Source organism: Ictidomys tridecemlineatus, chromosome 6 (genome assembly GCF_052094955.1).
Source record: "Ictidomys tridecemlineatus isolate mIctTri1 chromosome 6, mIctTri1.hap1, whole genome shotgun sequence".
In the NCBI taxonomy this organism is placed as follows: Eukaryota; Metazoa; Chordata; class Mammalia; order Rodentia; family Sciuridae; genus Ictidomys; species Ictidomys tridecemlineatus.
This window is the reverse complement of record NC_135482.1, coordinates 193,458,548-193,530,636: the sequence shown is the minus strand read 5'-3', so window position 1 is coordinate 193,530,636 and position 72,089 is coordinate 193,458,548. Positions and strand designations below refer to the sequence as shown.

Below are 72,089 nucleotides of genomic sequence, written 5' to 3'. Positions count from 1 at the left end.
AATAAATAGAACTTTGAAAGAAATATTCCCCAAAGGCCACGTGCCTTATCAACAGTTATTTTTCAACCTGAGTAATTCAATTTAGGATTCACATTGTACACTATTTAGCAAGAGAAAGTAATCATGATCCAGACATGCAAACCCAATTCACTAGATCGCTATAACTTAAAATTGATGCTTTCCACATTACAAAAATAAAATAGAAAAATAAAATAGAATGTTAATACAAATTAATATCTGTTGCCTTAGTGCACTACACGACAATGAACAAAACTACATTTGGGCTAATGGGTATCTGAATGTGGCCCTTCCATGAAGATCTTCTAATGCACTTCAGACACTTAGCAGTTTAAAAATGAAGAAGATGCTTCTTTGTTGTAATATGTACAGGAAATGTTTGGTGAACTGTGATAACTAAAAATAATACCAACTTCAAATTTTCATGCATTTCCATGATCATAGTTTTATCGTGTTTTTTTTTTTAAAAAAAACATTAAAAGGACCTAAGATTTTAGTGTTAATATTGATTGTTTATGTTAGACTTTCATAGCACACTGATTGTGCTTCAGAATCTAATGTTTTCATGTACATTTGAGGAACAATTGCGATGTTTTCTAGTCACACATAGATAAGGGCAAAGGTTAAGTGGTGTGCATGTTGAGCTTATTGATAATGTTCAAGTAGTAAAAGTCCTTCCCATTAATGAGTGCCTTGCAAACAGAACTTCAAAGAAGGCACAACATAAAAATTAGATTTCAGAATGGCTCAACCTCATGACTATCTAATCCATTTAAACAGACAACATGGTCTTTAATTATCTAAAGAAAAACAAAAGTCCATTTGCTTTTCCACAAAGAATCTAAATCATGTAAAAGTAAACATACATTCAGAAGCTCTATAAATTCTGGATGGTGTTCAACAGGAAACGCCTTGAGAACAGACTTCAGGAAAATATCTTTCTATCACACGAAAGTCTGCCTATATGATCTTCTTAGAAAAGATAATTGTAAAAATTAGGCTATTAATTGTCAGATCAAATAACCTTCTTGAAAAGGAAAATTGATCTGCAAATGGACACTTGGGGATGAAATGAGAGCGGCCAACCCATATGGACCAGAGAAAGTAAACACAGGATCAAATGTTTTATTTTTGGAACCATGAGGAAAGCAAGAAGTTTTGAAGCCGTGAAAAGCCACTTAAAGTATTTTTAATGTGTGTGATGAATCAAGAGAAAAATCAGTTTAATGATAAAAAATACAGACTGAAAGAAAACACTAACTTTAAAACATGCAGTATTTTATACCAAGGCCATGCTTTCTTGCAGAATGTTAGCAGTACTATTGCCTACTGTATATATCACTCAGTGGGGGGGACCATTTTTAAGAACAAGTGATATATAAAATGCATGGTAATTTTATTTTGTACTTCTGAAAAATAAATTTAAAACTCATGTAAAAATAAATTTGAAAGGATTACTGAGCACTTTTCAAATAAAGTACAATATAATGCCTGATAATATTGAGTAAGTAGTAATATGGAAATATACACCTAGATAAGAACAGCATCCACAGCAATACAGATTAACATTTCAGCAGGATGAAGAGGTCCAAGGCCCACAAGTGCTAAGAGGTAGGATCTGAATGTCACATACTCTTCCCCTCCCAGAATCCTCAGGGCTTTTTCAAAGAGTTCCAAGGAGTGCTCTGATTCACTTTAGATCCACTTTATTTAAAGAGAAATCCTCACCATCTTTGTTTATTATGGGCAAAACAAAACTTCCTGGATTTTTTTTCTTCTAAGAGCTCTGAAAATTATCAAAAAGTCTTAATAATCTTCATAAATATCAAATCACCCTAAAAGACCAATGTTTTGATCAATGAAGTGTAAATGAATAGAAAGCATATGAAGTAAATTTCCTCTAAAGCACACAAGCTTGTAAAAATCAAGGGGAAAGTAATTCCAAGAAGGACATTTGGTACTTTAATTTTGAGTGTTTCAAAGCAGTTCAGGATATCATGGAGTGAAATCAGCCTGCAGACACATCATATTTTGGCTATATTTTGTTGTAGGACAGGGATGATTCTCCATTCAGCAAGTTTATGCTGAAATACAGGATAGAATCTTAGTGGTTGTTACATGCCTTGATGGAATCTTATAGTGATTTAGAAATGACAGACATAAATAGATAATGTGATTATGTTTGTCTTTATATTTAAAAAGGCCACTTTTAACGGAGCATTTTTAAATTAAGTTAGAAAGTAGTCAATTATGCTTTAACCACCATCTTCTCATCTAATTACATTTTATGTTATTTTCTAATTCTTAACCCTGAAAGGTACTCACATCAAGGAACCTAAAGTATAATAGAGAAATGGAAAGTGGTTGTAGTTTGGGGCAAATGAATAAAAAATCAAGTCCACTTTCTCTTTGCAATTAGGTCCAAACCTCTTTTCATTATATTGCATTAAGATACAATTAATATGGCATATAAGTCACCTGTTTTTTGTACAACTGGATTTTTTAGTATATTCAGAGTTATATAACCATTATGACAGTTTTAGAACATTTTCATCACTGACCAAAGAAACCCCATTCTTTTTTTTTCTTTTTTTTTTTTTTGTTTGTTCTTTTTAGTTACACATGGCAGTAGAGTGTATTTTGACATATGTACATGAAGTATAACTTCCCATTTTTGTAGTTGTACTTGGTGTGGAGTACACTGGTCATGTATTCATATATGAACACAGGAAAGTTATGTCTGATTCATTCTACAGTCTTTCCCATTCCCAACCCCTCTCCCTTTCTCCCACTCTGCCCTGTCCAATCCAGTGAACCTTCTCTTCCTTCCCTGCCACCATCCAACCCCCCTGCCCATTGTAAGTCAGCCTCCATATCATAGAGAACTTTCAGCCTTTGGGTTTGAGGCATTGGCTAATTTCACTTAGCATGAAATTCTCCAGCTCCATCTATTTACCAGAAAATGTCATAATTTCATTGTTCTTTATGGCTGAGAAACTCCATTCTTACTAGCAATCTTCCCCATTCCCTACAACCCTTCCCCGCCACCTGTAGCCCTTGCAAATACTAATCGTCTTCCTGTGTCTATTGACGTGTCTATTCTGAACACTTCAAATAAATAAATCATAGATTTAGCAGGGCTTCTTTTGAGCTTTGTCTGTGTTGTAGCATGTCCCAGTACATATATTTTATTGCAAACTCCTACAACACTGTATGGGTATCACATTCAACTTATTCATTCTTGGTTTGATGGATATTAGGGCCATTTCCACATTTTGGCTATCTACTGCTGGCCAAAAATTCACACATGAGCTTTTGTGTGGACATGTGTTTTCATTCCTCCAGGGTATGTGCCTATCAATGACATAGCTGTGTCACTTGGTTACATTTAGTTAAATTTTGAGGAACGGCCAGTCTGCTTTTCACAGTGGCCACACTACTTTGCTTTCCCTCCAGCATAAGCTAAGAATTTCCATGTCTGTCGTCTCCCCAGCCCCTGCCGGTGTCTCAGGTTCATCTTAGTGGATTTGAAGTGTCTTTTTTCGTGCCTTGGCTCACATTTCCCTGATGCCTACAGGACTGTCCCAGCTCGAGGGTGAAACATGAATAATATAGTGGTGTAATGTGACACAGATCAACCAGATTAGAGAAGATCAAGTTCCAGCATCAGATAGAGCCAACCACCTGACTAGGTGACATTTGTGCTCAAATAGGAAAGGATACAAGGGCACTTTGTGAAGACTCTGAAATTATCATTGCACTAAAGAAGACTGGTCAAGTGCAAAGTCCCTAAGGCAGAAATGAACGTGGCACTTTGAAGGAATATAAAGCAGTTTAGAGTGAGTGTGGCCTGTAGATGGAGTGGGAGGTGAGTGATAGGAAAAAAAAAAAAAAAAAACAGAGCCATTGCATATGTCATCGCCTACCACCCATCAGATGCTCAGTAAATGCTCCTTATTAGGTTTATTTTACTAACATATGTATTAACAGGGATGTAAAAATTTGACTTATTAAAGGAGAGGTGTAATTTCAGCTGATAAAATATTCTGCTGCTTCACCACTTTTAAAATGAATTTGTCCTTGGAGTCAGGTGGCATAATGGGAAGGGCAGAGGTTTGGAAATCCTAGATTAAAATCTCAAGATCATCACTTTCACAGCAAATGTGCAGGAGTAGGGTGCCTGGAAGGGAGGAATTGGCATCTTTCATTACAGTCCACAGAGTTTGAGTCTTGAACTCCAAGAGGGTTCCAGTGTGTTTTAGCTTGGCCAATCTGTGAATTTCCTTTTCTCTCCACCAGCAAGCTGCAAGGTGTCCGGCCATCTCTCTGTCCTGTACAAAATCTCCCATCCTTTGAGGCTTGTGTGAATGCTCATCTTTCGGGATGCTTATTGGTAAGCACCAGGGCTTCTGTGACTGGTCCATCCCTGAGGTGTCATTACAAAGACAGACATGTGTCAGATGTCTGCTCAGCCCAGGTGAACATCAGTTCGCATTTGAGTTCAGTCTGGGTATTTGCAGATGTGTCCTTGGTCCTCTAACTCCTAGCTCTGACGGCAAATGATCTTTGCTGAGACTTGACTCTGTCCCTCTTCTGACCCCATTCTCTCCTTCCCCAGGTTCCAACCTCTGAAATGTTATAAGAAAGAGTAAGAAGGTGGAAACTGTCTTTCAAAAGCTGTTTTTTGTTGTTGTTGTTGTTGTTGGTTTTTTTTTTTTTTTTTTTTTGGTAATACATCTAAAACTGTGAACTTGAAAGGAAAGAATGCATTGGGCCCTGTCTCATTCCATCTGTCTAACCAATTCTTAGGAATTACTGAAGAAAGCTGGTGTTGGGAAGGATAGTTCAGTGGCCACTACTTCAGGCTGGGTCAATCCACCAGGAGGCTTCTTTTTTTGCCACCAGCTGCAAGATGATGAGCATTTCTCTCTTAGAGAAATGTGGGGATGGAAGAAATGTACTGTGTCCACTCTGTCATGCAACTTGATGCTAATACCCAAACCATTTCTTTTAGATAATGAACCCTACAGTGTAACCAAAGTCTCCATTTCCAGTGCATGTGGTTTCTGATAGAGGAGGGCTGGGTTCACATTTTAGACAACTTTCGTCTTCTCTCAACCCCATGATGGAGGAAGACCTAGTAGGTTTCCTGAGCTCCCTGGCCTTAACCTCTTTCCCTTCCAGACACTTGGGCCTCTTGGCTGTCCCTTGGAGCAGCAGCTCCCCAGGCTCTCTGCTCTTTATCTTCCCTAAGCATGAAACTGAGTCTCGCCTTCCTACCACGTGGTTCCCTCTCTCATTTCCTGCAGGTTGTGGTTTGACCTTGGCATGACTTCTACACCATTAATATTTGCTCTGTCTTAAAATCTCTTAGTACCATCTGACAGAATAAAAGTCTGTTTCCCTTGAAACCTTTTTTTAAAAAATTTTTTGTTGTCCATTTCTCCCAAGTTAAAAAAATCACCCAACATAAGGAAGACACAATAAAAACTGGTTCAGAATTCATGAATGAAAATGCCCTGAAATATTTTATTAATTATGAAGAACTCTTTGGGGATAAGGTAACAGATATCAAGTTAATATAGAAAGAACTGAAGCAATCAGAATGAATGTATGCTATTTATATAAGGTCAAGTTTGACTTTAAAGAAATAAGACAAGGGTGAAACGAAATGAAGGCATGATTAGTAAGTGAGAAAGTACTGGAAAGAAAGGAAGCAAATGGAATTAGGAGTTTATTTTAGGTAAATGTGATATAAAATGTGACATTTTTCAAAACACATAAGACCATATTGCTTCGTTTCCTGAATGTTGTAATGATCTTATTTAGGCTATACATTTTCTACCGAAATGATGACTTTTGCAGTTTTAATGATGTCTTTGGCATCAGTGCTGACCACTGGGTGTATGTGCTCCGTAGTCTGTCTACCCACTTCTGCACGTTTTGCTCTCTGGAGACCAAGTTTGGGAGGTATAGAACCTGCATAATGAAAGTGATGCTTTTGAATTGGCCTCAAACTCTGGCCCCAGGTATGAAGCTTTATTTCCTGGTAACTGAGGATTAGGACATCATGAAAACGGTGCATATTTTAAGGTGAATCCTTGACGTGATGGTCAAATGTACTGTGGGGTATGACTCTAAATACTAGACCAGAGTTATTCTTCTCTCTGCATTAGCCCTGAGCAAAAAGGAAGCAGGCAGTGGTTTTACTTCCATTACAATTTTATCCCCAGAAAAGTAATGATAAAGGGCATAACTAAGTACATTTTCTCTTCCAGAGGTACAGATGGGTCAACCCAGAGGAAATGACAGTTTGTAGCTCGAGATTCTCCCAGGGTTAAAAATACACACTTTGAGAAAGAGGACAGGAAGCATCAATAGACTGCTGTCTGGATATTGATCAGCCTTACACTGGAGAGGAAATAAAAAACAAGGAGAATGCATTGTTGACCTCTTCACTTCCTACTATTGCATTGTCACTGGGCTGAAAATGATTAAAATTTAGTTGTCTCAAAAAATGAAGTCTTCATCATCTTCAACAATAAATAAATAAATAAACAAGCTAAACTCCAAAAAATAATACTAATAGAAAGAAACATTTCCAGATCATGTGTTCAGCAGTAACTCCTGGACAAGGTTTTTAGTTGTTGATTTATTGGAGTAACAGGCCCAGAACAGACTCAGCACACTGTTTAAAGTGTGAAATCCTTGCTATTCCAAAAATGATTCTTGGCTGGTCCAGAATCCTTAACATCGCCTGGAGTTGCTAAAAATGAAGTATCTCAGCCTTCCTTGCACCTATGGAATCAGAATCTGCCACTTTAACAAGGTCTCCAGGTGATTCTCAAGCACGTTAGCTTCTGAGAAGCTCTGGTTAAACTATGCATGCATTATTCACAGGGGCCCAAGGGTGAGGCAGGCAATGGAAAGAGAAACTTGGAGCTCTGGATGAGGCAAAAATGATTGGGTGAGACAGAGGCAGCCTTGATAGCAAGTATGCGGTCCTCACAGAGCTTTTCCATAGAATGTGAAGCAAAAATAATACACTGTTCAGGGAAGGGAATAATCTGCCCATATTTTCCATCTCTTGCTTGAAATTATGATTTAGCATGAATTTCAATAGAATGTTCTTTCAATGAGATCAACTCTAAAGTGATGCCAATTTCAATGAGCTAGAGTAGAGCTTTAGGTAGACGGTGTGAAGCTGAGGGCATTTTAAGACAGTGATTGTGGGACTTGGACAATAACTGGTCTCCAGGGTTGTAGGGGAAGAGAATAAATACAAAAGTGGTTCAAATGTGTCATCTTCCCTTTCTAATAACAGAGATCACTCTACATTGTCTCGGGGCTTACACATCCCCACCACTAGACTACAGTGTGGTCAGACTAAGGTACCACCATAGATTAGCCTGTCAGTGCTGACTCACACAGTGCCACCTGTCTCTGAACCTTGTCACAGCTGATTTGCTTACTCTGTATATCTTCCTAAGTTTCTTTCTTTTTTTTTTCTGTGTTCTTTATATCTGATCCGTAAAAATTAAACTTTTACCAGCATTTTATTCTTTCTTTGTGAAAGTCATCTTTTCCTTTGCCATAATTTCTCTTCTGCTATCATTGTTAATATTTTATTTATATCTACATTTCTATTAGTTTTGTTTTACTTTAAATCTCACTTCAATAGCACAAGAGGTTTTTTTTTACTCATCTAACTACATTTGTTATAATAATTTGACTTAACAAAGAACATTTTATAGGTGATATTTGACTTTGTTCTACAAAATATTTCTTTTTTTCAACATTTTGATCTATTTTTCTGATGTTTTGTACATGCTATTAGCCACTGAATATAAAATTGCTGCTAGCTATCCAGTTATTTGCTTGCTCTTGATAGAGTGGTTTCTCTTAATGCTGATGGTTCTCTAAACTCAAATTCTTTGCCCAGATCCTTTTAGAATTAACCTGGGCGGTCACTCCAGGAGCTTCTTGTCCTCTGCACTGTTAATCACTGGGCTGGATCATTCCTTTCTGGGAGGCAGGGTGCATTCATTGTAGGATGTTTAGCCACATCGCAGACTCCACCCACTGGATGACAGTGGCTCCTCCCCCATCCATGATATGACTCCCCAAAACATCTCCAAATATTGCCAACGCTCTGTGGGTCACAAAACCAGTCTTGTTTGAGAGTCACTGTGCTACTGAAAGTCGTCTCCTGGATGCCACCTATGACCAGAAGGGCACCAGCTTTTTGGTTCAGCTGTCTTGGTGGCTGAGGGCCAGGGCACTCGCGGATTCCACAGCATCCTTCAGCTGATTCTCCTTTCTAACATTGCTCTGATTCCCTCCCCTGTGTGGAACCTGCTCCCACAGCGGGGTGCCACTGCCCCTGAGGTCCCTTGGTCTCAGTCTCCCCTTGCTTAGCAGCGTTGGCCTCTGGACCCCAGTTGCCGCTGCGCAGTTGGGTCTGGGTGCTCCCATCCAGGTCATTCGTCAGCTGTGTGGTCCTCACCCACCTAGTCTGCCCCACTGCCCACTGCCCACTTACAAGTTATTACTGATACTTGCTTATAAAAAACACACGCATTTCCGAATCCCATCTCCCCATTTGGTCACAGACCTTTCCTAAAGCAAAAAAAAAAAAAAAAAAAAAAAAAAAAAAATCTGTGGTTTCCTCTTCTCTTGTCCGCACTGTTTTTCTAACCTCCTAAATGGTCTCTGGGCTGCCAGTTCCCCAGACACTGGCCCACGGCTGCACATTGATGACAAATTTATGGTCCTAAGAAATGAATTTAAATATGTCATTCCACTGATTAAAAGAGCACTGCCCTCATGCACTGTTTTCTTAGTATAATTCAATCATGGTTAATAGAGAGTTTAGAGAACTTCACCATCTGGCCCAACACCTCCAGAGTCACCACCCTCCCAGCCCCCCGGCTCCAGCAGGCTGACCGAGCTGCATGGATGGCTCTTCCCAGGCAGAGCAGCCTGCCCTACTTCTTGGCTCACAGTCTCCATGGATTCTTCCCATAGAAACTCAGGAAAGGGCTAATGTCACAAAGCTAGAAATAGGCACTGGTGTCACTATGTTCAATTATCACAATGTGCTATAGCTATTCTAGACGTCCATTTTCCTCTTAGAAACTATAAGATCCTATGATAGGACTTGCATCCTTTTGAGAGCTAAAATAAAGATTACCTATTAAGAAAAAGGGGGTGGGGGAACTAAATTGAAGGTTTCTATTGATTCAAGATACACTTCACAATGAATTTAAGAAATAAAAGTAAAAGGTAACAACATAGGTTTCACCTGAGTGTGTCCACACACATGCACACACGTGTGTGCATGTTTGTGTGTGTGTGTGTGTAGACAGAGAAGGAGTGAGAACAGAGAGTGAAGGTTGTCTGAGTTGCATTATTACAATAAGAATTTTTTTTTTAAATATTTTTGATCTTACATTATTTATATCATATAAATACCCTAAAATTACACTATAAGTCTAGGGAAAATGTTACTTTGCATTAAATGAAAATGAAACTCTTTCACAAGGAGAAACATAATATAAGCATATTGTTGTATGACAGCTTTCATATTTAATCAAATTAACTGCTAATAAATTTCATATCTCTCAGAAATGGGAAATGGCAAAATATATTTTGAAAAGTAATAAAAACAAATGTATATTTATATTGGATTTTGCATTTTCAAATGTCAGAAGTCCTCATTAAAGATCTTACAAGCTGAGTGTTTTCCTTGCATTCTGTTTAAATGCATACAACTTTCTTTAACCTCAGCCAATTAATTCCATCATCTTTGCAGTACTCACATGTACTTTGGATTTCAGCTCTACTCATTCTGGGTTAAGGTCTGTGAATCACAGCTCAAAATTGATGCAATCTTGAAAATGAAAGGCCAGCACTTTATCCTCTAATCTTCTTCAAAATATTGACCCAGTGTCCATGGATGTTCATCATTGCTCAGGGATAAATCAGTAAGGCGATCTTAATGGAGTTAGATCTGTGAATGCAGCCACACGTGTTGGCTGGGCCTAGCCTAATAACTAAGTCAATATGTTCAAACCCTCAGTCTGTGTGCAGTGATTTTATTAGAGAAAAGACATCTTTGCCCATTTTTCCTAATTGTTTTAGAAGTTGAAGTGCTGCTGATTATTTACTAAATTGACTCCTAAGTGGAAGAAAGACATTTATTAGGCATTTCTTTAAAAGACATTTATTAGGCATTTCTTTTTTCTGGTATCTTTGATAAGAATGAAAGAAAGAAAATGGAGAGATATAAGAATCAACTACATAGGCAAAGAAATTTATCTTCTCAGTGAAGCAAAGGAGGAATAATCTATATATGATTTCAAAGAGAGGTTTTCTGATACGATGCATGGCAACCATTCACTATATAATGCCACTTGCAGTCAAACACAAACGTCACAGCCTTTTTTCTCATCTTCTAGATTCCAAAGTAAAATCTAAGCTCTGAATCATTTCTTCCATTGAGACGTGTCCTTTGGCCTCACAAACTCTTCATTCAGGAACACAACACAGTTCTAGAGTATCATGCTTTATTTTTACCCACTAATGTAACTTTTTGTTTGAAGAATAGAACCCTGTGCAGCTGCTACTCTATCAGGTTGACTGACAAATCATTTCAGAGCTTCATCCTAATTAGATCAATAAAAGTTAATCCCTATGAGAGTATAAATAAGGCTTGCCAATTACACACTTAATTTAGGGAGAAGTAGTGCTAGTCTCAATAAGTGGAACTATTAAGACTATTCCATTGCTCTTCTCTAACATTTATTTCTCTGGATTACTGAGCTGCAGTTGTAACCCATTAGGTGTGGGACAGATTTGGGGTAAGGTGGATGACAGGAACCATTATTGGCTGATATTTAGGCTGTTTTGATGCTGATGTTTCCATGCCTATGGACTGATTATAAAAAAAAAAAACTTGATTTTTGCAAAAAGTCACATGACTCTAGTAATTGCTGTAAATGCTTCTGTGAGTGGTACTAGCTTGTAGATAATGGCACGCATCTGTGTGAAATGACTAAAAGCCCTCCCTTCTGCCATCTCTAGAAAAGGTCGAGACGCATTGGAAGACAGCACTCTGAGAGCCAGGGCAGTGTGATACAGGCAGAGAGTAGGTCAACTTGCCATCATTGCTGATAATTAAACCATTGGCCTGAGCAGCTATGAGTATCTGAAAGGGAAGTGTGTTCAGTAACAACACTTTCTATTGATCAGGCATTGATTTGTCCTTTGCTTTAATTCTCCATGTAGAATCACCAATTACAATGCAGTTATTGATATTATGGTTTCGTGCAAATTGACTATTCTGAGCTTGATGAAAACCAAAGAGGAAAATTTTGTCTTTTGTTCTGACAAAATAAATCAATTTAGGGATTTTGTTATTTGATTTACTATTTGGTTATTTGTTTGGCAGAACATATTATTACTTTAACATTGATCTTTCCAGTTGGTTGACTTTCCCTTCAACATTTATTTTAACAAAAAACAATATAAGTATATTTGATTTCTTAACATCAGGTATGTGTATATGCACACATGGATTTGTTAAGATGTAGGCATCTGACATCTACCCAAATAAAATTTTATTTTGAAAATTTGCAAACACATATTTTTATTATAGTAATTTAAATAATATGCATGTTTAATCAATAAAATGAAAAATAGCTATTTTAATTTTAAGCAAGGCAATGTCCACAATTTCTACTATATATGCATCAGGTTAGATTTACATCGAGTTTTTAAAATTCTTAGCTATGTAGAACCTTCGTCTATGGTTGTGCTAAGTTCTGTACGTGATTCGGCAAGCTGGATGTTTCTCTCTTCTTGCCTGTCACAGTGCAGATTGAGAGCAACCTCCCTACTGTGTGCACTCTCTGGGAACAGGACCAGTTTTGTTCTACAGAGGACATTGGGGCAGCTGAGGGGTTCTTTCTGCAATTTCACACAACAAGGACCTTTAAATTGAGCTCACCGTTTATATAGCAAGACAGTACATGCATTTGGGTGAATATGCCAAACTGAACTTTATCATCTGTGTTTTGAGAACTGAAAGCTATTATACATCCAGGGGTATACACACGTGTACTGAAGGAATAAGAGAGGGGGGGGGGAAGAGAGAGAGAGAGAGAGAGAGAGAGAGAGAGAGAGGAGAAACTTCCAAGAAATGTCCACCCAAGTAAACAGAAAACATCTAACTATCTAGTTTCCCAGATGTTTGTAATTCTTCTGTTTACTTCTCAAACTTATATGGAAAAATTATAGCATTGTTGATGTTTGTAGTGGCTAAATGTGAGGATGTGAGAAAGCCATACTCTCTGCCAGCTGAGCAGGAGAGATGGAGATAGGACATCCTCCTTTCCCAGTATAATGCAACCACCAAGGATGGGCATCACAATGAGGCAGCCCTGTGGTCTCCTGTTCTCTGGTCATGATCTCTGGCAAGTAACTTCACCTTGCTTAACCTTCCATGTGTCCTGTGAGGTCCCGGCCTACCCATCCAGGCTTCTTTCCAGTTTGGTCAGAAACACAGGCTAACTTCAGTAGAAAAAGAAAATGCAGGAAAGATTAAGTGGAGTCTTTGAATGATGTTGAACAGTTACAATTGGAAGAAAGCCATAAAGCAAAACCTTTATTTTCAAATAGACATCGAGAATAACATCATCTTTTGGTGGGGGTGGATTTGAGCATTAGTCATTTTTAACACTTCAAATTTTCTATGGTTTCATGCATTCCCGTTTACAATAGGCAGGTGAGGAATGATCACGCAGATGGGGTCTGGGGAGCTGGCAGCCTTCAATTCAGCAGAGATTTCTCTGACCTGATGAAATGGTCATGTCATCATTTAATCAGATACTTGCAAATAATTGTGTTTTGGATACACAGGTATTCACACACTTATACAACTGTATTTAAACTTCAAAGGGAAACTTTCTAAGGGATATTTGTTTCTTATGGAAATAAAATAAGAATGAGCCATATTCAAAGGGTGAGGAAAGCTATACACAGGAGACCTCTGTTTTATTGTGGTTTAGCTCATGGAGCAAATATGTTTAGTGGTTTCGGTCTACTTCCTTCAAAAAATGTCCATATTAAAAATGACCACCCAGGTTAGCAGAATCTGGCATCATGCGAACATCCTAGAAAACAGAAGTCTTTCTCCAGGGCCAATGTCCACTTCCAAGTCTTACTAAATTTCTTTTCCTCCGGGAAGAGATTTAAGTAGAATCAAGAAAAGTTATTCTATGGGTCTTAAAAAAATACAATAAATTGTACACTTTAAATCCATAACGATTAAATCAAAATAATTTATTGTCCTCCATTTTTTTACCATAAATGGAGACCATCCACTATGGGATCAACCAAGAGTGAACTATTCCCCAGTTGGTTACAAAATTTATTCGGTTGTCACAGAACTGTGACCTGGTAACCCGCCTGATCTTAGAGAGGTGGAACATTACAAATGAGAAGGTGGTCGGGCTGCATAAAATTCTTTCCTAAAACAGTATAGCATTGTCAAGAAGTTTTATAATCATTACTCCGTGTCGTCGTGCTACGGAATGGATGGCCAGCCATGTTTCTTTGTTTCACTTTATGCTCCTCCTCTAAGCAAATGACGGATTCCAAGGTAAACTTTAGACCCCTGTGAGGCCTAGAGGAAGCCCTGCAGTCACTGCCCGAGTTTCATGCAGGGCACAAGCATGAAGTTTGCTTTCAAAGACCCCGTATTTTGCAAGCCCAATGTAGTCGAACATAGAGTTTCCTTGAAATACTTCTATAAGTAAGGTAGACTTGAGGAAGAATTCCATGCAACTGACATAAAAATAAATAGGAATGCCCAAAGAAAATTAATGTTATTGCTTTCATGCTGAAATTTCTGGAAAAATTAAGCAGTGATCTTGATAGCACCTGACTTCCATCATTCAGATTTATTTAGAATGGACAAAATAACATTAAGAGCTTGCTTTGCTTATGCAGTGAACTGAGAAAGTATGAGGTAAGTATATGTGGCAATAGCCTTGTTTGTAGATTTCTCCTAAATTACCTGAATCCTTATTTCAATTTCACCCAGCCAATCCTTAACTGATCTCTAACTAAATACCATGTAAGAGTACGAACAAAACAATAGTCATGCTTGATTGTCCAAGCTTTTTCAAATCTTGAATAATTTTTTTTGCAAGAGTATTTGTCAAAAAGCAGAAATCAAATAGTTTCCTATACTGTAATAGTAAGGAAACAAATCTGTACCTTCTACCTGGGTACAATGCACATGAGATTTGGGATGTGGGGATAAAGAACTCCAAAATTCATACCAGAGTACCCTGTAGGAAAGCACAGGCTAGTCATTCATTGAGAGAAGTTAACACTGACAGAAACTTTGTGACAGCTCTCAATCCTTTATCAATATGTTTCAGTTTGAAATAAATAAACCATTTCCCATGTTGTTAAAAACTCACTAAGTGGACAAAGATATAGGAGGACTTGCTTCTGAAAGAAGAAACCATAAAGGAGATGCACTTATAAAAAGAACAAAACTGTCTGCATGTATTAGTAGAGAACACTTACCACTATTCCAGTAAAACCCTGGGCTAGCAAAGTATCCAATCAAAACAATTCAGTGCAAACTAACACAAAATTCTACATCAGGAAAATGAAAGCTCACTGTAGGACTCTTGATGACTGTAATCGTCTCTTTCAACCAAGTTGGAGGATGGTGTTCCCCCTCCCCATTAACTGTGAGCCCCCCTCAACATTCCCTAATCTTGACACCTATTACAGATTCCTAAATTGACACCTTCACTAAATCAACTAAAATTAAATTCTATTTTTTTGACATTTTTTTTTGTATTTATTCCTTTTTAATTACATACAACACCTAATGGAATTTTTCTTAAAGGTGACAGTGGTGGTGAGTACCTGCTAGAGGCACAGAACACAATGACAGAGCAAGGGAGAGATTCTGAATTCCTTAAGAACAGAGCCTGACACACCATTTTAGATTCAGTGCTGATTGCAGTGTTTGGCATCAAAAGGAAATCAATAATTGCTTTTGAATTGTTGAATTAACTCTCTTCATCTTGTGGTAAAATTTTTATCTCAGTTGCAGATTTATCTTGTCAACTAAAACCACTTGATCATTTAGGTGTTCTTTAATCATCTAGTCAATAACTTAATTGCTGCTGTATTTGACTCTCAAGGAATTCATATAATAGTGGCCAATGATATTGTATATTTACATTAATCAATTATAGTCACTTGGGGAAAAAAACAGCCACATTGTCTTAGAATGCAAATACTTCTATAATTCGTTGATTAACATAACGTGTAAGCTGTGATTTATTTTTAGTGAAAAAAAATTTACTGTTGTTCCAGTTTAACTAACAATAATGGAAAGGAAATACATCTTCCAAGTGATATTTTCAGTACAATTATTATCACAGTTCTCTACTAATTTTGCTTTGTTTCTCTTTCAACTGAATAGAATGACTTCTCTCTCATTATGGTCTTTTTCAATTAAAATGAAGTCATGTGGCTAGGCAAATATTTGCATGGTTACAATATTGTATTAATAATACCCACAGCAATAGCAATTAGTTCTACCATCACCAACATTTAATATGTCTAATTTTAATCAAGACTATGGCGGATTCAATTGAAAAGTTTTCTCTTATTTTTTTCATTGTATTTGCTGTGAGATTTTCTTCATTCCATACACATATGCCATAGTAATGTTCCCATATTGGTTGTCATCTGAATTAGTAAAAAATAAGGACTGCTCATGTGTGCATTAAATTACTATAAGACAAAAAAAGAGAAACACTAAATATAATACATCCTCTTACCAAGATGAGATAATTGATTGTGTGATATTAAAACTCCAAGTTTTATTACTGGGACTATGTTATTATAAAGGTTAGGAGGTCATTTTGAAGAAAATGTTGCACATGACCCTCTAACCAAGGAATCACATATGTATGCCCACATGTGCATACCTGTGACCATCTTGCTCACACATGCACTAAACTTGTCGGTGTCTGTGTGTGTGTGTGTGCATGCACGTGTGTGAAACTTGGAATCAAACCAGGGCTTCATGCATGCTGGGTAAGCACTAAACCACTGAGCTGCAACTCCCACCTGAGCTCATGCACTGACTTATTACCTAGCTTCAGGGTATATTTAATACAGTGTTGTCTCAAGGTAGGTAGGTTGGTTCAAATAGTTGTCCACAAAATAGTCCTTTCCTGAAGATTTTTTTTTTTTTTGAGGTACTGGAGATTAAACCCAGGGGTACTTAATCACTGAGCCTTATCCCATCTCTTTTTATTTTGAGACAGGTTCTTGCTAAGTTGCTTAGGCCTTTACTAATTTGCTGAGGCTGCTCCTGAACTTGTTCTGCCTCAGCCTCCCCAGTCACAGGGATTATAGGCATGTTTATCAAGGGATCATTTATAAATGCACACTCCAGTTGATGAGGTTTAGGGAGGAGACTGGGAGTTCGATTTCTGTCATGCTTTCAGATCATGCTGATTGCAATGGCCAGGGACCACATTTTGAGGAACAAAATCCTAGAAGACAATTTTGGTTGTTCCCAAACTTAGATTTAAAGACTTTGCTCACAGGAGGGCTGAAAGAGCACACAGAGTTGTAGGACTGATAGGAACAGACAATTGCATTAGTGCAACCGATCTCATCTCTCATGGGATTGTTTCATTTCCCCTGGGGATGATGTATTTCTTAATGAGCTTTTATTAGTCAAATCTGGGAGCTGTTCTCCTGATATCAATTTCAATAGAGGAAATCTGGTATTAATGAATTAATGATAGCAAAGAGAAAGTGCCTGCCATATGCTTTACAGAATATTTCACCTGTTAAGCAACACCCTGGGACCATCAGTTTATACCTTATCTACTTGATGGAACTCCTCGTCCCAGGCCACCACGTTTCCCCCTTCCACATTTCCTTCCTAGGCTTCCTCAGGTTATATTTCCTTCCAATTTTGATACTAGCATAAGAGACCGGTTTTGCAACATTCAATTCTTGGAATGAAATATAAGGAAGAGAGAAATAAAACTAAAGAAACGTAAGTGTTTTCTACTGTGTTCTGGCCTGATGTCATCTTAGAAACAAATCCCAAACAATTCTCCCTGGTATTGTGCCACCCCCAGGCCCCACCTTTACTCTCCACTAGGACTTCACAGGGGTTTCCAGTCTCTCTTTTATTGAACCAAAGTTCATAAAGTTTCAACCGTGTGATTCTATTAATTACTCCTCCTTTCATAATTTCCCAACTTACAATTAATACTCAACCTTTGTATTGTGCCTTTTCACCCTTTGTTCTGAATACTTCTGTGTGTCTTGAAATATTTGTCTTTAAAATCAAAATTGGTTTCCCTCCTTTTGTCAGATGTATCTCACTATATCCATGAAAAGTGGTTGAAAATGTGTCAACTTTTTGACTCAATGTACTCTTAAAGAAAAAGAAAAAAGAAGAGACCACCTCTGGGTTGTCCGAGAGGAAAATCATCAAAATTTAAGGAAATATAAGAACCATCTCAGCAAATTTGCCCTATCTTCTAATAGTAAATCTGTTTAAACCCAAATTGTCATTCAAAGCAGAGTAAAAAAAGAGTTAACTGGTGGAAGTTGGCAACAGTCTTCTGAGAAAATATAAAAAATGAAATGTTCCTTTTGTATTCACTTAACATTTCCCCTATGTTTGCAAGAAGTTAAGAGAAGGTATGTGAAAAACCAGTAGTAAAATATCAAACTCTTCATGACTAAACAAGCAGATTAATGATCAGAGGGAACCACACATTTCAGAATCCTTTTATCCGGTCTTTACTATGTGCCTAAGCCTGTGAGTCGCAGGGACGGCTGGAATTGATCGCAGCTGTGGGCCTGCCCACCGCACATGCCCCATCTGTCAGCGATACAGATGGGGTCCATGCATGTTTTCTCCCTGTGATTAACCCTTGTTCATTCTGATGAAAAAAGAGTCTAATGTTCCCCAAACTTCAATTGCATGTTCGCCACTATTTCTGATATTATTGTGCTTATAAACATTATATCACCAAGAATATTTGACATGTCCCTAGTCCTTTTGTAATTCACTGTTAGGACTTCTCTGATTCAGAAAGTAAGGTTAAAAGGGTCAACATCAATGGAGGTTTTATTTCCCTTCTAAAAACTGAATTCTGCGTGTGTGCTTGGGTGTACACAGGCACTACCTTGTGTGGTGAGTATGTGGTTAATAGATTCTATCAGATAAATAAATCTATTTGTTAAACTTTGAGAAGATAAATAATAGTAAGCACCAGTAACAAAGGGAAGATCTGGCATCCATTCAGCCCTAAAACCCTTGGCAGGTTTCTACTGACAGCATGAGTAATTTAATGATCAGTGGATATACAATAAAGACTGCCTATATTTTTTCACATGTCCTTTGTTTTTGGAAAAAAAATAGGAAACATGCTTACAGAGAGGACATTTCCATTATACTTAACTTTCTTTTTTTTATTTTCTAAACTTTCAAATAGAGATTTGAAGGTAGTTAAAAATGTCTGTAGTAGTATCCAATGAGAATTATTCGGTAAAGTATCCATTTTGATACATAATGTTTTGTTATAAATCTTTCTCATGGAGTCTATCAAACTAATTTTTTTCTCCATAAGGTAAAGTTATGCAGTCTGCCGTGTGGTATTATTATTGTGTTGGCTTTGCCATGTTTTTTTCGTTTAATGTCCTCATTTGGTTTAAATGAAAGAAAGATTTCTATAATTCAACATTCACTCTCAACTTATGGTGTGAATAGATAAACAAAATATCAGATTCAAAAGGCCACTGGGAAAATATTCAGGAAAACAAACCCTTCAGCTTATTAACTGATGAGGTGCAAAGCAAGAATATGATATCTATTGACGAATTCACCTTTTTAATTTGGCTGTAACTCCTAAAAAAAGGATCACACCACTAAGAATTCAAACACAACTTGAAAAAGTGATCATTCACACTAAAACATGTCAAGATGCATAATGGAAAGAGAGATGTTTTCTATTTAACTGAGTAAAAATTAATTCCTGTTAAACAAGAGGATCATTTGAGCAGTTTGTTATTATCCAAACCCAGACCATGACAGGAATAGGCCACACTGGAAGCATGGCTGGGTCCTGGGAGGAGCTGAGCCAGTGTGCAGTTCTAACATTGTTGTGGATTTTATTCCTTCTGAACTGAAGACCTGGCTCAAGGAAGGTACTAAGAATTCCAGGTTATCTGCAGGTGGGGGGGAAATGATGGGTCACTGTGAAACAATCTCTGGTCAAGGCCGAAGGCCTTTTCTACCCATTGAACCTTGAAACCTACTCTGTGCCGCACAACACTCCTGGTGTCCATGAATGGAGCCCATTGTAGCATTAGGCCATCAAGAATCATGCCACTAGGGAAAGCATCAACAAGTCCTTGGAAGGGTCACCTTCAAAGAAGACGGCAGGGCACATGAGACGAAGGTCAGCCTGGATTGCTTTCCTGGTTATTTGATGCCTCTCATTACAAGCAATCCTTTGTTTTTGCCTAAAAGCATTATTGGGTATTTAAAGACAACTGTAGAAAAAAGAAACCTCAAAAGCAAAACAATTTATAATGTATTTGGGTCTTCTACCATATTTGGTACTGAAAGTACTTCTATGAAACAGTAGCTTCAGTATGACCAAGGAGCTTGTTAGAAATGGAGACTCTATGAGCTCACCTCAAACGTACAGACACAGTGTTTGTATTTTAACCAAATGCACAAGTAATGCTTTCATATATAAGAGTTTGAAAAACACAGGTTTATGGGACCATTAGAACAATAAAATATTTCCCCTTGTGGGATCAGTCAAATTTAATACACAGATATTATACTTTCATAAGTGTGCATTTGTGTTTAAGGAAGACACATGTGCACATTTTCTGTGCCCCTCATGAACATTTTCTCAAGTAGTGACACCAACGATTCATGATCATTCGGTTTATGTTGTAGACAGAGGTTTTTTTCAGGTCTCCAAATAAAACATGCCACACTTACGTGCAAGTCCATTTCTGCCTGAACAGCAACTGTTTATCACAGATGAAGGTCAGTGTTATTTTCAGTCACTGAGCTTACCAGATGTTTTAGTCAGCTTCTTTATTGTTGTAACCAAAAGACCTGACTGTAACAGCATCGAAGGGAAAAAGTCTATTTGGTGCTCATGGTTTCAGAGGTCTCAGTTTGAAGATGGTCAACTCGATTGCTCTGGGCCCACGTGAGGCAGAATATCATGGTGGAAGGGTGTGGAGGAGGGAAGCTGCTCAGGACATGGCAATCAGGATATACAGTGGGTACTCACTCACCAGAGACAAAATATAAAACCTACTGAACTACCTCCTCCAGCCACATCCTGCCTGCTGAGAGTTACCAACTGGTTAATCCAGTAGGTTAGGTTAGAATCTCGTGATTTAATCATTTGGCCTCTAAACTTTCTTGCAATGTCTCACACGTAAGTTTCTGGGTGACACTACTTACCCATATAGCACCACCAGAGAAGAAATCAGTGGCAGCAGTAAATAGCTCCAGTCCAAGGCCTTTCTCACAGTAGGACAGAGTGAGCCATTGTGTCAAATGGATCCCACATAGTTCTTCAGAATCCTGAAGGACACATCAAAGCAAACCGTCAATCCAGAAACTTAGCCGTGCTTGCCTCCATAAATGAAATGAAACTTTAGAATCCAGAATCCCATTAGTCAGAGAAATAAGACAATGATGGGAATCGGGATGCCACTTCAGAATGCAGCTGATAAAAATAATGCAGAGAGTGATTTGAATTTCTCAGAGGCACTCATCTGAGTCTGTGCATCACCCTGCTCTAACAGCGACAGATGGTTAAGAATTAATGGAAGGAAGACACCAAAAAGCACTGAAATGATTTCAGAATCAACTTCCCAAAATGTGGCATATGGCTGGAAACAGATTCTGTGTTACGCCTGCGAGGTCCGGGAGGTGAATTTTTGTCTCAACCTGTTGTTTTTTTGTTTTGTTTTTGGGGTTTCTTTTTCTCTGTCTTTTCCCCTTTTCCTTATTTCCCTCTGTCGCCTTTCCTCATGATCCAGCATATGAACAGTCTACAGTCAAGAGCTACTGAAAGCTATTTTTTAAACTCATATGCTCACCGTAGAGGTAGCCATGCCGGTACTGTGTGTTGCCCTCGGTGGGAAGAGCTGTTATTCTTCTTTAGCTTCTCAACTTTTCCTTCCTCCTATTCTGAAAGTCATGACAAGGATAAGAAACGTTTTGTTTCTCAGAAATGGAGTAACTAATTCTATATTTGACTCTATTTGTCATTTTAATGAATAACAAGAGGAAAACACAGGGGAGGGGTGAGGACTTAAAGAGGCATTGGACTCTCAACCACACTGATGTTGTGGGTTCCAAGAATCTCTTTCTTTGTATTTTATTTCTGGAGATAACAGCTTAAAGCTGGAGAGACCAATACCTTACTTGCATAGAAACTGGTGATTAGTTTTTCTATGTAATGTATGCCCCAAATCACCTGATTTTTTAAAAAACAGAATCTTAAGACATTTTTAAAGTACAGGGTGTAGGACTCAAAAACTGAGTTTCCTGAGGGCTTTATTTTAAATGCTCTATTAATCTTCTAATAGAGAAGAGTCCAAGCTAGAAATAAGAAATGTGTTAACCATTACTTCAGCTCGGAACCCTTCTGTTTCATATTGAACTAGTTAGTCTTTGAAGGAAGCCATGCAAGTTACCAGAAGACCTCACCTGAAGGAAATTATCTGGACTTCTAAGGCCTTAAATTCCACGCAGTGTTGCCTACTCTGAACTCTTCATTTCCTCTGAATCCCGCATTTCTCTGTCTTGTCTTATTATGCATCTCTATCTGAAGGCATATTTCATTATTTTCCATTAGTCATATTAAATTTTCTTCAGTTTCCTTTGGCGCTGTATGAAGCCTTCAGGAAACTCAGAACTGCAGTCTGTGAACTGAGTTATGAACTCAGGATGGAGACCATTGGGATCAACATTCTGTCTTTCAGGAAACATAAACAAAGCCATTAAGAGTCCCAAAAATATAGTCATGGTTTTATAAGCATTCGATCTAACCATTTTTAAAATCATTATTATATTATTTTTAGAAATGTTAAATTCTAATTTTTACAATTTAAAGTATTCTAAAACTTTAATGTGATATTTCTACAATGCTCACCAGCCTGAGCATCTAAATATTCTTTGTATGTTCAACACCAATTTTCCCTGATTAATATTAATATCATTTGTTATATTTTTGATATATACATTATAAAAGAAAATGCATATCTCATAACATTTGCTCTTGAAAAAACCACCTTGTTTTTATTATTTGCTTAAAGATTAAATATTCACAACTCCTCTAATAAAAATGTGAAGTTTAGTTTGCTATTTGCTGTTTTATTTAAAAAATTTGTTTCCATAATGAATGCTTTTCCATACACTTTTATAGAGAGAGAGATTTAATATATGTTGAACATAAGTACCACGATAAGCATTTTTTATTTCTATTGGGAATAAATATAATATTTTTTGTACTGGAGATTGAAGTCAGGGACACTCAAACATTGAGCCACATCCCCACCCTATTTTGTATTTTATTTACACACGGGGTCTCATTGAGTTGCTTATTGCCTCACTTTTGCTGAGGCTGACTTTGAACTCCGGATCCTCCTACATTGGCCTCCTGAACTGCTGGGATTACAGGTGTGTGCCACCGCGCCAGCTAATAAAACTTTCATTGAACATTCATTATAGGTAGTAATATATACACCTATTATGTGCAAGAGGAAACCAAGGCTTAGACTACGTAAGTGAGACCAAGAATATGTGTCAGTAAGGTTGGAAGAGGACTCAAGTCCTGGGCATAGCTTCAGCGTCCTTCCTAATCCTCAATGCCCACAGCTAACTCCCTCTAGCAAGAGAATGTGAGGCACTGCTGAGCTCTCCCATATAATTTCCCTTCTTACTATAATCCATTAGGTTTTGCTTGTTTTCATAGCTGCAGTATTTTAGTGGCTCATATAACATTTTATGGCATAGGGACTTTATGTTTCTGGCCAATCCTTTGTCATGTTTGATTTTGATTGGATATATATTTGCCAATTCCAATTGTGGTCCATTTTATTTTTTCCTAATATTTTTCAATATTGTGTTTAATTAATTTTGCAGAGGAATATTTCTAATTCTTAAAGGTCATCCCAACTATTTATTTCCTATGCTTATATTTTATCATGTAGTTTAATAACAGTGTTTATCCTATAAGTAAACTACCAACTATTACTTAGAGGTCTTTGATAAAAATGCTTACTGGAATATATCTCAAGACCAACACTTTAATCATCTTGCTCATAAATATAAAAACAGTAGTACTGTGCTAGTTTGTTGATAAGACTTGCATAGAATTGGATAGAAAGTTAAATGATAAGGACAGTTATTCTTTTCCATGCCTCTCACATGTGAAACCAGCACAGCTTAGATGCCTTCTGAATTTTTATGTCATTTTTTTCTTATGGAAGGAAATATGTGTTTCCAGGTTGGATTCACAAGAAGGAAGATATATTTATATATTCATCCATTTTCTCTTCCATGATTTTAGTGAATATATATCCAATCAAGCCCAAAATATATTTATTTAACCTTAATCTTAAGCAGGGCATCATGCATCGATGAAATGAAACCATAAGATCTGCAGAGAGCATGGCCTGATTGGCTGCATATTTCACCTTGAGTCCCAAGGCCTTCCTGTACTGCTGACTTGCTCTCATGTGAATCCATCCACTTAGCTATTTCAATATGATGTAGCCTCATGAAAAGCAAGTATCTCCCTGAGGATCTGACTTCCTACCAAGAGGACAAATAATCAGCAAGGAAAATGAGATCAATGTATGCAGCTTGCATGGGTGTTTGCAGAAGGTGTTGAAACACAAAATACATTATACAAAAAAATGTGATATGAACATATGCATTGGCTTCAGGAATGTGGGATGTTTTGGATCTCATTTAGATCAAGGCTGCCTATATCCCCTGACGACAACATTCTGCTTTCAGGCTGAATTCTCTCACAGTCTAATTGTAGGTAAAACCCTTCTAAAAGCCCTAAATGCACCTGCTCTCTTGGATATGAATCATGTGAACACAACAATGATTGTGTTCTCCAGTTGTCTATAAAGGAGAGCTCTGAGATTCCTCTAGAACCTGGGTCCCCTTCACATCAACAGTCCTCTCAGTATCCATGACACTGAGTCATTGAAAAAGGCAGGGATGGATGAGTAGGAAATTCTATGAGAGTGAAATTGACTATCAACATCTTGCCATATTCCCTCACACCAACAAGATAGAAAATATAATGTTCCTGTAGAATTTATATTTTTGAATGTATAAATCCATCAGTAAGTGAAGAAATGTCATGAAGTATATGCTTGAAGAATAGTTTCTGTCTCCTTTTCTATTTATAACATGTTTTTCATGTATGTATTGTCCTCTTTAATAAAAAATTGAGGCAAATCTTGTCCAAATAAAGAATAGGACAAGAATATATATATATATATATATATATATATATATATATACACACACACACACACACACACACACACACAACACACACACACAACACACACATATTCTTTTTGTGATATAAATAGATATAGATATATAATGATATATATATATATATATATGCATGTATGTATTCCACAAAAAAAGATATTTCTATATATGGATATGCACATATTTTATGTACATGTCTATTAAAGGTATTGAATACTTTTATAAAGAATGTATTGAATATTGAAACTATGTTTCTTAAATATCAAATATTGACCACTAAATGTACTAATCAGATGTGTTTTCATTTGCATATTAAACATGCACATATGCATGAATACCATACCTATAACTTGAGTAAAATTTAATTTTTTTCTTTCTTGCAGTTTTTATCTAAGAGAATGTCTTCTATATGTGTGATTTCTTAAAATCTTTAGGACAAATTACTGGGGACCTTTGCTGGAATCGTTCAGAAAACACCAAGCCCTTGGTAGACATGATCTACACCTGAAACAGACTAACTCTCAAAGATTAGTGAAGACTTTGGACATTTTTTTTTTTTGCATGCACTAGTCTTCACATCTTCAGAACTAAGAATCCAGTCTACTAAAATGACATAATGTAAACTCTGTGGCTCCCCAGCTATTTATCTGTCAGGTGCGAAGAGAGGAGAGAGGCTTGAGTTGACAACTAACCATCGGCCCCAACAAATAATTCCTCACAGTGACTCGGTAGGGAGTTGTGAGAGGAGTACGCAGACAACAAACAGAAAGTTGCAGTCTTAGGGAATAAAAGCAATGTGGTTTTCCTTCTTAATTGGGTAAAATTAGCAAGATAATTCAACACACACCACAGGAAGTACAGCGGGCCTGGGGTCATCATGGTGCCTTCAACCAAAGGTTATCATTTTAGATTTAGAAGCGCCTTGATTGTCATACCCTCATCACTCAGGAAGAGTGCAGTCTGGACATATGTGTGTGTGAGTGTGTCTCCATTTCCTCATTTATAAAAGAAGCACATGAAGAGCCACGGTTTACATGTAACTGAGGGAATCATCCATTCACAAGCATGTTGAGCTGACAGATTAATGGCAAAGGCAAGATGGTGTCATGGGGTGCCTTACCGTTTCAGGAAACATGGAGGCATATTTCATAATGATTCCAGCATACCGCCTGTAAGATACCTTGGCAGTTACCTCCTCTGTGTGATTAGAAGATCCTGAGGTCCACAGGATTCCATATCCCCAGTAAATAAGTCAGTGTTGCCTTTGCTCTATTTAATAAAAACTGCAAATCAATGATTAAGCCACTTAACGAATGATTATTGGATTATCCAAATTTTCAATATATAATGTTAAAAACTGAGTGATGTTATCATTGTGAAATATCAATTGGGTTCATGTCATGATGATTCTGATCTAATTAATCTCCAGGCAAGAAAGTTCCTTATGTGGAGTTCTTGAACAAAGACCGAGATGTTTCTATTGAATGTATCTAAAGTCAAACATTTAGTTTACAATAAGACAAACCTGAATTCCAAATACATTACATCCATTTTCCTAACTTTCTGCAATACACAAAATATAATGAATCTAAACAAACACATTATATTGTGAACATTTAAGTCAAAATCTTCATTATTAAGCAAAGATGCCTCTGAACAATTGCAGAGACATAATTTTAAAGGAATCGGGATTATTCCAGATAATCCTCCTACATTCCTGAAGTCCCAACTTGTGCTGCTTTCAGCTGAGAAATGACTGCACACAGAGCTCTGTATTCTTCAGATTGTAGGCTCAGTTGTCCCCTTGTTACCTATCTCTTACATTTTATGAAGTTTGAAGTCCTCTTCCTCTCTTATTTAACTGATACATAATTATTTATTGATATTGCATCCAGAAAACATTAAGTACACTGACAATAACTTCTCAACATACCCACATTATTTGCAAGACTGCTAACCATATTTAGTTATATGCCACAAATGCAGAGCAGCTAATTGGGTATGAACTGAACATATTTAAATACTTGACAAACTAATTACATAGCACATAAAGTTACTCTTTACTTACTAGTGAAAATTCATACTAAATTTGTTAGTATAAAGATAGTGGTCAAGATAGATGGGGTAGTGGAGCACACTGTGGAAGGGCTTAGCTAGAACCTGACATCAGAGCAGAGGTCGCCGTAGCTGACTGTTTACTGAAAAGCCACAGTGTATCTTCATCAGCCCCTTTGGAAAACAAAAAGCCCAAAGAATCACACTTCCCAGCATGGTACCTCTTTTAAAATAATGTCTCTGTTTTGCATTAAGCCCTTTGAAAAACATGTATGGTTCCTCTTATTTCTTTGTTCAAAGTCGGTTGATGTATTTACATGAATAAATTTTAAATACCATCAATTTTGAATATCAGGATGACAAACTCCTAAGATTATTTTCCCAATGGCTTAAAAACAGATCACAACACACAAGTAAATTAACCAGCAATATCAGAACACAATAAAAACAAACAAATTGCTGCTTATTCTTCATTTCTCACAAAAAAATAAATTGAGTGTGGAGGACAAAATATTTTGTGAATATTAAAAACAGAATGTTAAAAAAAGAGTGGTTTTTGGCTTAAAGTTATGTGAAAAGTAGGTCTCTGAAGATGCAGAAACTTCACATAGAAGCCTACTCTGGACCTTTAATAGGTAATGTGATTTTCACAGCTATATTAGATATTTACAATTGCATATTATAAATCCTCTCCCAAATTAAAAAACAAAATCTAAAATGTTGAATGGCTGCTATGTGTATTTTGTCAAAACCTTGAAGTATTATGTACCTTCAAAGGAACAAAAAGAGGTGACTGCAAATTGTCACATGCTTAGTCTATGTATTTATCTAATTGTGACAAGCAAAAGAGCATTAAATAAATCATATTCTATCTTCAGGCTAAACTCATTCCTATTAAGGGTGAGCATTTTGTATGTGCTTAATATTTGTTGTTATATTACAAATAGCTCATGTAATACCATGAAGCTTCTGCAGAATGGCCCGCCTGGAACTATTACCGCTCTCTGAAACGTGTTGTATTTTGCCTTTGGTGAAACCTTGCATTTGCTTCAGCTGCAGTAATCCATTATCTGGAGCAGCTACCTTGGTTGCAAATATCACTAGTCCCTCCCAATGTTTAAAAATTCTTTGTCCAAATAGATATCAGAAGAAGAACTTTTCAGCATATCAGTCATTTGCTTTCTTCTAATAAACCAAGAGACACAACACTTAGGTTGAAAAATTGCATTTAGTACTCTGAACACAACAAAATATTTTTGCTTGCTACATCTTAATGATTAATTTTTATCAGTGTTAAATATTTCCTATATTCTGCATTTTCTGATAATTTAGAATATTTTTACTATTATGAACTATTAGAATAACTTTCCAATTGCATTTTATAGATGCTTATAATTGAAATAATTTTGTATGAAAAAAAACAACTTTATAAAAAAATGCTACAAGTGTGTGTGTATATATATATGACTATGTATAAATATTTGTCTATTTTTACAAAAATATGATTCTGTTTTTGTAACTTCATTTCTCATTTTTCACTATTTAGAGAGATTTGTTCAGATTTTCTTTTTATCTCTGTTTACGTTTTTGTCTCTCAACAGATAGACTAATATCTACCACATTTGTTTAGGTCTTTTAAAGAATTTGACTTTCAATCATAGAGGTTTCCTGAGTTTCAGGAATTTCGTATTTTCAGTTTTAGCGTGGAAGGAGATGAAGAGCTTGAACCTGGAATGCCCAGTACCACAGCTATAAGGAGACTGGCAACTAGTTCTCTGCACAATGCTGTTAGTTAGATGACCAAACTAACTTCAAAATGCAATGCTAACATATGTCAACAGAGAGAGTCAGCTATCTACCACTTATTACCACGATGAGATTTTTGTCTAGTAGATGTTTAAAATATGTTGACAGAGGTCGTAGCATGTCACTGGCTTGGGTGGCAAGAACATTTTTAAAAACATCTACTATTTCCAAATTAACGTAAGCATCCTGGCAATATACAGCAGATTACCAAGTTAATTTGAAACTAGACACCTTTTGTTTTAAAGAATATATGTAAGAATAATGGACAAGTACTCTTGGGGGAAGACAATTTTGCATCCGTATCTTGCATTTCTAGGGACATCCTATAGAGCAGAGGCCATGGTTATATTTGTTCAAACTCTCCTTTCCAGGGTGTGTTTATAGCAAAAAGCTTGCAGGGTAGAGACAGCATCTTGCTCTCTGAAGCAAAAGGGCATATTTTTTATTGACTTGTATAATAAAAATAATATCTTCTTAAGACATAAAAAACATGTTCAGGTAGGTGAATATCTTCCTTTGCACAAAATCTTCCAAGTAGTCATTTCCATGATTATTTAAGCTATCACCATTTCCAGACAGTAAAATAAGATACAGTGGAAATCCAGGTCAGACATCATTCTTAACTCCTAATTAACGGGTTGGCTGACCTTTAGGCGTATGGAAACACATGGCTACAAAAGATGCTTGGGAATGTGGTCTCCACCTGAGTCGCCATGTGTTCAGAATAAAATGAAAGGGAGATGGATATGAAGAGAGAGAAGAAACACCAACACGAGTCCTAAAAAGATAATAAAAGGCGGAAAGTTTCTGCTGTAATAATCCAGAAGTGAAATTTAAGGTAAAGCTATATGACAGACTTGGGTTTTGGGTGAACATTAAAAATAAATAAACCAATGCTAAAATACTCAATAAATCGTAAAATATAAGCGCTGTCAAAATTGAGAAACTAGTCAAAATAAATAGACATATAACTATGGGTCAACAATGTGTTGACTAATTTAAAAAATAGTTGAATAATAACAAAGGTTGGTAAGGATGTGGAGAAAACCTTGTAAACTGTTGGTGGAAGCCTAGTACAGTCAACAGATAAAGTAGAATGAAGGTTCCTTTAGAAACTAAAATATGATCCTGTATTCCCGGTCCAGAGTATGTATAGGAAGAATTTGAAATCAGCATATCAAAAATTTCTCTGCCCTCTCACATTTATTGAATTTTTTTTTAATCCCAGGATACAAAATCCAACTGAATAGTCCACTATTGAGCAAATGGATAAAGAAAATGCAGTATACATGCACAGAGAGATATTGTTCAGTCTTTAAAAAGAGGAAAATTCTGTCATTTGCAACAACATAGACAAATCTGGAAGACATTGCACTAAATGAAATAAACCAGGGATAGAAAGACAAATCCCCATGATGCTCTTATGTAGGGAACCAAGAACAGCCAAAATCATAGACACAGCACAGAAGGGTAGACGCCAGTGCTGGTGAGCGAGGGGCATGGAATGGAAATATCTTGGTCCAAGAGTACAAGAAGTTTCAGTTTGACAGAGGAATGAGTTTGTGAGTTCTACTGCACTGCACAGTGAATGTAGTTAAAGTAATACATTTCACAATTGCTGATAGAGCACATTTTACATTTTCTATCCCTCAGAAAAATAACTAAGCGAGATGGTAGATGTGTGGATTAGATGATTTAATCATTCCATGAAGTGTGCCTATAACAAAACTTCACATTGTAACCCCCCAAATATATACAAGTGTATTTGTCAATTAAAAATTATCAAAGAAGAAAGGAACAAGTTGTAATCTTGGTATCTCTTAATTTAAAAAAAAAAAAGAAAAAAAAACACAGCGGCTATTTCTTGGTGGTAGGAGGAAGTTGGCAAAGGATAAGATAAAATATAAGGGAAAATAAGACTAGTAAGGAGTTTACACAGATGAAGAGGGCATAATGTAAATTATGTGATTAAATCAAATTTTTCCTTTCAAAGTCTAAAAAATGAGGCTCTTTATATTATATAAAATAACATTAGTCTCAAATACCTTTTGATTCACTACTACTTACAGATTCAAATTCAAACTTGTTATTCCAACATTTAACTATTACCAACTGGTGATTTTTATTATGATTCAATTCCTTTATTGTGTTCATTATTATTTCCCAACATCTCTTGCTGGTTTATATTTCTATGACTTTAAGTCACCCTTCAGTTTCCTTGTTTCTTTCTGATCCATTATCAATTCCTGAAAGCTGCACCTTTCCTTTAAGTCCTGCAAGGTGAGCCCCTGGCTCCACCATCCCCACACCCAGCCACCATCCTGTCTGCTTAAAAACCATGATAGTTTTCCCAGCAGTTGTTCAATTCCACCATGGTGCTATACAAACTTCATATTGCTCAGTGGTAGAACATTTGTCTAGCACGTGTGAGGACCTGGACTCAGTCCCCAGTACCACACACACATAGGTAGGTAGATAGATAGATAGATAGATAGATAGATAGATAGATAGATAGATAGATAGATAGATAGACAGACAGACAATTGCGCAAGCTGAGTATTCTTCTATGAACTGAATGTTATATCTTTGCCCACAAAATTGCAGGAAGTTTGCAACTCATCAGAAGGTACCAAACGCCTTGCCTTGGACTGAAAGACCCAACTGATTTGACACATTATTTGGTTCGTTTCCTCCTCTGAGTTCATCCTTTGCCCTCTTCCACTGACTCACCCTGCTCCAGCCATACTGGCCCCTTCTCCCCTCACACAGGGGTGCTTCTGCCCAAAGTCCCGCACCTGCCTTTCTCTCTGCTTGGCCCTTTCTTCTGCAGAACGCAAGGCTTCTTCTTTCAAATGTCTGCTCACATGTTAACTTCCCTCAGGTCCCTTTAAACATAATTGTACCGCTTTCCCATCACTCTCAGTCTTCCTTAGCATTCTGCACATTTTGGACGACACTTTACATTTTATGTGCTTATGGTTCATTGTCTGTCCCTTCTCCCTATTTGACTTTAAGCTCTAAGAAGATGGGAGTTTGTTTATTTTATTTTATTTTATTTTTTTGTTCCTCCCCCCCGCCCCGCACTTTGTTTTTCTAAAAGCAATTTCTCCATTTCCAAGAATATGGAATTGCATTTATTATGCAATCAGTAAACATTCGCTGAGTGAAATTTGTGTAATTTTTGTGTGCTGTTGATTGTTCTGGAATACCCATCTTTCAATTTTCAGACCTTGTACATTCATTTAGAAACCCAGGACAAATACCATCTCTTCCATTAGGCCTTTTTAATTCCCTCAGTTCTAATTAAATGTTCTCTCTGAAAGATTTCAAAGTATTTTAAATTCCTGTTATAGACTCTTTCACATTGTACCATGCTTTCAAGTTACTAAGTACATAGCTGTTTCCCCAGTAGAATGTAAACTACTTTTAGTTATGGCTATATTGAGAGGGGCAATCTGCCACAGGCCCCGAGGGTCCCTTGTATGTGGGATTGCCAGATAAAATAAAGGATGCCCAGTTACATTTAAATTTCAGATAAACAACAAATGCAATACTTGGAACACACTTATACTAAAATATTTATGCTCCTGAATTTCAATGTAAATTCTAGACTATCTCTGGGTTTTATTTCCAACCTTGCTTAAGGCATAAAGGTATACATAATGTCTTCCAGAAATGAATGTAAGTAAATCCTCACACTCCATGGCTCTCCATTTCAATTCCTTTCAAATACCCGCTGATACTGCCGCCCTACAACCACTTATTTAGACAAACTTGAAGAATGTAGCTGCTCTTAATTTATTTGAAAATTACAATGAACTCATTAATAACCATACTCTATACCTCTTCCTCTCCTCCTACCATATATTCCCAACAGATCAAATCTGTACCTTTTTTCATTCAAGATCAATTGGAAATCATGACAATGGAATTTTTTAAAGTACTTGTGACATTAATTACTCACATTGTAAAAATACATTCCTATTATGAAATAATACTTGATTTACAGAGGTGCAAAGACAAGTTGAAAAAAAATCCTATATACAATTTTCCCAATCCCCCCAAGTGCTATCGTCTCATATATCAATGATACCTTTGTCTGAACTAAGAAGTGTTGGTACAATGTGATCAACCAACCGATTGCTTGACTTGGTATAGGTATCTCTGCTTTTCCCACTAAGGCCTGTTCCCTCCAGGATCCCACATTAAGTTCAGATGTCACATCTTCTTAGGTTGCTCTGGGCTGGAAAAGTATTTTAGTCTTCCATTGTTTTTATGATCTCAAGGTTTGAGGAGTACTAGGTAATTTGTAGAATGAGTTATTTTTTTCTTTGTTTTGACTCTGAGAAAACCCAGAATTGTAATCCCTTGATTATACCCTTTATTATCCCTGTTTAAGAAGAACAGCATGGAGGTAGGGAACCCTTCTCTTTCCGCCTTACCAGGGCCACATATCGGCAATGTGAACCATAACCTCATTACCCGCTGGCACAGGAGAAGGTCATGTTCGCCAGTTTTCTCTACTGCAAACATGCAGTTTTCCCCTTTTCATGACAGTGATTTACTTTCATTGCATGATCTGCTGGTGATTCACTTTCATTGCATGATCTGCTGGTTCATAAGCTGCCTTTCAGCCATGTGCTTGGATAGGCATAACTTTTCTCCAAATTATATCTCTCTGTTAGCTACATATTTATTTTCCTACAGGTACAGTTACATTTTTATTTCCCTACAAACCTCAGCTCAAAATCTCCTATAAACTAAAGAAACAAGGCTACCATTAGTATCAGATTTTTTGGATATAGAAGCAAAAATATTAAAAGTATGGTGCAGAGTTTGTATTTGCCTCCTTAGAATGACCTTGGAGTTCAAAATGAAGGCATGTTCAGACTGTCCACATATCGCTGTATAATGCTATTAGACTAGAATGCTGAAATAATAATTTGGAGCTAATAAATTAAATAGATGTAAGTAATATTTACATTACATAATTTTTTTCCCAAGGCAAGGTATAATTCACAGGGATGACAATAGAATCCGATCTATTATTATTAACCTTAAGTTGGATTTCCCAGGAACATATGGTGGAAAAGACCAAACAGAAGAATTCTAAGAAACCCTGATAAGGGACGCAGGAGGAGGGAGTGGAAAAGAAAGTAGACCAGGCAAGTGTTTCCAGTGAGTGTGCTGGAAATGATGAGATCTTGCAGCAGACAGATGCGCACAAGAGGAAGAACCCCTCTGCATGCTAAATGGCTTGATTCCATCAGCTCCAGGTGGCTCAGTGTCTCCCAGGTGCTGCTGGTGTTCTGGGGTACACTATCTTCTGTGGCGAGGGAAGTCTGGGTCATGTGGGGTCCAGCAGTCTCCTGCTAACTACGCACAGGGGACAGGTGCAGCTCACACTTGTAAAATGGCAAATGTTTCCAGATATTGTAGTGTGTGCCCTGGGGATTCCCTCCCAAAGAGAATGGCTGGTTATGGAAAAACCAGTCAATCATTACCTGGTAAAAGTCTTAGGATTTGGGAATGTCTGGGCTGTGGTCATTCATAGTCTGTTCAGGGCTCACCCACCTCATACTAATTGTTGGATTGGCAACCATTAATAAATTACTCCATTCTCAGGATGAAATGTTAGGACCCTATTTTTTGTTTGTAATTTTTCTTTTCATAACACAAGGACACAGGGCAACAAAAACTTTTAAATATGCATCAATCATGCCATTTTTAATGAATCCCTGTCAGTGCTGATAGCTTCAGTCTGCCATAGTCCGAGCAATTGTAAAGCAGTTTGTGACTTGCTGCAATCACCCTTTTAGATGCTTTGAATCTGTTGCCTCTGGGTCTACTCCTGATATTCCATGTATCTCAACCACCTGCTTTTCCTACTGCTCACCTGACTAACTCTTGTCCATTCTTCAGTTTTCCACTGATGTATAGCTATCTTCTGAGACCTGTGGTGATTCACACTTGCCCCCCGCCCCACCACCTCTATAACCGGTATGCTGACTGATTCTACAGGATTGTTTTCCCATCACAGTATTTACTAAATTCTATAGTATTGCTATTTGGCTCTGCATTGAACACAAACCCATTTCCAATACTCATCATCATCATGCAAGACAACCTGTCACGTGATTGACAGTTCCCATCACTCATTCTTGTTTACTCAGAGAGAAAACCATATCTTATCTCAGGTGCAAGGGTTTCTGGCTACCTCTGCCACTGCCAGACTTTGTTAGAAGATCATGCAAGGGGATGATCATGCTTCCCTCTGTGGCAGAGTGACACTGCAGTCTGCATCTTCAGTCACTCTCAGGAATCTCAAGTTGGAATTCCAAATAATGCTTCTGTTTGAATCTCAAGATTAAAAAAAAAAAACAATTAGCTGTTTGGGAGGAAAACTTATAACAGAAATTTGAACATGAATTTGTGACTAAAAGTAAGGGTCACAGAAGACATTCTATGTCCACGTAGTTTCTATAGGCTTTTAATAAGGAATTGTCTGGGTAATCTTACAAACTAACAGCACCTGAACAAGGTATGAATTCAAAACACGATTGTTGAACAAAATGTGTATTATTTTACTCCAAAATAACAGTAACTTCCACTGCAAACCTATTAAATTGGTGAAAATACAAACCACAGACAACACCAAAAGTACATGGAGTCCTCCTGCATGGCTGATGGCAATAAGAAATTACGGCCACTTTGGAAGACAGTTCTGTTATGTATCCAAATATGCTTTAAATATATGTTTACACAAAAACATGCACATTGGGAATTTTAATGGTGGGGGAGGCTACAGGTGTGTGGTTCTAGGACGCACATGGAAATGCCAAGTGCTTTCTGCACAATTTTGCTCTGAATCTAACACTCTTCTGAAAAAGTAGTTATAAACTGGTATCCGTTAAGTGCTCCTCAAATCCTCTCTTCCTGTGAGGTATAAGAACATTTTAGCACCCTAAGTCTATTAGTAAAGAGCTTAGTGTTTATAATATTGATGACAAATGGCTACGTTAGGAATTTCATAGAGATGTGCAATCTATCTGTTCAAGAGAACTGCATGATGTATTGGTCTGTTCTTGATCCTGCACTACTGAGAATTATTTTAGAACATACGTCTTAATAACTTTCATTCTCACCTTGGCCATATGACATTCTCACATGGCATTTATAAAGCATTTGGTTGAATACGAGAAGGTAAAGGATACAGCTCCTTTTTAATGCGGCTCTATGTTACCATATTGTCAAGATCTCATGGTTCATTATTTAATTTGATGAGGAAAGGACAAGAGCTGAAGGTGTGTAGTGTACACAAGCAGCCACTTCTCACCTCAGAAAAGGGCCTTCAATGTGAGTAAAGCTAGGGAGCCATTGTGAGTTGGAGTGTGTGTGTGTACTTTTATGTGTTTAATAAAATGTCCCACTCAGCTTTGGTCGAGAGCACTGGTTGAGAGAGGAAGAGAAAGGACTCAGGGACTTGGCTATTTGTAGGGAGCAGGGCATGTGTGGGGTACAGAGCTCATTGGACCAGCTCAGTGTGTGAGAAAGAAAGTGTCATTTAGGTGGCAGGAAAGAAGGAAAGTTGGAAGACGTTTGGGTAAATAGAGAAGCACGCGAGGAGCACACTTTGTCTGCCTTACAATCTTGCTAAGGAAACAACATAGGAGGAAGAGGAAGAGGGGTAGGAACAAATACAGAGGTTGATAAAATATTTTGAAAGTTTTCTGACTGGATACCACTACTATATTAATTGTTAAACCTAATTTTATTTTAGTTTCTATCAGTTTTTCTTCACAAATTTTATATCTTGCCAATGATTCTAGCTTCTTTCTCTTTATCCCAAGAAAACATGGTTGGATTTTTAAGTGAACATTGGATGAACTGTCCATGGGGGACAGTGTTAGGTTAGTCTCTGCTAGTGTGGCCACTGGCCCCTGGTAATTTCCCTCATTTTGTTTGATTAAACATTATCTTTCTTTTAAATGCTGGAAGTATCTCCACCAAGCATGTGATAGTCAGAATCTGTTTGGCTTCATAGTTCTATTTATATCTACCCCAAATACAATTTAAATTTAGGCCTTAGAGACTAACCATATAGAACCTCTAAGGTACCTAAACAGGGTGACTGAGCAAATGTCGGACACATACAAGAGACACGAAGGTAGATCATTTGGGAAAATCAGTTCCTTGAACCCAAGGAGCACCGGACAGCTCAGATGTAGCGAGGCCAGGCATTCCTGTGTTTATCAAGCAGAACTAAAAGCAGAAACCTGAAGCTGCCAAATCTCCTTCTCTGCATCTGTTGTGTTGGCTCCACCCACCACCTTTCTCATAGTAGCTGGCTTCCTCCACGTGGTGGCAAAACCGCGCCAAGGACAACTTCCAAGATTCAAATCATGAGATTTGGTCCAAACAGAAATAAAAGCTCTTTCTTAAATCTACTGGAAAAAAAATCCAAGAGAAAGACCTCATATTGAGTGTCCAGTGCTGGGCAGGCCAGTGGCAGCTGGAGGCTGAGGTTGCAGCAGGACAAGCAGCCCATTTCACTGCCGCAAGAGGAGATGGGCTCTCCAACAAGGAGTGGACGCAGAGCGGTCTAAAGTCCCCGAAGCTCAGCACATGGATTCTGAGTCCTCACAGACCAAAGGATCGCAGGAATTAAACATCAAACTGTTGCTGGGAACACATCTTGAACTCCTCAGGGTTACAGCCTTTTGTTTCTCTTCTGTTCCTTCATTTGAATTGGATGAAAGATACCCTAGGGTGAGACCTTCAGTGTGTCATAAACAGTTATGGAAGAGAGAGGCAGGAGGGGTGAGGTCCATGGAGAGGGAGATGGAGACCCTACTTGGTCTTAAGTTTATGAAAAGCAACATAGATTTTAAAATCCACTTGTTTCTTCAGGAAGTTTTCAAGCTCTGAGCTCAGAAGCATTAATGTTAGTTTTGGACTTCATAGGACCACAGCCATCTTTGGAGCAAAACTGAAGTCATTTGAGATTCAACATTCAATCCAGAGGGTAGAGGGGTCCAAAATTCCCATCATCTGGAAACGCAGCTGTTCAACCTCTTTGTTTGTTTTTTTTGTACACTCAGAGTGTAAAGCATTTGATTTTATTAACTAGATATTGTTTGAACAGTTTTAGTCCAACCTCAGTAAGAACTGCTTGAAAAATCTGTCTGGTTGAAACACTTAAAATGACTATTATGAATGGCATTGAATAAAATTATCCAGGTGGCATAATCCATTGGTTAATAGGTCACGCTTAATAGTTATTTCCACTGCTTACCTAAATTATACAGAAGTATGTAATCAACTCTTTTGCAGTTTGGGGTGTTTTGTTGTTATTGTTAATATAATTCTTTTTGTTTTATTATTTCCAGCTACTCACTTAATTAAAAATGTCCTTGCCATAAAAGGCCCAAATTATCTTTGTGAGAGTCCTGTGTTTAATTAATGCTATCAGCCATGGGGAGGTAGATTTAGAGTCATTTTATAAGTGTGGCTCAGATGCCATCCCCATCGCCCTTCGTTGGTTTCCCTCTTGGTAAGATTGGTTTATAAGAAACACATTATCACAATGCTACAGGGACTGAGTGGGTCTCTAGAAGATCTTAGGGAAAGCAGGATCACACTCATCTATTTGTTTTCAGAAAATCCCTTTGGCCGCAAGTGAGGGGATGTGATTAGGAGAAGGAAAGCTTTTAGTAACTGCATAAGAATTTATAAGAGTTTTATGAATTGAGGCTGGGAATGTGGGTTAGTACAGAATTGTCCAAAACAAAAAGCTGAAACAGTGTCTACGAGGGTGACTCATAGCTTAGGGTGGTAAACAGATGAGATTCAGACCTCAGTACGTTCCATGTTCCCCAATGTCCGTGTTCAGACCTTGCTGTGCACCCATGATCTACAGACTTCATAGCCTGTTGGAGGCTGCATTAGGTGGAGAAGTGGTTCTTTAACTCTGATTGTAATTGGAATTAGCTCTTAGGTTTTTAAGAAACATGAGCGTACTAGTTTTGTCTGGATAAATTGAATCAGAATCTAAGATGTAGAATTCAGGCACAGTATTATTTAAAAGCTCCCTAAGTGATTCTATAGAATATTCTGACCTGGGAATCTCTCAGAAAGAGTAGCGAGGAACATCATGAAAAGCCAGGCAGGTGGATTTGCCATTTACTGAGAAACCGAACATATAAAAGTTAATCAGTTTGACAGAGAGGATTATTTTTGTGCTTTTTTGTGTGAACATGTTGAACTTAAAGCACTTGAATGGCCCACCTGATAGATAATGACGCCTCCGAGGCGTTTAGGTCTGTTTTTCTGGATCTCAGAAAGGAGGTACTGATTAAAAACTCACAGTGTATCAGTGATATTTAATGCCATGAGCAAAAATCAGATCTCCCAAGAGAAGCATTGAAAATTTAAGTCACAAGCCTGGGTAACAACAAATTCGGGGCAGAAAAAGAAGGGAGGTGTGCTCATTCTTTACACATAAAGAAAGAGAACCTAGGAATCACATTGGTGCACACACAGGAAGGAGACAGTGCTGCATGTGGTGATTGGATCCAGCCATTGGCTAGGAAACTACATACCAAGGAAAATTGGAAATGCAAAGAGTAAAGTGGCTCCAAACCAAAAGCAGATGAACTCATTTGAACAGCCTTGCAAAGACTCCCCTGCCCTCGAAATGAGGATCAATTTATTATAAGACAGAAAATTACACTTAGGCAGCAGAGATCCCATCAATGTCCTCAGCTTGACCAAAGCTATGGTGCTTTGCATTGTTCTAGAATTTATAACATTTCAATTCTATAAGTTAATTAGCTTGCTTTGAGTCGTTGGAGAACAATGTTGAAACCCTAACGTCTTTCCTATTGGGAAGCATATAATCATAGAGTAAAGAGGATTGCTTTGTATTTTCCTTACTTGCATCTAGGGAAATAAAACAAATCTGCATTTCACAGCCAAGGCATATTTTGGCAGAACCTTTCAGGATTGTAAAGTGCAGAAGTTACTCTAGCCTCTGGAATTTAAATAAGTAGTTTCATTAATTAGGAAACTGTGACCTGGGTCATGCAAGAATTCTCAGTATTTCTGGATTAAATCACTCTGCATCGTAACAATTGACCTTTATCAGTTAAATATACCCAGGGAGAACTTTGATATTGTTACATTTATTATTAATATGTTTTAAATATGTTCTACTCTCTTAAAAACAATTTATTTACAGGGTATTAGCTGCGTTCTCAGATCAGGCCTGGAGGACAGTGGCTTCCATCCCTCTCCTTGCCTGAATGCCAGGTCTGGCACAGGCAGGAGCCACGGGAAAGCATGGCCCATGGCTCCCACTTGTGCATCTGCTGGCTCTGGCAGGTGGCTTCAGGAGAAATCTAGTCCCTATTCTAACTCTGGCCTCAGACCCGGGTGTGGTCTCCAGGTAATCCATCACCTGGAGAGAGTGAAAGAGTGGTAATGGGGTCACTGTGAGAGTCAAATGGAAATTTCCAGGTAAAATTCTGAATATGGAGTTTTCAGAGACAATAAACCATAAATGCAAGATTTTACTGTTGTTATAATCAAAAGAGGTGGAATCTGTTCCCTAAAACTTGAATCCCCTCCTTCCTAATAATAATGAACGTTGAAAGCAGTACACAGAATCTGACCTAGTACTTGCCTTTTCAGAGAAGAAGATGGTTTTGTTGCTGATGTTATAGAAACAGCCGCTTCACTCTGTGTGAAGTGAGTCAGTGATTGCTCTGAGCTGGGACCGGAGCCCTGGTCTCCTGTCCTATACTTCCTCTCACAGAAGTACATACAAAAAAAAGGTCCTTACTTTAACTCTCTCGCCTTCTGATTGGCTACTGTTGAAAGCTGAGTGACTACTTCCTCTTCCTCTCCCCCAAAAGATATTGACATTTGAGTCCCCCTCAAATGAATAGAATATGAATAAAATATAGCTTATGTGGTAAAAGGGACTTGGCAGATGTGATGAAATTATGGATTTTAAAATGGTGTGATCTTCTTGAATTATCCAGGTGGACTCAGTAATCAGACACTATGAAGTTTCCTTTTGTTTCAAGGTGACAGAGAGAGAGAGAGAGTTGAATCCAGAAGAGGACATGGCAGTGTGACCTGGTGTGACAGTTTAGATATGAGGTGTCCCCCCCCCAAAGCTCAGGAGTGAGACAAGGCAAGAAGATTCAGAGGAGAAATGATTGGGTTGTGAGAGTGAATTCATCCGTATGAGAATAGGGATTAACGGAGTGGTGACTGAAGTAGTGGGGTGTGGCTGGAGGAGGTGGAATTGGGGCGTGGCTTTGGGGTACATATTTGTATCTGGTGAGTAGAGTCTCTCTCTGCTTTCTGGTCACCATGTGAGCTGCTTCCCTCTGCCCCACTCTCCCGCCATGATGTCCTGCCTCGCCTGGAGCTGGAGGAAGGGAGCTAGGCTTCTGTGGACTAAGACCTCTGAAATCATAAGCCCTCAAATAAACTGATCCTCCTCGACAGTTGTACTGCTTGGATCCTTTTAGTCACAGTAGCAAAGAAAGCTGACTAAAACACCTGGGAAACAGGACCAGAGTGGTGTGGCCATGAGCAAAGCATGCTTGCAGGCACCACAAAGCAACCGGAAAACCAAGGAATGCATCCCCCTGGGCTTCCAGAAAGAACCAGCGCTGTCCACATCTTGAGTTTAGCCTTGAAAGTCTCATTTCAAGTCTTCTGTTCTCGGAGGATGAATGAATGTTATTTTGAATGACCAAGTCTGTGGGAGTGAGTTACAGCAGCCATAGGAGATGGAAACAGCCACTTCTCACACAATCTTAGAAAATGTGTTCATCCCTGCAAGGTGTTTAAGCCACTGCTGAAATGGCTCCTCCTCAGACAACTTCCATGGAGAAAAAGACAGTTTATACAAAAGATTTAGACACCAAAACGACTTCAGATTTTCAACAGCAGTCTGAAGACTGAAAGGCAATGAACCCACACCTGAGACACCAAGCCAAATAACAGAAGTGCTGGTAGAATAAAGATATTTCCAGACCTGCAGAAATCCCAGATATCTCCTCTATAATCTCATTTCCTCACAATCTATATAGGATGAGCTGCCTTCTAGTGTGGGAGATTTCAAGAAGAAAGAAAGCAGCACCATCAGGAGGCCGTGGGGTGTCCGCAAACTGACAGTGGAAAAGAGGTGCACACACTCAAGAGAATCCGCTGCGGGAACAAGCCCATGGAGGTGGGTCCACTCCTTCAGGAGAAGAGTGACCCAATGTGAGTGAGAACGAGGGTGCGTGAAGATGTGTCCAATGGCTGATGAATAAATGGAAAACTAACTATATTAAAAACAATTTACTCCATGGGGGGAAAATGTAGCATGAAGGATGCTTAATCCTGGTTTCCTATATAGTGTAACTATGAATAGTAGACATAATAGTGCAAATAGGTCAAACAACAATAAGTGCTAGCGAGGATGTGGGGAAAAAGGTACACTCATACATTGCTGGTGGGACTGCAGATAGGTGCGGCCAATATGGAAAGCAGTATGGAGATTCCTTGGAAAGCTGGGAATGGAACCACCATTTGACCCAGCTATTCCCCTTCTCGGACTATACCCCAAAGACCTAAAAAGAACACACTACAGGGAAACAGCCACATCAATGTTTATAGCAGCACAATTCACAATAGCTAGACTGTGGAACCAAACTAGATGCCCTTCAATAGATGAATGGATTAAAAAATGTGGCATTTATACACAACGGAATATTACTCAGCACTAAAAAATAACAAGATCATGGCATTTGCAGGGAAATGGATGGCATTAGAGCAGATTATGCTAAGTGAAGTTAGCCAATCCCTAGAAAACAAATGCCGAATGTCTTCTCTGATATAAGCAGGGTGTCTCAAAATGGGATAGGGAGGAAGAGCATGAGAAGAAGATTACCACTAAATAGAGAAGAGAGGTGGGAGGGAAAAGGAGGGAGAAGGGGAGTTGTACGGAAGATGGAAGGAGAACTTCATTGTTATACAGAATACATGTATGATGTTGTGAGGAGAAAAAGAAAAAAAACGTATGTCACATTAGATTGGGTAGAGAGAAGTGATGGGAGGGGAGGGGAGGGTAAGCGGGGACAGGAAGGGCAACAGAATAGAACAGACATTATGATTGCTGTATGTATATAGGTGACTCTATGGCCAGTGTGATTCTGCAATCTGTACAGTCAGAAAACTGAGAAATGATACCCCAATTGATTCAAGTGTATGAATTGCCAAGATCATTGTAATGTCATGTGTAGCTAATAATAAAAATAGTGTAAATAAGACTAAACAATGGTATGTGCATTTTCATGTGCAAGCATAGATGGGCCTGGGAAAGGAAAAAGAGCCATATTACAATTTTAGAAAACAAATCATGACTACATTTGAGGATAATATAATATTGCTATTTAGAAATTTGGGAGTAAAGAGCAAAGACGTGGCCAAAGTCTTTAAAATGAGATGAGGCCAGCCTAAGGAGCTCGTGCTAGTTATTTATTTAAAAGCCTGTGGTCTAGTGCAGCACATACCTGTAATCCCAGTGACCATGGAGGCTGAGGCAGGAGGATTGTCAGTTTAAGGCCAACCTCAGCAACTTAGAAAGACCTTGTTTTCAAATAAATTAAACTTAAAAAGGCCTGGTGATGTTGCTTAATGACAGGGTGCTTCTAGGTTCAAGCCCCAGTAGCCAAAATAAAAAAAATAGAGGTTTAAAATTCTATTATAAAAAATGTAAAGTGTGACAATAGTGGCTCACACATACACACAAAGGTAGTCAATTCCACTATCAATTTTATGTATGCAAACTATGACATACCAGTTAAAGCCTATAATAATGGTGAGATATGAAAGAGGAAAAAGACAACAACACCCCCATTGTAAGAATGAACTTAATCCCACTACTGAGGTCACCTGTACCCTATGGCACAGTAAGTCCCTCCCCCAATCCCTGTGTGAACAACCTGGAGGGACACCTTCCAGAGGCCCAAGGGATTTTATGTGACAACATGTCTTACCATGTTTAGCTGGCAAAATAAAAAATACATGTATATACACACACACACACACACACACACACACACACAGGCAAATAAAATGACAACCTAAGTTGCATAAGAATAATATATAAATAAAATGTGGTAAAAGCAAGAGAAGCAAGGAGCAACAGAAGTCATATGATTATATTGACATATGTAAACAAAAGTAGATATCCAGTATTAAAGATCATGCTGTAGCAGAAGAAATGGAATGAGAATTGTAGCAAAAAATTAGTTACATTTAAAGTATAAACACAAAACATGAATCCATTATCATTAGAGTTTATGAATCAAGAAGCACATAAACATCTCGTTTAATGGAAATTTATTATGTACCAAAATGCCTGCGTCAGTTGGTTTGAGAAGAAAACTGAGAATGAAGTATGAAAAGTAATCAGTAAAATGAAAAAGGTACTTCCATGGAATTGAAAACAGCAAAACAGCAAATGGATTAAGAAATATATTCAAATATATTCTTAGTATGGTCTTAACCAATAACAAAATTGAAAATAATAATCAGAACAACACTATTGAGTAGCTAGAGGTACTGGATGCTCTGTAAGTTGTGACAAGGTATTTAAACATAAAATAGTGGTTTCTATAACATTTTCTGCTAATAAAATAAATTCCTTAGGAGCTCATAGTGGATAGAGGGTTATAAACTTTAAATCAGGAAATATATTTATATTTACACATATACACATATGACTACAATTTATATATATATATGAGTATCAACAACATCAATTTGTTGTGCATATTTACTGTAATGAACACAGTAAATTTGTAGGGGATTTACTTCTTTCCACGTAAATATTCTTTTGACTAGAATCTAAGAGAGTATTACAAGGCATTCCAATAATATAAATAAAGTCACCAGTCTTACGTATAAGGACTGAGGATGGTCTACAGAGGTAGAGTGCTTGCCTAGCATCCATTGCCTAGAGGCCCTGGGTTGAAACCCATTCCCGGGAGAAAACCAAACAAATAAATAAATAAACAATAAATAAAGTAGGTGTTTTAATAAAAGACCAATAGAAGAGAGGAAGGGAATAGGAGGAGGCAGGCAGAAACAAACAAACAAAAAAAGAGCCAATTGTACTCCATGCATGTGTGGTTATATCAAAATGAACCCCAGGGTAAGCGTAGCTGTAATTCATCAATAAAAACATTAAGAAGATTGAAGATAGGTATCTTGAAGTAACACAGAGAAGAACAGCTTTGAAACAGAAAAGCTTTAGGAAAAAACTCATGGGAAGAGCTGGAAACAATCTATAAATCCATTGGAGATGAATAATGAAGTGAGTCAAAAAATATCTATTAAAAAGGAGGGCTGGAGTAGAGAAAGTACCTTAATAGGTACATGAAAACTCGAATATAATTAATTCTAAATCATAAACTCACTAATCTATCTAGAATTCTCTTACTATTGAACCCCAAATGAGTTAGTAACGGGCACCTCAAGCTCTGTTCTCCTTCTGTAATTCTCTAAACACATTTTCACATGTTCTCATCAAAGCTATAGAAATATAACACAAAAACTCCTTTGTACTTTTAAGGCAAATTTTTCAAGTTAAACTCCTTTTCACAGTCTCTTGAAAGAAATGCTATTGTTCTTTCCAAATATGAGACCAACTGTCTTTTCATTAGGGAGTTTTCTTGTCCTGAATTATCTTATCTGCTTCTGTGGGTTTTGACTGTCCATATTTAATAGCTGTTCCTTTCATTTATTCTGCAGTTTGGGCTGTTATTAATTCCCATTGCAAAAATGTTTCTATTATTTATTCATCTTTTTATGACAATTATATAGCCAGTTCTTTTCATTACAAATGTCATTTCAGTGTCTATGTGTTTCATCAAGATACACATTTCAGTATTATTTGACAATATCTTTGATGAAGAAATGGGTATTGATATAAATTTAAGATGCATGTTTTAAAAAATGATTCATATATAGGGAATATAGAGATTATAGATGATTTATTATACAATATAATCTTTAAAATCCATTAATATTTGTCTATAAAATGCAGATTGGTTTAGAATTGTTGACTCTTAAAATTTTTCTTCCTCAGCTAATAATTTATACACTGTATATTATTACCACCTAATAGGATTAATTAGGTGTTAAAGTGCATCTTTATATTGAAAGGGAATTAAAAGTTTCTCCTGAGCCTACTCTGGCTGAAGTTCAGCTCTTTGCTAGTGCTACTCTTTGTCTTATACTTCCAAGGGCTTAAAGTGCCTCCTCACCTGTATATAAATAAGATTTATGTTTAATGTGTCAAATGACCTGCTATTCAAATTTCCACTTGGCATATCAGTGAACTTACACTTCTAGAAATTTATTCCATAGAATAATGATATCTTAATTTTATGAACTTATTTGTTGAGCTATATTTCTGTCATTTAGTTATAATTCTGAAATTATATATATATATAATGATACATAATAACTATATATAATATATATGTATACATATATATATATATATTTCCTTGACTGTTGAAAATATCAGTCTTCTATCATTTTATTGACCCGCTAATATTCATGTTTTCCTTGCTGTCATCTTAATTTGGGTTGAATTTTTAAGTATCCTTATCTATTGTCTTAGTTCATTTTTAAAGTGAAAGTACTTTTTTTTTTCTTTCTCCAGGTACTGAAAGTGATAAATTGTTTACAGAAGATCTATTGTCACATTATTGAGAAACAGAAGTGGTAGAAAACTGATTACCAAAACCAATTCACTATCAAGATAGGTACATTTCATCTGAAGAATTATAGGGCTCTAAGAGAAATAAAATTTGATTGGAACATAATTGGTAAACAAGAGTTCTGTCACTTGTGAAAGCCAAATAGATTAATCTAACTCTAAAGTTGAGTTTCTAAACTTCTACTGAAAGGGATAATACTTTTAAAATGCTTACTCACATACTCCAATTCCAATACTCCCCAATTCAGAGAAAAATACATAGAAAGAAGACATTTAAATAGTCATTATTAAACTTGTCCCACGGTGGGGACGTGCCGTTGGATACTAGAGCTCATGTTGGTGGGAGATGATCCTCCTCCTCCTAGAGTTTTGCTCTGTCTATGTCATCCAGGATGGGGCCATTGTGAGAAGTCTGGTGAGAAGGAGGCAGATTGGGGTGAGAGGAGGTCACAAGAATTGGTGATTCACAGAAAAGGGGCTAAAGTGGGAAGTCTGGGAAGTTTTGACATATGGTGCTGTGCCAGGAATGGGCACTGCTAATTATCTATGCTTATTTCTTTATCAACAGTGTCTTTGAACCACAATAGACATCCTCAGTGACCCCGAGGCCTGCGGTGCTGACCCTCTGAATTAGAAACACTGAATGCAAACCAGCAAGAAGTGCTCGAAGCCTTGTTATTTTTGAACTACAAAATGGCTTATACAGTTAAAAATAGAAATCTCAATACATGTGTCAACACTTAGATAAATGAAACACTGAGGGTCTTCTTTCAAATCCAGCATCCTCACTAACATAGAGAGCATTACTCACTCACGGAGGGTCAAGTAATTGCCACTGGGGTCCTGGACAAAATAGCTCCTCTAACAGAAGCTATTATCTCTTAATTGCCTCTTACTGGTATCTTAACTTATATTTAGAATTACACGGAATCAATATTAGTTATAATTTTATTCAAATGTGAATCTGCATGCTTATTTTCCATTCGTTTTACATGCACACCTCAAGAGAGGTAAAAACCTATGTAATTTTGTACTGAATATTCCAAAAACAAACAGTGATAAATGATGATAATTTAGGTTTATGGACAAGATGGAAGTTATTCAGTTGCAATCTTTAGTAGAAATACTTTTTTGTTATAATTTCAAAAATTGCCCGCCAGAAAAACAGATTTCCACCACCGTTATGGTTAAAAATGCAGGAGCTCAAAATGATTTGGAAGAGATGAACATGATTTTAAATGGTACAGTACTTTACATCAGACACATAATAAATCTGGGCATTTAAACAGTTAGACATATTTATTCAAATTAAATCTAAAACAGAGTCTACAAGGCACACACTATTTTAAAAGTGTTCCTAATTATCCTTATATTAGAGCTTACCTTTTTCTTATTTTAAAATCTTGCATGATTTATCTAATTAGAATACAGTCAAATTATATAGAAGAATCCTGATGATTAAAACATGTCTGGGGAGCCCTCTGGTGTGCTAGTTCATAAAATGATCCAGAAAACCTGGATTATTTCCCTTCAGGAATTCATGCCCTGCGTCATTGGATAACCATTCATGGAATGCTTTAAGAGCCCACATGAAGTACTGGATGAAGGAGGCTGTGATTCTAGTGATGATAATTACCCAGAGGGCTTAAAACACATGCTTCCTATCGGCACAATGAATATGTCTGTAGGCACAAGTTCCTCCCATATGTACAATCCCTACCTTGCAAACCTCCTTTTAAATCCACTACGAGGAGAAGTTGACCCTGCATTTTAAAATAGGTCAACTGACCATTTTTAAAATAATAAGTATTTACCCTGGATCTTCTGCATCTGATCCAGATTGTCCTTCAAAGACATCACCTTGGAAGACATTATGTTTATTTCACCATTGATATGGCTAGCAATATTATGAAGAGAATACACTGAGGGTCCTGAATATCCTAAGTGGCTGAATCCAGGCCTCAGGTCATGTGTCACTTATGAACAATGATCTTTTGATATCTTTTTTGAAGTAATAAAGTACTTCCCCTTTGAATAACCATTCAGATTTGCCTCCTTTGAAAGCTTTTTTTTTAAATTTGTTATAATTAGTTATAATTGATAGTAGAATGTATTTTGATACCTTGTATATACATGGAGTATGACTTCTCATTCTTATGGTTACATATGATGTAGAGTTACACAGGTCATGTAGTCATATATGCCATGCACAGAGGGTAATAATTTAGGAAGCTTTTGTTTTTCTTCTTTGGAGTTTCAGCTCAGTGATCTCTCTTTCCTGAAATTATCCAGTATTGCAGACACTGCCCTGCTCCTACAAGAGGGCAGCATTTCCTCCCACTTAAGAGACTGCCTCCTGACAGAGTGTCTTGCCTCTTACATTAGATCATGGGTCCTAAGAAATCAGAAACTTTATTATATCTCTGAATAACACAAGGCCTATGACATGGCACATTAAAAGAGTGTGTTGACCAAAAATATTTGTCTGAATATACATGGCAAAGAAAACTGTAGATCCTACTTGGTATTGTAAAATGGTTCCAGGTTCCATATAAAATTACTATTAAACCTGAAGTCCTAGTAGCCACCAGTCAATAGGTGTAGCTTGGATAAGGAGGGCAGAATTTGAAGACATGAAGACAGTTGGTGTTGCTTCTGTTTTCTTTCATTCCTAAGCCATTTATTATTTTGAAGCCACCTGTATTTGTTGTATGCTGTGTGTCAAAAGTTGATTTGGTTCTAGAGTAAGAAAAATAAAGCTCAAACTCTGCTCACTTGTCCACAAACTGGCCCTACAGGAAGCTCGGGGTAAGAGAGAGACTTGTCTCATTTGCTTAGGTTCTGGTAATTGAAAGCAAAGCAGAAATTTACCTTGTAAATTATAATTACACACCATCTAATACAAACCTCATTTTTTCTGTGAGGCCTTTCCTGACACTTTATGTACCCATGGCTAATAATTTCTACTGCCACAATTCCAAGGCATTCAATTTTCAACTCTTATTTTATTTATCTTCTTATAATATAATTATATGTTCTTAATAGCATGAATTCTTCATTGACACAACACAAATATTCTAATATATGAATAAACAGTGATGTTCTCTATAAGAAGTTAATATGAAATATCAGGACAAAAATTGCAGTATTATCTAAAATTAATTATAAGTAATATGAGGGCTGGGATGTGGCTCAAGTGGTAGCGCACTCACCTGGCATGCGTGTGGCCCGGGTTCGATCCTCAGCACCACATACAAAAAAACAAAGATGTTGTGTCCGCCGAGAACTAAAAAATAAATATTAAAAAATTCTCTCTCTCTCTCTCTCTCTCTCTCTCTCTCTCTCTCTCTCTCTCTCTCCCACTCTTTCTAAAAAAAAAAGAAATTTATTAAAGAAAAGTAATATGAAAACAAGACATCCTTAAAGTCAGCTATTAAAAAACTGTGTTTTTGCATCAGATGATCATATTTTGATGTTTCAAAACAAATGCTTCTAAAAGTGAGACTGGGAGCCATAGATAAATTATGCAGGTTTACAGGTAGAGCATACATGGGATATAGAAAGTCCACATTCAGTTTTCCTGTATTTGGAGAAGTGGGTATACTTTGATTAGGAATAAAGAAAGCTATTGTCAGGCATAACTCTAGGCAAACTTATTCATAAAAAGAGCCTATTAATCTTATTTCTCTCCACACGAACTCTACTACAAAAATTCTACTCAGGTCTCTCCAACCTAATATAGCATTTTGCTCTAGTGAACAATCAGTCCATAAATTTAACTTAAACATCACAAATTAGATATAAGCAAACCAACCAACAAAAAATGAGGATATATCCGCATGTAGGATTTGGAGCCAAGTAAATATGCTAATTTGAGCGGGCACTCATGCATAGTGAATTATATTCTAATCCATACCACAATTTCTTTTTTCAGCTGTTTTGCTCAGTAGACTCTGGCATAATTTGTCTTGAATAGAAAGAACAACACTACTGCTCTTTTCATTTCCAAGAATTCCAAAACACAAGGGTGGAAAAATAGCTCTATAACTTCTGTTACAGGAACACAATACCCAACATATGGGAACTGATATATGGGTTCCTTGGGCAGGATTCAATATACTTTCTGGGTATCACCCAGAGTTACACAGAAAAACACTTCTGCCCCTTGTTCCACCCTCAGTGAGTGATTATTCACTTTCATTAAAGTTCCTACCTCTCTATACTGCTGACCTTGAGCTTATTCTTCCACCCATCTGCCACCTAGAAATATATTTCAATCTAGCTATGGAACAGGAATTGATAATACCATCATAGTTTCAAATATGTTTTATCTGTTTTCTCTACTCTGTTTACTGTCTTGGTTAATGGAATCAAAGAAAGTAGGCCAAGACCTTTAATGTTCGCAATACTATTTTTTTTTCGGATTGATTTATAAAATTTAGTTTTCTATGCCCTATGCAGTCTGACACACTTTGCTGTCTCCATCTTGGACACAGAGTCTGTATAGTTATTTAACATTGCACACAAAACTTTCCCTAATCAGACCCAAGTATTTACCTAGTTTATTTTCTGCAACATCACTTCAAACAAGTTCATGAATGCAATGGCTTCAAACTGCCAATCTACTGCTCATTTCTTTGAGCACAGGGTATAGCATATTTCCCATGCTAGTGAAATATTGGCATGTTCTCTTTTTCTAATTGTCTTTCCATGGGCTTTTCCAGTCAGGTTATTGGGTGACTTGTTCCCTTCTTTTACAATCTCTATTCATTATGAAATTTACCCTTTTGGCTAAAGTCTGCATTGAATGTATTTTTCCCAAATCTGTGGAGTGTCTTTTGACTTTTCGGGGGTTTTCCTATGAAGTGTTCAATTTCATTTTCTGAGCATGCCATTCTTTTATGTTCAGACACTCTCCTCTTTTCAGAGTTTTAAGTTTCCCAAGATTCTTACAGGAGAACTGTAGTTTCAGTTTTCAGTCTTGACATTATTTGATCAGTTTCAACCCCTCCTCCTTCTTGTTAAAATATGTGTCTGGTTTTATTATTTTTCCTAGGTAATAGTAAATATTAAGTTGCATTAGCTGCATTTGTTAATCATCCATATTTTCCTCTACTGAATGGAAATGGTCAACATCATCACATATTAAATTCTTATGTAACCTAGATACAGGATCTGGTTTCTCTATTCAGTTACATTCATATATTTGTTAATTTCATTGATATTATATGTCTATAATATAGATAAGATTTCCAGTAGTTTTATGCTATGTAATGCTTCTCCTTGTTCAATTTTTCTTTTTTTTCCTACTTTCAATTTGTCTCAATTTTTTTCTCTGTCTGGATTCCCTCTCCACTCTTGGGATAAGGTTGTAGCAAAAGTTTTCTCCTAGAAAGAAGGTCTTTGTTATGGGAAGAACTGGCCGTGTATTTCACATGGTTGACTATTCCTCTCCCTATCCCAGAGTTTTAAAAGTATCTTCCTAGGATCATTATCCTAAGGCACTAATAGAGCTCTGGAGAGCAAGCTCATGACATGTGCCACTTCATCTACAAAACTTCAACCACCAGGTTGTCTCACTCTTATTAACAAAATTTAGTGTCCAAAAAGTAAAAATGACCACTGAAGTGGGAATGTAGGACATCAGCAATTTCTGCCATAGGGTAGGAGGTATCAGGTTTACCTCTGGTACCCAGGTCTCCAAATATCAGGGTAGTACTACATGCATACATCGTACCAGTTAGGTCAACTGGAAAGGGAAAAAAAAATCACAACTCTAAGGAAACGTACACAATGAACTCCAAAATCTTGGCTTTTATAGTTTTTTTTTTTTTCCAGTAAAATGAATATGGAATCCTTGGACCACAAAAAAACATAGGGGAAGCAAATGCACAAAAACATCTTGGAACAACTTGGTGGATCACTAAACAAAGAGATGAGAAGACAAACAATCCAAAGCACATATGCCTGAATGATGATATACTGATGGGTCACAGGAACCCAGAGAAGCAATCCCTGAAGGCCGAAGCTGGAGCCTTAGAAGCCAAAATGGAGGTGAAGTAACACAGGAATAAAACCCCAAACACACACAAAAAAAATGCATGAACACACTCTCCTACAAATAAACGATTAAATCGTGAAATAAAAAGAGGAAGGATAAATGAATATAGTATGTCAATGATCTCCAAATATATTCTATAGATGCTGCATCTCTGGGGAATGGAGTAAAACTTTTAATTTCTTAGTGGTGGGCTGTATATAGTGACTTCCTCCCAAAGACTTTAGAATGGAACAGGGAGGTAACTTTATAGTGGCAAAGCTAGACAAACACCATTTAGGGCAAGCAATTGAGTTTAATACTACAGGGATAAGTGTTTCTCATCTTTGATATAAGATCTTTGGAATCTTTGCTGTGAGAATTTACTTATATGACTTTCCTCTCAAAACTCATAATCCCAATCTATCCAATTAGAAAAGCATATGGCACACCCTCAATAAGGGACATTCTGCAAAATGCTGCCAAGCACGCTTCAAAACTCGGATGATTACTAAAGACAAGAAATGGCTAAGAAACTGATAGTCAACAGATGTATTCCAAAACATTACAGTTATATATGTCTTGTATATTCTAGGGCTCCTGGAATCTAAAAGGACATTAGGTGAAACCTAAAAGAATCCAAATAAAATCTAGTCTTTACTTAACAATAGTGTGTCATTTTTGGTTCATTACTTAGAACATGTAAACCTTGTTAATATTTGACGTTATGATCACAGGAAACAGAATTTGAGGTATATGGTATTTCTTTGCACTATTTTCTCCATTTTTCAATGTACCTAAATTATTACAAAACAAAAAATTAAATAATTTTATGTGAAACAGGCATAAATATGTCCATAGAAAGAAGAAAATGTAAAGATGTGTCCAAATATATTGTAGTTATTTTCTTAGGTCATCATATACTACAGGGGAAGTAGCATATCATTCACAAATGTTTCCTTTAAAAATGTCAGTTTTCCCAAGAGAATTCTACTTTTCTGCTGTGCTCAGTTCAGAATTGAAGAATGATTTCCTGTATTAACATGATAACTCAGAAAAGTCATGTCCTGAGAACTTTCTAGGGAGTCAGAGTTCACGGGCCCTCAATATCTATCAGAAGCTCAGCAGAGGGAAACTACACTTCTGTGATATTACTGCAATGAAATGAAATCCATCTATTCTGCTAAGCAATCTGGAATGTTGACCTTAGTAATTTTTTGTGGTCATGATCTCTTGCTTAGTTTCTCAAACACTGTTGCCTAAAATATTCTGTATTCTTTTCCCTTCAAACATTACTTTTACTTTTTCTTTTTCCACTTTCTGCACCATAAAAAAAAAAATCGTTTTCAGATACGTCATTAAGATGAGATTCAGAGATCTTACACCCAACTATCCTGGGCTGAGGATCAGGTATAATGGCCACCTGGAGCCTTCGTATCAGTTTGAGTTATGTTGTTTTGGATTTCTCTGCAGCCTGACTTATTTTCAAGGATAATAGAAGATCCAGCAACCTCATGCTCAGATCAGTTTCCTCTGTCATGGCCTTTCCTTGAGGATATTGTACATTACATTACAGAGCGTCCTCATCCCCAGGGTTCCTGAGGGAATGATCTTTATATTCTTAATGTCAGGAAGTGGGAGAATGAGAAATGGGAATGCATGCTCAATTCCTTACCTTATTTTAGAAAAGAGTCAGAAGTTATTACATTTAGCTTAAATTTGATTCTGTTTGGAAATATAAGTTAAGGTAATATGTTGAGAAATACAAAAGCTATTTTTAAAAATGTAGTGAAGACAGGATGAATCTTTTGACTGCAGAAAATAAAAGTAAATGTAATACATTGAGCCAAAGAAAAAAATAGATTAAAAGCAGCAAAACACACTTTAAACATAAGATGACTGAGATAAAATCTCTGTATCAATTATGACAAACATGGTTCAAGCTATTTTTAATAAAAAAAAACAAGGAATTTCCTGAGGTACTACACTTCTTATACAGTAGAAATGTCCTATTTATCTTCTGGCTGATGGTTCTATGGGCACATTCACTTGAACTTCTTGCTTATGATTTGGGCTTTTTACCTATTTTCATCTATTATCTACTTTAATAAAGCTTTCTTTTTTTCAAAATAAGTATATGCAACATAATAGTAAATATGCCAAACGTGAAAAAAAAATTTAGAAAATAAAGCATTGGCCCCAAGCATAAGAAAGAGGAAAATAACTATGGCTATGTTTATATTGGAAAATAAGAATTTGAGAGACAAAATAGATTAAACAGGAGAAGAACGTTCCATAAAAGATATTTCATTGCAAAGGATAAGTATTAAGCATGAGTCCGAGAAGCACTGAATATATTCTAAGTATAAATTTTCAGACCTACAGCAAGAAATGGAGATAACTATTATTGAGAGGTCTTTTAAGATTGCTGTCTCGGACAAATCAAATAAACAAAAATTCCTGAGAATATTTGAATCATATAATTGATGGCATTGAAATAAGATGCACCTAAACCCTTTGCCTTCAGCAAAGTGACTCTCTACCATCAGTGAAACTCTGGCCTCTTTCTTCAGCTGGTGCCATGTCAGACCCCAAACAAGCACTGTAGGTCCTTACCTCTGATGTGAACACCTAGGAATTAAAAACTGTCAATTAAAAATAAATAAATAAACTTAGCATTTGTGTAAACTCTGAAATATATATTGAGACAAAGAATATAAATACAACTGCTCACAATATAAACATTATATGGAAAAAATTATACATCAAAATAGTATATGGTTAAATTCGAAATAAAAGACATATTCAAGGTCTCATAAATTTAATATAGTTCTGATACTGAAAATGAACCAAGAATCTTACAGAAGCAGCCCCACTCACCTTCACTGCAGTAGGGTGTTTGTGTTGGGTGAAGTTGACTATCTACGTGTCTTTAGAAGCAGTTTAGAAGTTCCTGTTCCCCAAGGAAGAGTTCCACCTAATTCACTCTGAACATAAAGTCATGGTTTGTGAGCTCTTGCTGGGCTCTGCATGATAATACACAGGTCGACAGGGAAGGAAATGCCAGTAAAACAAGAAATATTGCTCCTCATCAGCATGGTTGCTGGTGCTGTGGCTGCACAGTGCAGATGGGAGAAGGATGCTTGGTACCAGGCGAGGTTTCTCTTGGTATTCTTTGCATTCCAGTTCTCAGTGTAACTGGGAATGTGGAGCAACCATAACCTAATAAGAAGTTCCGATTCCTCTGGATTAAGGATTTAGGTCAATGTGTGGGTGGAGACACTCCAAAGGGTGAGAAAGCAGGGAAATGGTACATTTCAGTTACAGCTGCAGGGTGCACCGCATCAGTGGGAGCTGTAGCTTGCTTTACCAACTTCTTCAGACACAGCAAACCACCAGGACCTTGGAGAAATTGTGACCAACAAGAGGAAATGTGAAAATCAAGTGACTTTGGGGTGGGTGCTGTAGGTACTCAGAGCAGATGCTCTTCCATGACAGGCAAGCACTTCCTCCAGTTGTTCTGAGGGGGGTGTTCATGATACCAGCTGCCTACTCCAAGGGTGCATCGCACTTGCCTGGCAGAAGCTGCCTTTTCCTGAGAGGCTTGCAAGCTTTGACCTTCAGTCCTGTCTCTCGGGGGCCACTCATATTCTGTAGCTTATGGTACTGGTCATAGAGTCAACCTGGTTCCATGCCTTGAGCAGAAAAAGCTTTGCTTTGTGATTCGCACTCTAGATCTCCCTAGGAGACTGGTTGAGCTCAGACTTCTTTTTCCTCCACATTTGGTTTTCTTCAGTTCCTAACAGTTTCCCTTTCCTTCAAAGAACTAATTCAATGAATCCCTTGCATACCAAATCTATTTAAGGTCTTTGGCCTGGCAAATTCAACCTGAAATGAGTATAAAATAATACACTGTCACAAGACAAGTTCACTTAGGATGGCATTATTGTGAAACAATAATTATCTCATTAGGATAAAATAATATCAGTAAATTTATTAGTTTACTGATTTTCAAAAGAAAATTTCAATAATTGAAGAACAGATTTTCCATGGCACATATCAAGAATCGAGCATATGGTTCATCTTAATTCAGCCCTCTTCTCATGTAGTCAATGAACTAGTAGAGATATTTATAGGAAAGCACCTCCTATCACTGTGGCTGCTTTATACACTTCCTAGAATTCTAGGGAAAACATTAAATAATGCAACAAATATGGAATAAAACTAATAAGAATGAATAGAGCAAATATCTATTTTGTTTCCACTAGACTCTATCTTTGGAATACTATATAATAAATTCTATTGCTTCCAATAGATTCTTTTAAATAATGTAACCCATAAAATTAAGGAGTGCAACAAAATATCCAGACACATGAAGATGTCTATTAGACATTCAAACTATGGCAATAACTAGTTAGCACAATAATAGGTGGCTATATTTCAATCACAACAGTGTTTGTGATATGGAAAGGCATGCAAACTTACTTTAAAAAAAAAAAACGTAAAATCCCACATGAACAAAATTGTGAAACATTATTGAAAGTTCCATGCACTATTTATGAAATCAGAGATGAAATAAATCCTAAGTAAAGATAACATTACAAAAATAAAGTGATTTTTTTACATTAATAAGTGTTCTATACAATGCAAACATATCTCATTGTTATTTTATTGTGGAGCAATACAGTGCAATTGTATAAACTTCTCAGAGAAGAAGCAACAGAAAACTTATTTGTAAGAACAATGATTTAAATTTGTGGCATTTGCATAAATATAGTGGAATTTATTAGAGAAATAGTTGGTTATTCAAAGTTCTTTAAACATAGTATATAAAATAGGACATGGTAACCTTATTCACATAGCATATTGTAAAGTTGAATCAAAATCAGAAACAAAGATTTGGAGACAAATTTCATGTCAATTTTATATATTTTCTTTTTAAAAAATGAAAAAAAAATAAAAGTGTGACTACAACTTCAGGTTGAAATTTTGATCTATAAATATGCAATAATATAATCATTGCAAAATTATTAAAATAGTTTTAATAATTTATTGAAATAAATTTAAGAAAACTATAAATGTTAGTATACAGAAATATACATACATGGAGATACATGCTTAAATACCAATTTGTGGGTTACATGGATTCCACAAAGAAAAGAGATCAAGATTGCAGTCCTGCAAATACTAATATTGGTCATCATCACTGATACACATCTACTGTTCTAAATATTACCAAATTTAACAATAGTAGATCTAAATTACTTTAACAAAGAAAGAAAATATCCATTAAAATAATTCTTAAAAATATATTAAGAATAGCTTACAGGACTGGGTTGTGGCTCAGCTGTAGGGCGCATACCTAGTGCGTGTGAGGTGCTGGGTTTGATCCTCAGCACCACATATGAATAAATATAAAATAAAGGTATTATACCTACAACAAAAAATAGTTTAAAAAAGAATAGCTATATCATTTTAACAATATTCAAATTATTAACTGAATTATGAGTAATCCACATTTAAACTTATATATTATAGATATCAATGTTGTATTTTTTCTAATATTTTGCCACAATTACTGTTAGGATCTGTAAACAAGTCTGGCATTTTGCCAGAGGGAGTGGTTTGTGAAGTAACGCCAGTGAGCCATTAAGTGTGGAGATTCCTTATTGGTTGACTGCTGTATCTAGTTTATGTTAATTAAGATAAGCTGTGTGGAATGTATATATACCCCTCCTGTCCTACAATAAACAGCTCCCACTCCTGCTGTATCAATATACACAAGTTGCTCGTCATCCCCTGGTTAGTTTGCCCAGCCAGCCGGGCTGCGGCAATTACCCTGAAACATGAATATAGTAAAGTGAACTAACAAATCTGACAGACCTAAAACACAGGTTCTTTACTAGTTGGGAAAAACTGTAGAAGTCCATTATTCAAATTTAGGTGTTCACAGCAGATATCAAGATTGTATTCCGAAAGAAATAGTTAAATTTTTTGAAACAAAACAAAATTCCTATAGTCCTTCTTGTGCCATGATTTGCAGAAACTTCTTTTTTTAAAAAAAAATGTTCATTTTAGATATATATGACAGTACAGTATAGTTTGACATGATAAGTACATGGAGTATAACTTTTTCTAATTAGGATCCCTTTTTTTGTGGTTGCTCATGATGTGAAGATTCACTGTGGTGTATTCATATATGAACATAAGTAGAGCTATATCTGATTCATTTTGTTGTCTTCCCATCCCTACTCCCTTCCCTTCATTCCCCTGTATCTAATCCACTGAACTTCTATTTTACCTGCTCCCGGACCCCATTTGCTAACAAGCATCCACCTATCAGCAAGAACACCTAACCTTTGTGTTTTGGGGATTGGCTTATTTCAATTAGCATGACGGTTTCTTATTTACAGTATCTTGATTTCTTAAAAAAATCAATGGCAAGTAATATATTTTTCATCACAATATTAATTTAGGTGTAATCAAATTTCAGCTATGGGTAGAAAATTAAAGAAAGGATGTTTTCAATAATTAAAAGTTATTCAACAGATTAGAGAGCATGCATCACATCCTTCATAATGTGGATTCTAACTAATATTGATGAAGTCTAAAATTACAATTTGAAAATATCACCTGTAAGATGATATTAATTTATCACTTATTTGTATTAGTAGATCACAAATGAAAAAACAAAAAAAAATGTCAACCTAAACATAGCTTCCCAGTTCACATCTGTGCATTTGTTCCCTTAGCAATCCTGTGAGAAGGCTTGTTGTTCTGTCCCAGAGGCAGATATCCATGCATACACGTTCAGCACACAGGTTACTGCCCATACATTTTAGAATGGTATATGCATCAACTTCACTATGCTCAGGCCACTGGGTTTAATCATTCAATGTAACAAAACTAACTAAAGGCCTGTCACACTTAAAAAGGAATTCGGATTCTCAACTTGCCAGCTATTTGTATAGTATAGTAAGTGAAAGAATATGAGACTATAACCAAACAAAATTCCATGGACACATCTGCATTCTGTTCAAGATGCAAAACTCTGTGAAATTGGGCTGACTTCCATCAAACCAATACTTTGTAAGTAAAAAGAGAGTGCACAGAAGGAGCCAGCGCTAAATATTTTTATGAGTGTTTAACAAGGAAGAGAAACAAACAGCAAGACAAAAGTCAAGGCAGCAAATATTTCAGGATACAGATTTAACCCTAATATGAATTCTGTAGGAAAAAATAATATTCCTAAATCTTTCCTTAGCTACAAGATAAGTTTCTTTATTTGTGCATCTACTAAAAAATGTAATTTTCTGCCATTAACATCAAAGAATAAATGTATTTGACATAGTATTGGTGTTTCTGTTATTGATATAAATTTGAGTTTAATTTGTTTGATGAAGCTTCCCTTATTGCCTAGGATTTATTTGTTTGCTTGTTTATTCATTCATTTATTTATTCTGGAGATTCAACCCAGGGTTTCTTTACCACTGACCTACATCCTCAGTCCCTTTAAATTTTTATTTTAAGACTTGGTCTCACTAAATTGCTGAGGGTCTACCTAAGTTGCCAACGCTGCCTTTTAATTTGCAATCCTCCTGCTTCAGCCTCCCTAGTCATGAGGATTACCAGCATGTGCCACGGCTCCTGGCTTATCTAGGATTCTTAGTGACCACTGTTATCATTTTCAACTGAAGTTGAGATCAGTGGGTCCCCATACTTTATAAAAGGGGCATAACATGGTACCAGCTGAATCCCGTGGCTTGCTCTTTCAGGTTACGATGATTCATGATAACTGACATGATAATTGACTTTGCTCTAGTGATGATTGGGATCAACCCATTGAATTTAAATGACCAACTCTTTGGCTATATGGATACAATTATATCACTGTATTGATAAGATATTGACAATTACCTTCGTCTTCCTTCTGATCTCCATAGATTAGGTAATTTAGGAGGAAGAGAGATGCTCTACCACAGGAACAGGAAAGGGGTTTTAGAAGTTTTCATTATAAATTTGAGGATATTTTAAAGACCCTCCTGCATTGCCTTTCTAAAACATTTCAAGGTTCTGAAGTGTTCAACATTGTCAAGAAGCCTTCTAATTAACTTTTTAGAGAAAGGAAGCATTTAAAAACAAACTCTTTAAAATAAAAGAGAAACGACTGAGTACTTTTTATTTAATATTAAATAAACACTATTTTCTTTTAAGTAAATCCATTGGGTGATTGATTATATAACTACATTAGGGACATGACAATTCAATTTAGTTGTACTCAGAAACTAAAAATAAACAATCTTTGCATCTTCTCAAACAATGAAAGTAGAATTTCACTGCTGAAGGAATCTAAATATCTAAGAAAAAGTCATTAGTTTACAAAGAAAACAAAATGAATGCAAACAAACAAATAAAAAATGAAAGGAAAAACATAATGCTTAAACTGAGTAATCAAAAAATCCATGTTAATACATAAAATGTTGCCGTCACTGATGTTGAAAACAACCAACTAATATTCATTCATGAAAATGAAATCTTATGTACACAAAATGCTTAGAATAATGCATTCAAACTTACAATGGCTGCTACATATTCTACTACTCTCATTTCAATATTATTAGTTTGGTACTGTATCATTTATAGTTAACATACTCTGAAAAGTTATTGATCTATTTCTATTATTCCATCAGTTCATTGATTCTGCTGTCTTTTAACTTATGTGCTTCTGTTACCAAACATTGCTTAAATATAAATTCTCGCCATATTCAGGAAATCAATGTTCCAAACATTATGTTTTCATTTAGATAGCAAGATTTGGTTGCTAATAACTGAAATGAGTCAAAACATTTTTAACTGAAAATAAAGAACCACCATGGCAAAAAGACCACTATGATTTGATTTTCTATGTTAATAAAGAATAATAACTTAGCTTAATGAGAAGAAACTAAATTTGAAGGGCAGTGTACATTTCAAAATGAGAAATGTTTTATATTGTTAGAAATTCACAACATAATCATTGGGAATATATGTTCAGAAAGTGAAAACACTGAACTTTCAATTGCCTTTTATTTCCTATACTCTTACCTTGTGAAATAAGTGAATTGTGAATTTCACAATATTAATATGGATACTAATATTCTTTCTAACATAAGGACCTACTATGTCTCCATTATTATAAAAATTAGGTGTACCTTGTCCAGATCTGTTTTTCAAACAATTCTCACACGTTTTTTTTCCCTGAGCCACTCAAAACATTGTGAAGATTTATCTCCAATTTGCTTATGATTATAATAACTATATCATACCCAAGAAAATTAACACCAATTCCCTAACATAATATAATACTTGTAGAATAATTCTAATATTGTCCTGAGTATTTTATAGCTTTATTTTGCTGCTTTATTTTTTATCCAGGGCTGATTCAATTTTACACACTTTTTCGAGCTGTTTATCTGTGTTAGCTTTTCATCACTGTTACCAACAAGAACAACTTAGAGGTAGAAATGTTGATTTTGACTTGCGGTTTCAAAGGTTTCATTCCATAGGTGGCCAAGTCCACTGCTCTAGGCCTGAGGTGAGGGAGAACATCCCGTCAGAAAGCTGTGGCACAGGGAAGTTCCTCAAGGAGCCGGGAGGCAGAGAGAGAGAGAGAGAGGGAGGCAGACAACAAGGGTAGATATAGTCCAAGGCCACAGCCCCTGTGACCTACTTTCTTTACACACTCTCAACCTGCCTACTGTCCCCACCAGTAGTCCACTGCGATCCTTAATTCATCAAATGTACGGACCCACTGATGAGCTTATGTCTCTCACCATTCTACCTTTTCTTTGAAGCCCTACCTCTGGAGATTTCTGCATTGGAGATCCTGCTTTCCACACATGGTTTTTGAGGGACACTTCATATTCAAACCATGCATTTATCTTTAGTATGTTGGTTTTAGTAATGTCAGCAGTCTCCTAAAGTTTGGCTCTCCATAGCAGTGAATTTTTGAAAAATCCCAGTTGTAATTTGTTGTTGTTGTTGCTGTTATTGTTGGTAGAACAATCTATAATCAGGTTGTGATGTGAGCTATGGTTTAGATGTAAGGCATCCCCCAAAAGCTCGTATGTAAGACAATGCAAGAAGGTTTAGAGGAGATGATTGGCTTGTGAGAACCTTAAACCAGCCAGTGAATCGACCCATTGATGGGATTATATTAGTGATGACTGAAGTGTATAGGGGGTGGCTAGAGGAGGTGTGTCATTGAGCTTTCAGGTATATATTTTGCATCTGGAGAGTAGAATCTCTCTCTCTGCTGACTGATCATCATGTGAGTTTCTTCCCTCCTCCATACTCTTCCACCACGAAGTTCTGCCTCACCTTGAGCCATGAGGAATGGAGCTGGTTGTCTAGTGACTGAGACCTCTGAAACCGGGGGACCCAAAATCACTTTTCTTCCTCTATAATTGTTCTTGTCAGGTCTTTTATTCACAGCAGTGAAAAGTCTAACTGAAACAGATGTGTATCCTCTAGACTAGATCATGCTGCATATTTTAGCAACAGTACAACATAGACATTGTGGCAACTCCAACTGCAAATCACTGAGCGGGAGACATTCATATGTTCCTGTACTGGGTAGTAATAATTTGGATGAAGATGGAGACCACAGATGGTTCCACAGTAAGGGAACATATTTCACTTTGAAAGTGATACTTAAGTTTTGTCAGAGTACTTGGAAACCATGTGACTACTAGGCCAACAACCTAGTACCCAATGGAAGAAACTTGCATGAAAATTTTTACAATTTTTGCTTGTAAAAAAATTTTTTTTAATTTTTGCTTGTAAACTTAAGCTCTTATATTTGTGCATTTTTTTCTGTTATGTGATATTTTCTGTAAAATTTTCTTCCATTTTTCCTTGTCATATTTCTAAAATGTTTGAGTTTACCATGTAGTCATTACATTTATGTTAAACACAGCTTTATTCATCACTATGTTATTTATTTTCTTGATCAAATAAGTGAGTTTCCATTTATACATGTTGCTGTATCAACTTATTATCAAATATCTCTTTGAGCAGTAGTCTCTCTTCAGATTTAGTGGTAATTGGTATTTTTTTAAAAATTGAGATTGGGGCGCTAGTCTGCTTATTACTACTGAGATCATTCCTTAGTCTTTCAGTTGTCATTTATATCACGAGATAAGATTGATACTTCCACTTGAAATCTACCTTCAGGCACAGTTGTGATCAAGAGGAGCATCCAGGTTGCTTCCTTTATATCTCTAGCTAAGTTCATTATGCATACTAACATCAATAGGACATTGTAATATTTGGGAAAATATGAATACAGCAAATTTTCTCAAGACAGTAGAGAAAAAATACTGAAAGAGCCCTGTGATGAAATCTGAAATTGTAGTGCTGTCTTGTAAGATGAAAACAAATTGTTTCCAATTATCTATGTGAATTTTGGTGAAAATTGATTTGTTAAAAAAATCCTGGCAGATAGTGCCACAATGTTACTGATCAGCACCTGATTAGGGTTATGAAAATCCCAAATCATAGTGTAACACTTATCTGTCTTTGGACTTACCATTTAAGAGATGTAAATGTGAATGTAATAGGACCCTCCATGCTTCTACTTTGTACATCTTTGTTGGTGCTGTACTGTGGATACAAAGATATTCACAATAATATCTACAACTTCTGAACGCAATGTCACTTTTGATTTCCTCTTTTAGTGAGTATCAGGGAGCCATTATTTGTACTGTAATGGCCCACTCTCTGTAGCCAAGGAATCATGATACTCTGTCCACATTTAGACATAATGTTTAGCTCCTTTACAAATTTGAGACTAAGAGAATATTCATCGAATGAACTCAGGCCAAACCCTTCTTATCTGACCAATCATAAGGTACGAAGTAACCACTCTATGCCTATTTTGAAAATTTATATTTTTAACTATTAGTTTCAATGCTGATTAATATCTAATAATCTCCAGATGATTTATTCCTTTTACTAGAATTCTGACACTTTTATTAATGGCCATTGTATCCTCTAAAAATCCTTGGCAGAAGATTCAGTATATTTGTTTTTTGTTGTTGTTGTTTTATTTTGTTTTTATAATCAGGGTTTTTTCCCAAAATGACTTAGGCTTCTTTTCCCTCAGGAAATTCTGTGCTTGTAAATTAACTTTTTCTGAAACCTTGGTATGGGCCATGAATCCCATTCCTCTTCCTCAACTCACTTCTCCCCACCAAATGTGGACATTTGTTGCTTATAAGGTGTTACCTTAGTGAGCTGTCTATTGTTGATTCTCATGCATCAACAATTAGGACTGAGCAATGACTAAATAGCACTCATCATTTCTCTGTCTCCATTACTGTTTACAGTAACTATGCTCACTTTTTCACTATTAAGAATCACCATTTTTATTGCTGATAAAATATTAATTGTTGCCATAGTTGCTTGTAGTCCATTTTCTATTGCTATAACAGAATGCTACAATCTTGGTAATTTATAAAGAAAGAAGTTTACTGACTTCATGGAGCTCATGATTCCGGAAACACAGAAGTGAGAGCCTTTGTGCTGTATCAAAGCATTGAGGAAGGTGAAAGATCAATAAGAGCATAAAAACAAATAAGAGAGAAAAAAGAAAGCTCAAGGGGCATCAGGTTTTATTACAGCCTGCTTTTGTGATAACTTACCGAATCCTAAAACAACAGCACTAATCCATTCATAGGGCTCAACCCTCACTAATCCACTGCCTCCAATTAGAATCAACCTCTCAACATCACCATGATGGGGATAAATTTCTGTCACATGCATTTGAGGGACATAACCAAACCACAGCAATTATTAATTTCACCCCACAATATTCATTCTTATCACGGGAACTTCCAAAGTTCCATCCAATGAAAATGGCCTTCTCAGAATCCAGGTTTCTGTGATCTCTATCATGTCCAAACATGTCTCATTAGACATGCTCTTCATCTGCAGCAATTGGAATAAAAAGTATTATTTTTCATCATTACATCTAATATACAATTATGAAATGAGCAAAATAATCAAGGGTCACATCTGGCCTGAGTTTAAGTAAGAAGAAAATTCAATGCTATGGATCCAATCCACCCCACGTAAACTCATGAGGACTAGCATGTTATGTTCTCCATTGTTAGGTCCATGGGTTTTAAAGAGACGTTTTTTGTTCCTTCTTTTTAGTTTCAAAATCTTGAATAAAACATTCTGTATAGATATTTAATTTTCTTTTCACTCAACTTTCTACTTTAATTTCCTATTAGAGAAAATCGTCATGATAGCTGTTAAAATTGGAGACAGAATAGACTGGTTGGACTTCTAAGTCCATTTTCTAGGCTTGTTAAGGATGCAAGTATAAATGGAAACCATTAATCTTCCATGACCATAGGATATATTGTGCCAATAAAAACAAAAGTTCTCGACCTCAGTGTGATATTGGATCAGCTTACAAACAGGAAAATAAAAATTAGAAGCAGTAAGTTATTAAGACTTAGAAGAATCATAGAAAACCCATCTATCATCATTAGGGAAACGTCCAAAGAAACTAAGTATTTTTAGAGCATTTATTTTCTAATGCTTAGGAGCAATTGGGGGCCCTTTCCTTCAATACTTGACTTAAAAACTTCCCCTCTAAGATTTATATCAATTAATAATATGCTAAAGCAAACAGATACTTAAAAGCTAATGAAAGCATAAAAATTTACATGATTTTGGCAAATGACCAATTTAAGGAAACTTTATCATTTGTGATTTCATTTCAATAACATGCAGTACTGCATGAAAAAAAGACTACTAAAACTTTCTTAAGTTAACTGAATTCTAAAACTAGTACAGAATTTAAGACCTTATTTTAAAAAAATGTGATTTTTAATTAACTGAAACACACCTCCTGTTAACTCTCTTATTACTGAGAACTTACAATGCCTGCTGATTACCCAGTGAGAAGAACTGACCACTACTGTCCAATGGTCATTTTATTTATGAATATCTGATCATTTAATAAGTTAGAGTTGGTTGTATCATCTTGGAATTGAACAACCAAACATAAAAATGAAGTTCTCTGGATTAAATGGCTTGTCCAAGATCACACCAGACAGCAGAAGTGAAAGGTACTCGGGGCAAGCGCCACTCTTTCATTAAGCTTGATTCTTCAAATTAGTCAAAAACAATGGATTGAAAACCATCATTTTCCTATATTTCTTTAAAATTGAGATTTTTATGATAAACTAATTGTATTCTAGGGCCATGATTGGACTTGTTTTACAAAATACAGAACAAATAAGGATCCTTATATTAATATAAAAGACATTGGAAAAGAACCTAATAGGAATCATTAAAAATAAGATAAAATATGAGTTACTGAGTTGGTCTTCAATATCTAAAGGCTACACTAGTCCACCGCAGTGTCGTTATGGCATTGATGAACGTGGGAAAAGCCTGGGAAATGCCGGGAGCCTGACATTGATAAATGTGGGAAGGACACGTGAACTCTTCCAGGCCAATAGACTGTTTTGAACCCATCTGCCAGGCTGCTTTACAGGAAATGACAATCTTCTCTGCTACTTAAAGAAAATGATTGTATCGGGCCCAAAGATAGACTTTTAATAATGGAACCAGTTGTTTGTATCTACTTTCCATTGATTTTTTTTTTCCTGAGAAAATATAATTATACTAGCTGAGAAATTCTTTGCCATCCCATGTCATTAGTTTCGCGCAGCCTACACCACTTTGGTGTGACAGATTTTACCCTCTGATTACAGCATGAAAGAAATCGCTCACCTCAGCCCAGCCTGCTGGCCTCCGCCTCGCCCAGCTTCCCTCAGCTCCAGCTCCTTATCTGCCCATCTCCAAAGGCCCCAAGCTCTGCTGCCTCCCACCAGCTGCCCTGGAACAGGAAGCTGCCAATCAATTCTTGGGTGGGAGGAGCTGGTGGCGCCCTCCCAGCAAGCTTGGGTCAGCTGTAGTAGTCAGACCTCCTGAACCGTCCTGGACTCTGAACTTTATGAATCCCTAGTGTCTTGGGAAAGGCGTCTTTCATTAGGCCATATTTCTGCTTGTGTGTAGGGAGGGGACCTAAATTAATCTCCTTGTGTTTGAGGAGAAGTAAAGTGATGGTTTTCCACAATTCAGCTGCTCTTCAGGGGTTCTGTGGTTAAGAACAACAAAGACAAAAACACTTCTCCAAGTACTGCTCTGCAACTATTTGCACTTTGATTGCATCTAAACAAACCTCCTTTCTGCTTGTACTGTAAATTAGGAAACTCATAAACATGACCAACCTCCTCTTGGAAAGAACCAGCAAACCACTTTAAAACCTGTGTGACATTACCAAGCAGTGATCTAAGCTACTTCTGTACCTTTTGGTACAAAAGATGTGTTACTTGCCGTGCAATCAAAACATTTCCAGAGTTATCTGGACTAAAGCTCAAAGTATCTGGGACAAACATAATGAATTATAGAGGATCGTATTAAGTAAATTAAATCAATTATTTATTGAATATATTTGCAGTGAATGCAATTTAGATGCTTGTGGATTTTTTAATAAAACTTAAAAAAACACAGAATTAATATTTTAATATTCTAACTCCAGCAATGACAGTAACTTGAGAATTATTTAGTAAGTACTGTCATCTTATATAGTAAATTTAATTTTGAATCTTTAGAAAAAGCATGTGAAAAGTTGATAGGTAAGGATGAAGACAATTTGCAGTCATATTAGGAGTCCAAAAAGAACACACCAGGGCTCAGAAGAAAAAAGTGCTAGAGATCTATGCCTGCAACACACTGTGGTATTTATAAGTTTTTAATGTCTGTATTTGTAAAACCTAGTGTTTCTTTAATTTCTTCTTTGGACATTAAATATTGAATCTCTGGAAGAGTTCTGAATACACTCTTCTACCTTATGCCAGCCTTATTTCATGGCCCAGTTAATCTGATTCAGATTAATGATCTTGTTTGTACCCTATAACATAAAAATCAGTCACAAGTGACAAGGTATTTATTTTGGAAGCAGTCTACCAACATTCCAGATACAGAGATGTTGACGTGTACAGATAGAAATGTAGATACTTGGATACGGACATCAGCATCTGTGTCTATAAAGGTGATTTGGTATCTGAAACATCTTCTAATTGGATAGCACCAGATAAAATTGATTTATTTCTTATAAGTTTGGTTTTAGCAATTTCCAGGCAAATGATTTATTACAATGACAGAGAAACATTGACAGTTCAATAACACTGATCAACGATGGAAACCAGTGGACAAATGGTACCCTGCATGCTTTGAAGTGGCATCCCAGAATGGGCCCCTGAAAAGCCTCTACAAAAGGCCGAAGTATGAAGTAACATCTGTGGATGTGGATGTTGTCTATCTCAACGTCCATTATTTACTTTACAGTGCAATCTTATTCTTTTTTTAATGGCTCAGTAGGTCAAATTCCATGTCCAAACCCATTAGAGCCAAGAATATTTCCTTGGAATGACTGGATCTTTGTTTTGATTTTGTTTAAAACCATCTTCTACGTAGGAAGTTATCTTCCATTAAAAACACCTTTATGAGACATTTTTTTCTTTCACCTTTATCCCCAGCTAATTGGTCAGAGAATACTAGTTACTAAAACTTGGGATCTCAGTGGCTACACAAATACTTTTAATTTCAATAGGAATCAGTGGTGGAATGGCATGGACCTTTGGCAAAGATCCAAATGCATTCCATCCAGTAATTCTGTGGTTTTCTACACTGTAGAACCCTTCACTGGGAAACCTACATGCATTAAGGGGATGAGAACAAAGAAGGGAAGATGTAGACAAAGTTGAGAAGACCAGTCCGGAAAGAGGCAGACATGACTTCCTGCCTTTTAAGTGGTCAGAATATAGTTAAATGACCACTTTTAACAACAGTACAGGAAAATATAAGCTTCTGAAGAAACAAGAAAAAATTAAAACAAGTAAAATGTTTTGTAAACAAACAGCATTATCTTTTTCAAACACACTCACACACACACACACACACAAACACACAATATTACTACCAAAGTTCTGTTTTACTCCTATTCCTAAATGACTATTAAAGTGATTTTTCCATTATAATAGACTCTATACCAATTAATTGATTTCAGGGTTTTATTTTCTGGTTTTCTCTATCTTCCATAGCTTCTAAAAGTAACAACAAAATACAATTTTTTTTTTCCATTTGCCAAGGACAACTTTAATTAGATACCTTTTGGGTAAATTCTGAAGAATTGCATCCCTGATTCTCAATATAGCTCCCTGAAAAAATCTGCAGATAAACAAATAATAACCCTTTTATGATGAAAAGCCACAAATGTTTATTTTAAATTTATCTGTTTTATATATAATTACAGAGAAATTTAATTTCCTGCAGAACTTAACCTAGTAATCAAGGGTCAAATTCTGCAAAATAACTACTAGTACAACTAGTATCAATGGTTTCCCTATTGTGATGTGTTAGGAAATTCAAATTTCAGAGGGGCCAAATTTAAGCTCTGAACTATATATTTTATACTAATAAAGGTATGAAGAACAAGTTAAAGAACCAATGAAAGTATTTTCATTCTTAATTTGGGGGCTTTCCTAAAAATGACCCTGAAATAGGACTTGGGTGCAAGCTGTTAATCTAGAAAGTGAACTTAGAAAGTACAAGTAGAAAAAAGTAAAAGTAAGAGAAGACATGGAGAGTAAGCAATAAAATTTATGTTATGTGTCCACTTACCATGGAAGACAATAACACAACTAACACCAGTATTCCCGCTGGGAATCTCTGAGAAACCACTTAAATTTCCCATGAAGGACAAGGATGCTGGGGTATTTAGCCACCTACTCACCTCATCCTTTATATCCTGGATGTTAATGATAAGATCACATGTTTATAAAATTAACCAATCAGAGCGATATAATCTCCAAAAAAATTACACAGATATAGCAATAATTTAATTTTTTGATATGTTTTAAATATGTAGGTAATTAATGCAAAATAGAAAGCCCAAGCATTTTGGATTTCTTTCAAAAAACTTGTTCTTTTTAAGAAAACATTGTACTCATGGCATGTAAATTCTCTTTTTACAACTTACTTAATGCATTAAAAGAAATACACACACTAGGAGTCTGGAAAAGTAGTTTGTCAGAAGCATGAGTTCTGAGAAAATAACTTTTAACTCCCTAAAAATGGTAAGCTAAAATAAACTGGTTGTATTTCATGGGCTCTCTTAATAGGTACAGATGGTCTCCGGTGAGACAAAACTGATCTCTAATAGGATTTCACATCAGAAAACTGGGAAGAGTCACAGGAATATCCAGACTTAGCTCCACTTTAACAGAGGAGGCATCATCTCTGAGGACCAGTTGTGATAAGGGTAGACCTTCACCAAGGGAGAAGATCGATTCAGCTTGGGTTGTATGGAATTAATTTTAGGTGGATGGATGATTACACTTGAAGTGTTAAAGTAGTCCACCATGGGGCTGGGGATGTGGCTCAAGCGGTAGCGCGCTCGCCTGGCATGCGTGCGGCCCGGGTTCGATTCTCAGCACCACATACCAACAAAGATGTTGTGTCTGCCGAGAACTAGAAAATAAATAATAAAAATTCTCTCTCTCTCTCTCTCACTCTCCTCTCTCACTCTCTCTTTAAAAAAAATAAATAAATAAATAAATAAATAAATAAATAAAGTAGTCCACCAAATAATGGTGAAAATTATGGATATTCCAAGGAACTTTCTCATACACTAGATCAGTGATCTGCCACATATTTTGGCTTCTATCCTCTAAATGTTTAGAATTTGACAACAATCCAAGAACTGGGTGATAATTGCTGCCCCCTTTTATAATAATTACAACAACAGTGTTTACACTCAATAGAATACGGAAGCGCTACAGAGAGTACTAAATTTGGAGATGAATGAACACCAGCACCTCCATTAAATCCTGGGGTCATTGGTAAAGTGCATGACTCCTTAAAATTGGTTTTCATTAAAAATATTGCAACGGTTTCAAAGTTTTTAAATCAAGTGTGCTAAGTTTAGATGTGAACAAACACTTGGTGTGCTGAATGTATTTCCAGAAAAAGGAAATGGCTTTATTTGATTTTTACACTGACCTTTTTTTTTTTTTATTAATACAATCCCAAAACAAGAAAAGAGGTCATATTTTTATATGGAGAGGTTATATTTTTCAGAATTTTCAGCATGGTTCAAAATGCCGTGACTTCTACTAGTGTTGAAGGTAATACTCACAGAGGTGGTCCATCCTTCCTTCTCCATGTGTTCCAGCCACCAGACCAGGCCCGGGTGCCATGACTAGCCACAGCAGAGGTTGTGGAACCCCTTCTGCTCTCTCCTCTGCCCCTCGATGTCCCTCCCTCCTCCTCCCATTTGCCAGCTCTGCTGATGGCAACTGATCTGCTCTGGTGAATTACGGCCCACTCACCCTGTCCACTGTGCCTTCACAAGAGGAAGCTCTTGCTCTCCTCTTCACTGAGTGTATTTCTGTCTGAGCTGATGATGTCACTCCTTATTTCTTTGGAATGGTAAATCCAGAAACATCAAAATACTCGTTGGGGTGTGTGTAAAGGGTAGACATGTGGTCACTTAGGGGAAGGAGTGAAGATCAGAAAGGCCTAGAGTCATTTTTTTTTCCAAATATATTTTCTTTAACTTCATTTAAGGGAAAAAAAAGGTACTGTGCTAATTTCCAACTACA

At 36.6% G+C, this 72,089-nt stretch overlaps 1 long non-coding RNA gene across 1 annotated transcript; it reads right to left on the bottom strand.

Moving 5' to 3' along the window:
* Positions 1–19,858: 19,858 nt before the first annotated feature.
* Positions 19,859–67,242, bottom strand: LOC144378447 (uncharacterized). The gene is made up of 4 exons (XR_013440088.1): positions 67,153–67,242; positions 55,240–56,247; positions 21,235–21,325; positions 19,859–20,713 (listed from the first exon to the last, which is right to left on the bottom strand). It is a non-coding gene; the product is annotated as an uncharacterized LOC144378447 (long non-coding RNA).
* Positions 67,243–72,089: the final 4,847 nt, after the last annotated feature.